Source organism: Vanessa cardui, chromosome 4 (genome assembly GCF_905220365.1).
Source record: "Vanessa cardui chromosome 4, ilVanCard2.1, whole genome shotgun sequence".
NCBI lineage: Eukaryota > Metazoa > Arthropoda > Insecta > Lepidoptera > Nymphalidae > Vanessa > Vanessa cardui.
The window spans coordinates 9205847-9277935 of NC_061126.1; the positions used below are offsets into that span (position 1 = coordinate 9205847).

At 33.2% G+C, this 72089-nt stretch overlaps 4 protein-coding genes across 6 annotated transcripts; 2 read left to right on the top strand and 2 right to left on the bottom strand.

Moving 5' to 3' along the window:
- Nucleotides 1–668: 668 nt before the first annotated feature.
- Nucleotides 669–13702, top strand: LOC124544471 (hornerin-like). Of its 3 annotated transcripts, none has more exons than XM_047123041.1 (9): nucleotides 669–997; nucleotides 1291–2326; nucleotides 4040–4846; nucleotides 5932–6089; nucleotides 6562–6699; nucleotides 7683–7929; nucleotides 8908–9185; nucleotides 11662–11844; nucleotides 12112–13702. In XM_047123041.1, the coding sequence occupies exons 2-9, from the start codon at nucleotides 1462–1464 to the stop codon at nucleotides 12196–12198; spliced, it is 2763 nt and encodes a 920-aa protein (XP_046978997.1). In that variant the 5' UTR covers nucleotides 669–997; nucleotides 1291–1461; the 3' UTR covers nucleotides 12199–13702. The 3 variants fall into 3 exon arrangements, with proteins under 3 accessions (XP_046978997.1, XP_046978998.1, XP_046978996.1); XM_047123042.1 differs by having other exon boundaries at nucleotides 4058–4846; XM_047123040.1 differs by having other exon boundaries at nucleotides 1291–4846.
- A 9259-nt stretch (nucleotides 13703–22961) lies between these two features.
- Nucleotides 22962–26825, bottom strand: LOC124544045 (caprin homolog). The gene is made up of 4 exons (XM_047122438.1): nucleotides 26547–26825; nucleotides 25666–25848; nucleotides 25296–25462; nucleotides 22962–25163 (listed from the first exon to the last, which is right to left on the bottom strand). The coding sequence occupies exons 1-4, from the start codon at nucleotides 26667–26669 to the stop codon at nucleotides 23798–23800; spliced, it is 1839 nt and encodes a 612-aa protein (XP_046978394.1). The 5' UTR covers nucleotides 26670–26825; the 3' UTR covers nucleotides 22962–23797.
- Nucleotides 26826–27781: 956 nt separating this feature from the next.
- On the top strand, nucleotides 27782–28664 carry LOC124544046 (single-stranded DNA-binding protein, mitochondrial). The gene is made up of 3 exons (XM_047122439.1): nucleotides 27782–27946; nucleotides 28063–28147; nucleotides 28235–28664. The coding sequence occupies exons 1-3, from the start codon at nucleotides 27929–27931 to the stop codon at nucleotides 28570–28572; spliced, it is 441 nt and encodes a 146-aa protein (XP_046978395.1). The 5' UTR covers nucleotides 27782–27928; the 3' UTR covers nucleotides 28573–28664.
- A 3823-nt stretch (nucleotides 28665–32487) lies between these two features.
- Nucleotides 32488–36564, bottom strand: LOC124544104 (ets DNA-binding protein pokkuri). Its single transcript, XM_047122540.1, has 5 exons — nucleotides 36301–36564; nucleotides 35077–35353; nucleotides 34435–34986; nucleotides 34105–34354; nucleotides 32488–33990 (listed from the first exon to the last, which is right to left on the bottom strand). The coding sequence occupies exons 2-5, from the start codon at nucleotides 35342–35344 to the stop codon at nucleotides 33651–33653; spliced, it is 1410 nt and encodes a 469-aa protein (XP_046978496.1). The 5' UTR covers nucleotides 35345–35353; nucleotides 36301–36564; the 3' UTR covers nucleotides 32488–33650.
- Between the last annotated feature and the right edge of the window lie 35525 nt (nucleotides 36565–72089).

Sequence of the window (72089 nt, forward strand, 5' to 3'; positions counted from 1 at the left end):
GTAATGTCAAACTTATACTATCGAAGTCAAATACTTCGTAAACGTTTTCGAATAGACGATACGTTATTAACGCAAGAAGTATTGAAACTCGTACTAGGGGTACAGTACGCACAGTCGTGGGAGGAAAGTGCGTGAAAAAATATTTACTTTTAGTATCATCAATGTGTGATGTGGTGACACACAAAATGTATCTAGATATTTCTTTATGAAATATTGCCACTAATACTGGGCATAAAAGTGTTTTATTATAAATTTATTATTTTACTTGTCTTGTTGTAGTCTTATTAATTAATAACTATTAATGAGGGAAAACCGTCAACTTATTTGCTGGCAACACAAACTGAATATTCTTTTAACAATAAATGTTTTGTATTATTTATATAAATAAAAAGATTTCTAATTCAGTGGAATGGAAATCCATATTATCAATATCCAAATGATATTGCATAGCGGAGACCTGAATCAGCCTTCTTTATAATAATTTTTTTATTTCTTGGATAAAATAAATTTTTAAAGTATTGTTTTTATTTTTTTTTAAACATACATATACACAAAAAAAAATTAATAAAAATAAGATTTATTTAGTAATTTTAAAAATGAATATTTTTTTTATTCGAATTCAATTTATACGAAATTTTGTAGATGGCGCTAGGTCGCTTGTTGTGCGATCGTTCGTTCGACATTCGACAAGTAAAATGGCGGCGATTAATGTGAAAGGCGAAACGTTGTCGTATTTGTACTTGTAAATAAAGTAGTAGCTTCATTGAAACAATATTACTCTTAAACAAAGAAAAGAAGACTTGTTACAAAGTGTATATTATTCAGTGATCAGTTGGGTGTAATACATAATACAGTTTAAGTAGTCTTTAATTTCACAATAGACAAAACCCGTCTCAACGAGCACTCGAAGAGTCGAGGCCATATTTATGATGTTATCTGTCGTGTGAGCGTCCTTTGAAACCACATTGATAAATGGTTATTCCAAACTAATGCGATGGTATGTTAGTTTCCAATACACCTTGCATTAATTTACAGATTTAAGTGTAAACTTTCTGTATTGTTCAAACACATTGACGCTATCATGTCTATGGAGCGGCGTATTATTTTTATTTCGTTAAATGTTTATATAAAAATTAGTTGTAATAGTTTTCGTTTACCAATAAATGAAATATAATACTTATTGAAAATGTTTATCGTATAATTTACTGGTTCTCATTAATATAAATACGTCTAATAAGACACTAGTTAATAAAGACTCAGTCAAATGTTAATGTTTTTTTTTCTTTTCAGGAGTGTTATCTGCATATGAAGAATATTTAACTTACTCAGTATGACTTCAAGTGCTCCAATTTAGTGGTTATAAATATATGTTTATGTGTACATCAAATTATGGATGAAAGTGTGGACTTTTATTAATAAATTACATAAATTAACACAACACAAAGCAACACGAAGGTGGTAATGGATCCAGTAGGACCATGGTCAGCATATGCTTCGTACAATCGGCTAGCAGGAGTACAAGCTGGTGCTGCAAGTGGGGACTTTCATCATCATCTAGCAAGTGGTGGTACTGGATTGGGCAGTCAGTCTGTGCCTTCTACAACAAGCCAGTTACTTCTTCAAGCAGCACACACAACGGCATCACTAGCAGGCCAACTAGGGTCATCAACTGCTTCTCCCTTTAATCCTGGTGGATTTCTCTCACCGCCTGCTGTGGGATATGATGCAGTATTCTCACCTTTGTTTCATCATGCAAACCCAAAACCAGCACATTATAGTTCATCACTTCAGGCTCAACATCGTCAAGTGATTGCACAAGCTCAAGCAGCAGTAGCGTCAAAACAGTCTTCAGTGGAAACTGAAATATCTTCATTAAGAGAAAATTATTCACATCAAACTTTAGCTGCACAAGGTTCTTCGTTTTTTGATCAACCCTCAACTCCTGGTAGTACAACAGCGACAGGATTAAGTTGGCAAGGAACAAATCAACTTCCCAGTCCATTTGGAATTCTACCTCATGAAAGTGTTGTGCCTTCATCTCCAAGCCCTGCAACTACAAAGGCATCAGCGACATATGAAAATTTTAATGCTCACTTTGCTGCTGCGCAAACTCTTAACAATCACCTCAACTCTCAAATTTCTAGTACTGGTAAACAAACCAATAGGTCTGGTTCACCTGCTACTGCATCTAAACAACCAGCATCTTCCTCATCATCGTCAACATTTTTTCAATCACCTTCATCTTTTGGAAATCAGACTGATAATTCATACAGTACAAGTGGTGCAAAAAGTGGTCAACTATCATCACAGCAGGATTATGCTGGAAGTAAGTCCTATTCAAGTTCTGCAAGTAACTCTTCTCACTCTCAGCAATCGTGTATTGTGTCAACTCCATCAGTAACCTCTGCCTCTACACCTCCTAGTAAAGATTACCGTCCTTCCTCCACAGCTCCCTCAAGACCTTCTGCCTCGATATATAGTTCCCAATCTCCTAAAGGTGCTACTAATGAAAAGAATCCTCGTAGCTCAACTGGTAATAGTAGTGGTTTTGTTTCCCCCACATCTAAGCCACCATTAATACAAACAAAAGCACAAAGTAAAATATATCCAGAACTAGGTAGTGAACAAAGAAAAAATTGTGATTCAAGTGATAAACTTCAACCCCAATCTAGCCCTATAAGTTACTCTATAATGGATGCTCCTGGGAGAATGAACTATAGTGGAAGTAGTGGAAGCTCTTCCAAGCCTAATAGAATTGGTTCTACTCAGTATTCATCCACTCAGAGTTCAAGTTTTAGGCATTATCAAAGTGGTAACAATGTTGAGTCAGAGTATCATGTTCGAGCAAAGAGTAGCTCTAGTACAGATACTGGCTATTCAAGCAGTAGTTCCCAAAATGGTCCAGATTGTAGTGTTGTAGTTACTAGAAGGCAAAGTCCTTTACAAACAGCCCCTCAAACGTCCCCTTTGGGGCATGGTTCTAGTCCTGCATATCCTATGTATCATAGTCCTATGAATTCTATAAATTCTCCACAGCAGCATGGAGATCATTATAGTAAAGTTAATACTGCACCGAGGTCACCACTTGATGCCTCCGTTTCTTCCCGACCCCCTTCACAAAATAGTCAAGTGGCCTACCCTTCTGTTATTACCAGAGCATTAGGTATAGAACAAAGTAAATCTTATAGTGAAAATAGATATGATCGTAATCAAAATCAAAATTCCAGCCAAAGTTGTTGGGAGAATGAAAGACAAACAAACAGAAAATACAATAGTAATGGTAATAGTAGTAATCCCAGTTCTAGTAATTACAATAATAGTTTATCTGAAAGTAATACTCACAATGAAAAGTCAACGTCTCAATCTCAAAGTTCCTCAGATAGAAGTTTATCTGATAAACACCAACACCTCTATATCGATGGTAGTAATGTAGCTTTGCAAGATCTTTCCAGCTGTCGTGGTGATCCTATGAGTATAGTTAAAAACTTACAAAATTTGCAACAGAGTTGTCAATTACAAGAAGTTAAAGCTTCCAAAAGTCAAACACCATTATCAAGTGTACCAGTGACTAGTAAAGTTGTTACGCGACGAAAAAGTGTAGAAAAAGCCCCACATACAAATATGAATGAAATCTCAAATGTTGTGATGGCTGATTATTTAGCAAATAGGATCCCACCCCCAGCGCATAGTTCTACTAGTAACCAACAACAAAATGGTTATTTTGATTTTGAAAGATGGAATCTCCCACCACCGCCCCCTAAAATGTTCCCTGGCACATCTGCATTTGGATCTCAAGCTCCATTGCATGCTTCAAATTTTGCGAACCAACATCAAGCTCTAGCGATGCAACATGGACATGCACTTACTTATTTCCCCCCCTTCCATCTAGGTCCTCATCCCGATTTCCAATCCTCGGTGGAGTTAACACCATTATCATCGTTTAGCGAGACTCCACCTTCGGCTTCCTCATCATCTTTTTCGACACCAGAAACTCGTGAGGAGGAACAGCCTAAGGTGGTAGTACCTAATATAGAAGAAGAACTTGGTTTCCTTGCAGAACAACGGGCAAATACTGCATCGTCGGTAGCACCCTCTTCACAGCAGCAGAACATTAACAGCACTTCCCAAGACGCTACTTCAAAAATAATGGAAAAAAAGTTCAATGTTCCAGTCACGGGCCCCGGTTCAGGTTTCATGGCTTCTTATTTGAAATTTTTACAAGGAGAGCGGGATACATCTCCCCCGCCGGCCGGCAGAGGCGCCAGGAAGTCGACTTGGTCGCGAACGACGAACAGTAACACGAACAAAGCGTACACTAACGACCACAATAAGAGTCAGTGCGAGGCGAACACTACTCAACAGAGCGCCAACGGCGCGATGGCTTCCAATAACGCACTAAACACAGGTATGTCACTGAGCAACCCCGTCATGAGTTCTGCGGCGAATATGAGCACGACAGGTTTGTTAGGCGCTAACCAACTACACGGTGTGCCCTCGAATATCCTCGGCTCGCAAGCGAAAAATGTCGAGTTGGACGATCCCCGGTATTATAATCTCAACAAAGATAGAAAAAGAAAATACGACGGGTCGGAGGAGGGCACGTACGACGCGGACGAGGAAGCGAGAAGGCTGAACAAGCCGGTGCTGAACGTGCCCAGTACGCCTCTGAACGACAAGGGCAAGAAAGGGCGCACGACGACGACGATGAGCAAGGCCACGCCGTCGGCCGTCGTGGCGCCTCAGCCGGCCGCGCCCAAGAAGCCACGAGCGCCTGCGCCGCCGCCCGTGGCGTCGCTGCAGCCCGCGCCGCAGCAGCAATATTATTACCAACACCAGCCCGACGAAGGTGCGTTCAATTTATTAGATTTCCACTTGAGAAGTAGAGCGCGATGGTGAAGAGCTAGCCCTGAAGCTTGTATGACAGGAGCAAGCTAGCTGCCCCTGAGGCAGTGTACAGTGAAAACTTGTTACATTTTAACTGTGATATGTAAATTTTTATTAGATGAAATCTATTATTATTTACTGTAAATAATTTCTATGATGAAAATGTGATGTACCTATCTAGTAGAGGTCGATATTTTAGGGTTAGTCTGTAACAAGATTTCACCGACTTTATTGTTGATGACACATTATTAGTGCCATTTTATTGTAAATTGTAGAATTTGTGACTCTTGTCATACTCGCTATTGAAGGGGTGCTACCATTAATAATTCCAAAATTGTGGTATATTTTTTTATGGGATTGATACCAGTGGTGTCTGTTGTATATACCTAATGATGTATTGTATTTTACAGTATTTGATTTTAGTTGGTACTTATGATAGTGTATTCATATACTTTGATGTTAGCCGAAAGTGATTTTATATTATAAGATGATGAAATGCATAATAATAATACATTGACAGCTATAAGTTAGTGCGAGGAATGTATTAGGAGGCCATGCCCTGAACATAAGTTTTTGTATTTCTATTTAATTGTTATTTGTTTATGCACAATTCTCAATATTTTATGTAAATACTTTTGTATAATAGGAGAAGACATAAAATAAACGCGAGTATATTACTGATATGTGTTAAATAATTTTAGTTTGTAATTATTCCTGGTAGCACCCCTCACTTCGCCAAATAGGGATAACATGTTCATATTTACATATTGTAATATTTCTTCATTGCAATCCGTTTTTAGGATGGTTCACATCTCATATGTATATAGACGTATTAAGTGTACATGTTATCGCGTTGGTGAAAATCATTTGGCTATCCTTTTCCCAACCGCTCCAATCCTTTTATTTTCATTTCCAACTTCAAAAAAATAATGTATTCATTTTAAATAATTATGGTTTAGCTTCTGAACAAAAGGTAATGTAAACAGCGTATATATGTTTTGTTGATTTGTTTAAATGCACATCTGCTAATTGTTTTTAATCTTTTAGTTACCGCGCACACAACGGGATTGGCTTATGGTACATACGGGCCAGCAGACAATGACGCTAATTCGAACAGGAAATTACACCATATAAAATCGCATCAGCAAATATCGAGCTCAGGACAAATAGATAATAATAGACCCATTGAAGAAATGCCCTATCAGGTTCTCTTAACGTTTTAATAGGTGTTAAGTTTTTGTATACTAGTTACACACTTAATACATATTTAACGTTTTATGCACTATTTTTTGACTATATAATTATTTTCATTTTGGAAATATAATATATTTCTAAAATATAAATATTATTTAGGTGCAGTAATGATTTATATTCATTTTATGTGCACGCCAATATTGTTTGCCGAAAACAGCTATTCACATCGTCTATATTTTAAGTCGAAGTTTGGGTTTTATTAACAAGTCTTGTATTTAATGTATATCCAGATTATTATGCATGTATGCCTTGTCAAAGAATGTAGCTATTGCGATTCATTTCAATAATATTTGATAGTCATCTCTTGATAAGAAAATTAATCCAATCCAAAATTATTAAATATAGTAATTGTCTTAGTATTAAGTATTATTATTCATTACTTTACTACATTCTGCCTTATTCAAATCTTTTTAAATTTGACAGTCTGGAGAATTTGTTGCGATAAAGAGTGAATTAAACGAGATGTGGCCGGCGATATGGAGAGTGGACGGAAAAACTCTACTGCAAAAGTACGAGCCTTTTGAGGAAAACGGAAAAGTATTATACCGAAATATATCAACGGTAAGAACTATTCATATCTACTTAAAAAAATTGTTTGCAAACAAAAATCCCCGAAGCGTTTTTTTTTTTTTTGTATCTATCTTGCATATTAAGTAGATAAAGCCTGTATCACACCAATGCTTGCCTTGTTTCTGCATGAAAATAGTGAGCTTTTAAAAGAATAAGTTGCATTATACAATCGATTATTCTACTAGGCGATCGCAGGTGAAATGAATAGAAAGATATTTTATTTTACAAATTCTTACACAATCGAAAATTAAAGGTTTGTGTAATATAGTAGCGTACTATAATTGCTGTACTGTTCTATTATATAACCTAATAAACAATATAGTAGTATATATTATATACTTGTCAGAAAAAATTGAGTTTGTCACAAAAATATTTTATTATGTAAGTTTTTGTTAGTTTTTTAAGCTTTCTTTACTTAAAAATTGAACAGGATAATTTTGAGATTCATTTAAAAACCAACATAGTCAGTATCAATGAAACAGCATCAGCGGCGCTAGAGGAAACTTTCTTACATATCGTAAGATTTATAAGCTTTGTTTAACGGCAAAATTGACTCAATATTGCATATAATGATTGCCCTATCTGTTTCTGAGCATGGAAGTAAAGAGAAGGAGAGTGTATTTGGGTTTTTATCACGCTAATTAGTCTATTATTATCAGTAGCGTGGTGAACGTTACTTATTTAAAAAAGGTTTTACTTCTTATGTTTTACACATTAATTATGACGAAATCGTAAGATTGGTTGGTATATGATAATTAGGAGTGTATATTTTTGTAGAAAGCGACATGGTCATCTAAATGCCCTGACCGAATATAGTCACGAAGACCAAATAGGACATTATACGGAATGTACATGTACGGTCTCATAATCCGATAGGACATACATTTGAAACCTTTGTACTTTTAATGTCAAGGTAAAGCCATATACTATTTACATATGTTTGAAATATTTATCTTTATTTTTTACCGTTTCAGTATGCTGCCTGGAATCCTGAAAATAAAAAACTTTACACCCAAGTTCCTGTTAAAGTCCGATCACAATCTCATTTAGAAACAATAGTCGAATTAGTAAGAAGTGAGCTACCGCTTGACGACTGTAATTTTATAGAAAAGAGGATGCTAGAAACTCAAATGTATCAAGAGAATTTCGAAGTTTACATACAGACATTAATATCGCACGCATTGGATCCCAACTTCTTAACGGAAATATTTCAAGAACAAGGTAATTCGAAGTTCTTTACTATTTTTGCAATAGACACAAAAAATCTACATCTACATGAAAAATGATTGACGACCTCCATGGTCGAGTGGTGTGTACACCGGTTTGCGTGGGTACGCCACTCTGAGGTCCCGGGTTCGATTCCTGGCCGAGTCGATGTAGATTACCATTAGTTTTCTATGTTGTCTTGGGTCTGGGTGTTTGTGGTACCGTCGTTACTTCTGATTTCCATAACACAAGTGCTTCAGCTACTTACATTGGGATCAGAGTAATGTATGTGATGTTGTCTAAAATAAGTTTTACTTACCGAAATTTTACCTACCGAGCTACCTTCTAGTAAACTTATATATGTCGGATCGACAGCGACATCAGTACGATCGTCAGACATCATAGGGGCGTATTACTAGGGTGATCGAGTAAAGAGGAAACCGCGAATACAGGAACACGTTTATTCTACGTTTAAAGTACTTAAGACACTTATCCAGTAAAACACTGTATCACACTTGGCAACGAAGCGAATGACAGTTCCTAGGATGGAGGTACTGGTCTTCACGAGAGCGGAATCGTAAGTGAGTCGTCTCTGAGCGCCTCCACCGGGCAGGCTCCGTCGTAGCACGAAGTTAGTCGCGTCGTGACGTCACGACAGTGCTGCCGCCTCGCGGGATTCGTGCCGCGCTTCGTTACGCTAAGGAATTCATGACCGTCTCCGACATATAAATCCATGACAGTATCTAAGACGCTTAATCCCCACCGATTTCGTTTTGAGCCGAGGTGCGATCTCATAGGAGACACCCTCAGGACGAACTTTAGTTTTAATTTAGAGCACCGCGCTCAACCTCAGGGCAGGGGACATTAGTTCTCGCCCGAAAGTCAGGTGACGCTGTGAAGGCCAGTAGGGCCAACAGCAATACACAACACAAAAAAAAAAAAAGACGCTTAGTATCGAGGTGTTTTAATAGTGAATGTCACGGCACGTTCCAGACGAGTACTTCCTATCGAACGTGAAGACGGTGGACGAGGTGACGGAGACGATGCGCACGCGCGTGTCGGGCGCGTCGGGCGCGGCGGGCGGCGCGGGGGGCGCGCGCGCGCTGGACGCGGCCGTGGCCACGTGGCCGGGCCTCAGCGTGGCGGCGGGCTCGGGCGTGTGCCGCGCCTGCGCGCGCCCCGCCGTGGCGCGCCTGCTGCTATACGGCCAGCCCTACAACCCCGCCACGCTCGAGCCCGTGCAGCCAGACGCGAGGCTCGCCTACGAGAAGGTATGCCACGCCCTGTCACGCCTTGTCACGCCTTGTCACGCCTCCTCTTCTTTTCCATAAAATAACTTTTCCCATCGTATATATTTCACTGTATCATATATATAAAATTATTCTTTTAGTTGTCTTAAATTTTCGCGATTATTACACATTTAAATAAAACTAGTTATAACGGATTTTAATCGCGTATATTAATTATTGTGCTTTTACACTTTGGTAGACCACTACCCGTGACCACGAACGCTGTAAAGTGCTCGAAACGTCGGGATGTCCAAAATAATTAATATACGCGATTAAAATCCGTTATAACTAGTTTTATTTAAATCATTCTTTTAGCCTATGTTTATACGAGGAAAACTAATTAAGCCAGTGTAACTACAGGTACAAGGGACATAACAGCTTGGTTACCAAAGTTGGTGGCGCATTGACGATGTAAGGAATGGTTAATATTTCTTACAGCGTCATTGTCTATGGCCCATATGCTCGTCCGCCAACCTATACCATAAAAAAAATATATTTTTAGAAATTAATATAATTATTTACAATATTTTTGTGGTTATTTAATACTTTTTTTTAACCCCCGTCTCAAAAACGACGGAGTGTTATAAAATTGACGTGTCTATGTAAATGTGTATGTGTCTGTCTGTGGCATCGTAGCTCCCAAACGAATGTTCCGGTTTCAAAGCTTTTTTTTTTGTTTAATACCTTATATCAGTCGAGAGTGTTCTTAGCTATGTTTGGTGGAAATTGGTTAGGGTTTTCAAGGTCATCAGGTCATTTGTTAGGTGTGATAGGAATGTTACACGCTCAGTTTGCTTGCAAGCATATGTGGGATTTGGCATTTGAAACACTAATGTCGTCTGGAACCTCTGAGCTGGTCTGCTGTTAGGTCTCGAAGATAGGAGATTAAACCCTGGACTGCCTTTTAGTAAACCCATCCAGTTTGGGCTTGTTGAATTTGACTTAACTAGTTCTCTTTACGTTAATTGACGAGGACCTGATGCTGGAAATCTGGAACCTCTGAGGTGGTCTGATGATAGGGCTCGAAGGTTGGAGACGTAAGCCTTGCTCTACCTTTTAGTAAACCCATCGAGTTTGGACTCATTGAAATTGTCTTGTTTGGTCGGGAGCTTTATTAAATTGTTAATTTAATTTATAAACTTGATTTATTAATATTTTGAAAATTTCTGTGCTTGTAACAAACATTCATCGAAAAAAATTCAGTAGACATTAGAGGATGTTGCTTTAACCCATTACGGTCGCTTTCTAGGTTACTAAATTGCACACACTGGACGGCCTCAATTACGGAAAAAAAAGGATGAAAAATAACGAAAATGTTTGTTAGGAATAGTTTAAGATATGATCTACGGTGACATGATTTAATCCGGATGAATTAATCATAGTACGCTTTGAAAGATTTTACAAACGAAATCTTCGGCTTATATACATTCTCTACATACTTTATTTAATATATAAGTATGTACTAGGTTATGAGTATAGAACTAGTTATAGTCCATTCCAATGACAAAAGGAAACATTCAAAACATGCCGTATCTTTCAATGTCACAAGTTTTTTGTTAATAATTCCGCTATATGATTAACTACAAACAGTTCTTGATTAATATATATTATCCATTTGTAATACAACCATATTTCACTAAACTACATCAATCCACTTTAATTTCACTTCTAAAGTAACGAAAACAGTTTTGTCGACATTTAAGACGCCATTTTTCGATGAACGAACAATTAAAATAGAGGCCACGACTAAGGATGTTCGCTAAACGAATGGAGGCTGAATGAATTTTTACAGATAAAAAAATATATTATTTTAGTTTTAAGATATATTATAGATATTTTTTTAAATATATATTTATTTAATTGGTTGTAATATATAATATGAATTATTTTATAGAAACGTAAAAAGTTTCTTAACGTAAGATGAAAAAAGTTATTTTTTTATACAGTAAGTAAAAATAACATTTTTACCAAAAATGTTAAAAGAATTATTTCACTTAAAAAATCCTCTTATCTCGATATGTAGATCACTTTTGTGCATAACAGTACTTAATTTATAGTCTTGAAAATAATACAAGAGTAAGAAAGACATTCGTCTCCGATCTTTCGTATCATGTGCACGGGTGATTATTCGGAATTCTCTAAAGTTTTTTATTACGACCTGGCTTTGTTCAAACGGACTTTCATTGAAACCGATTTACTATTTACGACCTTTTGCTTCTTCCTACTGACTTTTAATTGATATACAATTATTTATAAAATAAAATAATATTACTTTTAAATCAAAAAAAATATCGTTCCTTAGCATTCATTACCCATTCATTCAATTATTTTCACCTCACTAGTCGAACGCAAATGACATAACAATTCAAGGTCAAAGTTGTTTATTTATCTTTTCTCCTCTTCCCGTTAGAATAGATTATACAGACATATATTTTATAACAATATTCTTATTTTTCAGGAATTCCTTGTATGTACGCCTTGTTGCGGTCGCGTGCAATTGTATTCGAGAATATCACATCAAAAGTATCTAATGTATGCTGAATGTAGTAAGCGAGTAGCAGAAAAAAGGATGCAGAACCCCAGTAAAGATACTACGGTTATTCTAAATGAACTACTAGCCGACGAAGTGTGGCTATCTCAGGTAGGTTACTTTTTATTGAAAAAAGGTTTCTTTGAAATAATAACAAATAATCAATCATAGAAATTTATAATTCATAGTGATGTAGAGAAGAAATGCTCAAATGAGTGATTTTCGTTTGAGCGGGAAATTAACAGTAATATTTATTCTAACCAAAGCCATTTCAGTTTTATTACTAACAAATTTTAGATAATAACCTATATATAATTTGAGTGTCGTTCATTGAATTTTCATCAAAAATTAATATTACAAAAAAATAAACCTTTTCAGTTGTTCCGGGACGTTCGGCATTCTTGGGCCGAAGCGGAGTCATGGGAGCGCAAGATGCGACATGCAATGTCAAGACAAATGATTTAACGTTCATAACATGCGCCAAAAGTGTACAAAACACGCCACAAGGACAATTCTTATTTACTTTTTATACCTGTGAAATATGTGCTGTATGTATGTAATTTTTTTATATTTTTTTATTACTCTTTACATTTAAGCATTTAATAATCTTTGTTCAAATAACGTATCTTTTAGCAAATAAACATCACGTATTAATAATTTGTTTTTTAAATTCCAAACTATCGTCGAATTTTGGTTGGCTGTTACTTAGTATCAGTTATTAATAGTTAGGTGTGGTGCCATTTTTGCTTATAAATATGATGCAAAAATAGTATACCAATGTAGTGCCGTCGGGTTTCTGTATGGTTTGTGATTTTTTTTCATTTATTTTAATTCTAGAATCTAGATTTTACATACACATAAATTGTATGTCTTTTGCGGAGCTTGGGACAGCAGAGGTTATAAATACATGTATGAGTAATATTTTTAGAAACAAAATGATTTTTTGTAACTTAAGTTAATTTTATTTTATAAGCAAAGGTGACCATAACTTATAAACGCCCATTATAGTATTTTTCTTAAAATGTAATAAACTTAAATAATGTAATAAATGAAAATAAAATTTGTCATAAATATATTAAATATACTTAAAGGAAGTGATAAAGTTGATGAAGATAAGTTACAATTCAAAGGTCATCTTTAGTCTTGAAAACAGAAAGGCCTTCTTAAAATACGTATTTCGAAAAATGTAAAGAAGTGACGATATTATTAGAAAGTCCCATAAATATTTTTTGTAAATAAATTAGATAAATTGTCATTATGTGCAATGCCGATTGGGAACAAATATTTTTTGTAATGGATCAAAACTGTCTTTATTTTGGATTTTAAAGATTATTAATTTCCTTAGTAATATTTTACTTTATTTTCTATTAAATTTAGCCAATTATAAAATACCTATACAATACGCTTTTTATCAATATTAACGAATTTATATCCACATTTATTTGTGACTAAAATAACTGGTTACGCCAAATAAATCCCCTAGCCGTTCACATACAGTAAGTTGTATGTTTATTTGTTTTGTCTCAATTGAAAATAGAATAACATTTCATTCAATCATTGAACTAGAAACTTCTTCCATATACAAACTTTTTGTTTATATCAGATTAATTCAAGGAGGTAATTGAAATACCACATTCCTAAAGCGGCCTTGAATGTTTAAAAAAAATACTGATTTAAAAGTGATCTTTAATTTTAAGTTTTAATTGACCTAATTTATATATGAACAAAACTGACGATATTATACGTTCTATATTTGAAATAAGTAAATTATTAGATAATATTTTGTATAATTGCATTGGGTTGTAAAGGTTTAATACAAAAAACGCCGATAAAAATGCGTAATTTTACACATGGATAATATTGTAAAAAATTAGGTTCTGATAGTAAAGTTAAGAAAAACTTTATTTATTTTGTTTTATTTAAACACTTTCTTATTACACGACAACATAATAAATGGCAATTTTATCGATTCAAGTTTTTTATTTCGCATCATTAATTTATATATACATGTGTCCTGTTCTATTATATCTATTATTAATTTGATATGAAAATATCGCTATAGTAATCGCATTACAAAGTTATTCATTATTATATATAATTGTATTGATTGCTTAAATTACCTGCAGTGAACAAAATACACATATTTAACATAATCTATACGACCTAACATCCGAGAGCCTAATGACATAGGCATTCAAATAAATACCTACTATTTATGTACTTGAAATTATTAGTTTCATTAGAAAACTATACTGTATATACATGTTTCCTAACACATGTTTGTATACACAAATCCTTTTTCCTTCATACCCATTTTTTTATTAAAATGATAATTTCACGTTTAGCGATTCATGATAGGGGAAAAATTCGTTACCGACGATTTCAAACGACGATATGCTCGTAACGTGTTACAACTTACATCCGTATCTGCGTGGTATATAAATAAACGAATAGGTACATACATACATAAGCACAACAAATATATTATAGACAGTGGCGGCCTTAGTGGGTGGCGAACAGGGCAATCGCCCGGGGCCTCGCGCCTGAAGGGGCCTCGCCTCGCGTCCAGCCAAAAAAAAATAAATTTTCTTACTATATTTTTATTTATTTAAGACTTTTGATTTTGTTCCTGATTTTGTGTATGAAGGAAACGATGACATTATCTCGGTGCTGAAATACATAATAGAAAACAAATAATAATGTAAACTGAAATTAACCCCACTATCGAAATAGTTCTGCGAAATAGTTCTGTTTCTGAGTGGCGGGTACAGCCATATAGCGGATATATAAGCGGATATTAACCACGCTGGAAGAGAGGTCTATAAATTTGCAATATCTTATGGCCTCTCCCAGCTCGTCCACGAACCCACTCGTATTCCAGGTATCGTGGGCCACACTGAGTATTGCCTAGACCTTCTGCTGACAACCGATCCCGACAGATATTCGGTTTCCGTTTCACCACCACTCGGGACATCGGATCATTGTGTGGTAAAATCTGTGTCACACAATGTGTGTGTGTGTACTCGCCTCTTGACACTAGCCCCAAAGGCACTAGGCGAGTGTGGAGATACAAGTTGGCGGATTGGGACGAGATGCGTCACTTTTTCGCTTCTTATTGTTGGAAACAGGTCTGTTTTTCTTCTAAAGATCCATTGTGCTGCGCAGATGCTGTCTCCAGTGTGACTTATCAAGCTATGGAGTATTTTATTCCTTTTGCTGAAGTATCCCTTGAGACCAAAGCTCGCCCTTGGTATAATGCTGAATGTCTCTCAGCTGAAAAGCGTAAGCGTGAAGCCTATTTGTCTTAGATTGATGCTCGTAAAGCAAAGCATTGGACCTTCAGTCTAAGAAGAAAACATACAACGCAGCTACTAAATATTGTAAAAAAGCGATAAGAAAAGCTCATTTTGACCACATTAGCCGTATAGGGGGAAAGTTAGCTTCTTTTCCCTCAGCGTTTGAGAAAAACTTCTGTCGCTCTTCGTTGCCTCCTCTCCGCAAACCTGACGGATCCCTGGCCCACACCGCTAAGGAGAAAGCAAATTTATTTGCCAATCTCTTCGCGGAGTATTCTCGTCTGGACAGCAATGGCATGCGTCCACCACAGTTACCTCCGTTTGGTCCTAAAAAGAACGCCGTTAAAATGCACCAAAAAGAGCTCTGTGACTAGATATGTGATTTCCTGAGGGAACGATCGATTCGAGTTGTCTTGGATGGCTCTTCTTCCGATCTAATGGCAATCAATGCTGGGGTACTTCAGGGATCTGTTATCTCTGCTACCTTGTTTCTGCTGCACATAAACGATCTTCTAACACCCGGTATTATTAGCTACGCCGATGACAGCACTGTAGTTGAGAGGTACATGTCCAACCCGCGAGCCAGTCCAGATGAAATACGGTCCTTGAGAGAGTCCATGATTGAACGGGTAAACGTGACTTTGCAGTGGGTGACGCCAATCTTGTCCATTTCAATCCTTCCAAAACACAAGCGTGTCTTATCTCTGCAAAAAAGAGTAACTTCGATTTAACACCCACCTTCGGACTAGACCATCTAGGGCTTTTAGGTATTACCATTACCTCTAACCTCAACTTTGGCCAACAAATCGAGTCTATGGCACAAGCGGCATCCAAGAAAATTTCAATCCTTTCAAAAGTTCGGCGGTACTTCAGCTCTGAACAGCTGCTTAATCTTTACACTGCACAAGTTCGATCATGCATGGAGTACTGCAGTCATCTCTTAGACGGTGCAGCCAAATATCATCTGGAAGCATTGGACTCAGTTGACCGAAGAGCCCGTAGGTTAATTAACGACGAAAAGCTCTCAAATAGCAGACTGCACACCCTTGAGTATCGTCGCCGAGTGGCCAGCTTATCGGTTTTTTATAGGATGCACTTTGGAGAGTGCTCGAAGGCTCTTTTTGAACTGATAGAACCATCTCCATTCCATTATCGGACAACTAGGCGCAGACAAAAGTTTCATCCATTCATTGTTGACATACCCAAAAGTCGAACTAAACGATTTGTCAGCTCGTTTTTGGTAAGAGTCGCTAAGATTTGGAACGACATGCCTGCGTCTATTTTCAACCGACTTCAAAAAGGAGGAGGTTATCAATTCGTCTGTATTTTTTTTTTTTTTTTTTTTATGTTTGTTACCTCATAACTTTTTACTGGGTGGACCGATTTTGATAAATTTTTTTTTGTTTGAAAGGTAGTGCTTTCCGTGGAGTCCCATTTTTTTTTTTTTTTTTTTCCGATGATGGTATCCGTATGAAAACGACATAAGTCTTAAATTTGCATTATGTATATGCGCGACAAATAGGTGAATAACTCAAAATCACGTTAGCCAATTTTGATGATTCTTTATTTATTATAAAGGATTTACTTTAAGGGTAGTTTGGTGAAAGTTTGGTAAGGTTCTGAGCACAGGATCCATGACAAATTAAGGGAACGGGAGGGAACGGAACAATTCTGAGGAGCACGTTAGCAATACTCGGTCGAATCTTTTATTTATGGGTTACTTGGATATTTGAATCACCTTCCGGAACGTGGTTATGTTCATGTAATTGTCATAATCGAATATTATAATCAACTAGCGACCCGCCCCGACTTCTCACGGGTGCAATACTGATACTAAATATACTAAAGAATTTGTTTATTTACGACATCACATTACAAACTTCTAAAATTGTCAGTGTTTCTTTACTATATTGTTCATTTATTATATACACAAACCTTCCCCTTAAATTACACTATCTATTAAAAAAAACCGCATCAAAATCCGTTGCGTAGTTTTAAAGATATAGGGACAGAGAAAGCGGCTTTGTTTTATACTATGTATTGACGGAACTCCTAAACGGCTTACAGTTAGGGTGCGATTTGGGGTAGAATTTCTTACTGTCTTTAATCAAATTTTGTGTATATGATGTGATGTCATATGATGTACGACATAGCATACGAATAGCTCTTTTGCAAAGCTTTTTTACTGAGGTCGATTACAGCTCATTCGAAAGTTTGTTTTGAAATTGTCCCCAAAGTAGTTTCTGATTCATATAAACGGCACGCTTAATCTATCCATATTAAGAAAAAAATGTTAGTCTACATCAGCTTCACTTAAAATCAAAAAATAAATAAAATTTTAACAAAAAGAAAAACCGACTTCAAACAAAACATTATTTTAAAACAAATAAAAATGCACTAAAAAGTAATAAAAATAATTGCATATTTAACATATTTTTGAGAGTCCTCCTAGGTAAAATGAAATGAAAAATATTAGACTACTTAAAAGTCAATTTACGATTATATAATGTAGTTATAATTATTGCTATAATTGGAGTCGGTGTCAGCCAACCCTATACTATATCTATCAAAAAACAATACGAGAATACTTTAAGAAATATGTTTCTTACAAATTACCTTTTATACGATATTATACTGGGTCAATCAAGAGGCTCGTATCGCTTCTTTCTTTTGATTGTTGAAGCGTGTGCCTGTGGCTGACACCGGCTCCAAATATAACAATAACTATAACTACGTTATATAGTCGTAAATCGACTTTTAAGTAGTCTAATATTTTTCATTTCATTTTACCTAGGAGGACTCTCAAAAATATGTTAAATATGCAATTATTTTTATTACTTTTTAGTGCATTTTTATTTGTTTTAAAATAATGTTTTGTTTGAAGTCGGTTTTTCTTTTTGTTAAAATTTTATTTATTTCCTGATAAATTGAACTCCGGAGCCTTTAAGAGTAGAGTGAACAGGTTTCTTTTGGATGGGCGTGTACTACCTTCGTCTTCATCTACACTTTCCATCAGGTGAGATGGAAGACAAACGCCTATTCCATATAAATATGTAAAAAAAAAAGATCATTGCCACAACACCTGTTACGGTTGCGTCTGCTGAAAGGAGTTTTTCGAGGCTTAAAATTTTTAAAACCTATTTAAGAAATTCAATGACACAAGATCGACTTTCAGCTCTTGCTATTCCGTCAATCGAAAATGACGTAGCTCATTCGTTAGATTATTGTGCTCTAATTGAATATTTTAGTCTTAGTGAAAGCCGCAAACATTAATTTTAATATTTATCAGTGGCTAACATCTTTGTATTTGTTAATTTTGTAAATCTCTCAATGTAAGTAAATTATTTTAAAACTCAACATTTATTTATTATTACAACTTTAGCATTTCTTACCAAACAAAACGATTACCTATCAAACAACCAGACCAACTTTCGCATCACATAGGTATGTACTTTTTCGTAGGCCAAAGGGCCTCGCAAAGACCTATCGCCCTGAGCCTCGCAATGGGTAAGGCCGCCGCTGATTATAGATACTATTATTATTCTAATATATGTACACTAATTATTATTCTATTTACGTTGTAATGAGCTTGTGCAGTACAATGTTTTGATAATTAGCAAAGTATAGAAAATTCTATATCATTGCTCGGAGTGTCTATAAATTTTAAGACCGGACTGATATTGATTTATATAAGTATTGTCAACTTAAAGTAAAGTATTCTCACTTTTGACGACAGTCATCATGAGTGTTTTTTATTTTTTTATTGCATTAATAGAAAGCTGCAAAGTAATGAACATAAGCAACACATTTTTAAGTTCTGTTGTCAGATAAGATTATTTTTTATGAAAACTCAAATGGACACTAAAGGCCAGAAACATAACTCTAGGTCACTGCTGCTTCACGACAACATAAGACCAGATACTGCACAATAAAACTACCACTAAGTTAGTTGAGCTACAATTGAAATGTCTGCGATCTCCATTTTACTCCCCGGACCTTGAGTTTGGACAACTTCTTACAAGGAAAAAAATTCATCTCCAATGCGGCAGTCCAAACCTCCTTTAAATAGTTTATTTTTTTGCCTATGAAATGGCAAAATTGCATAAATAACAACTGTGCATAATTTGTTTAATTAAATATATTTTACAAAAAAAAAAACGACTTCATCCTTAAACGACGTATTTCGTATGTTTATTATATCCTCCTGACACCTCGCGTACTTTACAAAGTGCTAAATAAATCGTACTCTAAACGCCGAATATTTTTGAACTTCTTATTTCGACATCGGACGACCGTCCTTTATGTAGCATTAATTCCCGATTGTTTGTATTCACCCGCTAAAAAAGTATTGGTCAAGTGATTGCTTGTAGCCAATGAAATTTAAGCAATGGCGATAGTTTGTCCATGGAGTTCGATAGAAATATCAAACCTAGTGGCGGCCATTCTTGCGAAACGTGCTCAGGAGTTCAGGAAGATGACGGCATGCCACCGACAGGGTTAGTAAAACTTAAAATATTTTTATTAAATTCAATTGTTTTAATGATTTTTTTTACATAATTTAAAATTAGTAAATATTCGTTGGAATTTGCGTACTTTTGAGGAGAAATACAAAAATAATATATTAAATAAACCGTCGTAAATAAATTAAACCTATAGAAAGGCACTTCGTTCGTTATTCATAGTTTAAATATATGGAATTGGTCGTATGTATATCACATTCGGCGTTCATACCAAAAGTAGCGTAATATTATTTTCAGCGTTACGAACCAGCGATATCACGGAATTATTGTAATTATACTCCGAGTTTGAAAACTCAAGTGAGGATGAAAATTTCGCTGAGGCTTCTAGCAATGAATCCCTACCATCGGCAGATGAAGCAAGAGCGACAGTTGAGACAGCGTTGATAGCAATTTGTCAAGAGGTCGAAACGGTTCTATTATCCTCGGGAGGACTACTGGTTGTCGAGGTCGGGGCAGACGGCGTGCTGGCTGTGCTACTTTCAGCTACGGAACTCATTGAAGTATATGATCTTGATGTCACCACTGATGATGTGATATTTTGGTTTACCAAGGAAGTACGACATTTGAAGATTGACATATGTTGATTGGGTAGTCTTGTAACCTTTTTTGTATTATATTGATAAAAATAAATAAATATATTTATGTTTGGTACTTCATTTGTGACGTTACATTAAATTATATGAATAAATGTAATCATTTGTTTTATTTATACAATTAACCTACTTATGCCTTAATGACCTGAAGTCCTTTATAAAAGACAAAAAATATGTAAACAAATGTAAACTCAATGTCTTCGTCAAATAATGTTAAGAAACATTTGTTTTAGTGAAAACTCGGGAGAACCCCTAGTTTATGTTTTATTTAACTGACAAGGTCTCGGCCTTTGTAACAAAAACAATTTATTGCTATGTAAAGTACATTCGGCCCTTGTTGCAAGTGAACTCAGTAAATGCTTAGGCGTCAGGAGGATATAATAATAAACATACGATATATTAGGTAATAATTAACTAATTATTATTGAGATATTTTACGAGATACATAATTTTAATTTTTAGGCATCCAAAACTGGGTTTAATTTATCATAAAGCAACAGTTTCACCCCAAACTGGAGGCGTGAGCTTAAGACTGCTTTAATCGCGTGAGCAACGTCTCGCACCTCTATTGAATAATACAATACATAATTTTACAAGTTTTTTATTTAGTTTACATTTGTGTGGGTGTTTATTTATCAAATACATATATATTTACTTATATTTATGTTCATGTGTAACAAGTCTAGTTGTCTGTAGAGTCTAGTGTTTTGATTTTGATAAAAGTATGTAGGCACTAAACATATTTTTAGTCAAGTCTTGTTTTGGATTTGATCAGGAGAACGGGGATGCATTTTGGACCCTAAGACTGAAGGCCCGGTCAAAATTTTTATCGATTATAATATGCAACTGACTACAATCAACAGCGCTAATGAAATAATCTGTAGTTATATTGTGAGCTTGATATAAAAAAAAATTTTTTTATCTTCCACTGCCATTTAGGTTATTGGTAATAATTATGATTATCAGACAAAAATGGCCCCTGTTAAGAAGTACGCCGAAGTTTCACTTTCTCAAACTTGTCGCGTTGATTGAACAATTGCGTCAATTTACCGACAGCTGAATAAATGTTATTATAATGGCTTACTCGCATTTATCCACCCTCAACTGGTTCGAGGATCGGATTCCTTTTTCACTGTTTTTCCGACTTTTTAGCCCAAGTACGTCGACATCAATAAATAAAAGTATATTTAAATTCAAGTCTGGCACCTCTATTTAAACAACAACAGCCTGTAAATTTACCACTGCTGGGCTGTAGCCTCCTCTCCCTATGAGGAGAACGTTCGGAACATATTCCACCACGCTGTTCCAATACGGGTTTGTGGAATCCATATATCGCTGAATTTCTATGAAACTAGACACATGCAGGTTTCCTTACGATGTTTTACTTCATCATCGAGTACGAGATGAGATTATAAACACAAATTAAGCACGTGAATATACAGTGGAGTTTGCTTGGGTTTGAACCCGCAATCATCGGTTAAAATGCACGCGTTCTAACTGGGCCATCTCGAGGCTGTTTTCAAACATTAACGATTAATTAAAGAAAACAAATAACCTTATCGTTTAAAAATTAAAGATGAATTCTCTACCGGCTACTAAATATTAAAAGAATAATGCTATTGATATGAAGGCAAGGCACTTAATATTTCTGGCATGGTGTCACAGTATCACAGTTCTTGAGGCTGATATAGTTAATATTGTACCTATATCCTGATTATTAACTCTTTAACATGTTAATAGCATACTGCCAAATATCATGTATTATACTAAATCTTATAAAAAATCGATGAGATTTAAACAGACTGCTTTAATAATATGATAACCATTTTCACTAATTGTCTGTGTTCCCATTTTTTGCACAAATGCGGAAGAAAAAATTGAAAAAGACGTTAAAAAGGGAACAATTTCAATTTGCTCGAATGATTTGTACTATAGCTAACTTTTAAAATAATATATATATATTGATTACGAAAGTGCGTATTTGTTTATAAATCTTCAATGTATTGCTTAAGATTAGTTATATATTTTTACAAGGATCGATAATAGCTTGTATCATTTCAAATCGTCAAACAATATGGAATTAAATTATAGAAACAGACTAACAGTCTGTTTTCGCACGCATAACATTGAACAATTTCCGTTCTCTCTCAAGTTAATAAATTACATATGTACCTTCTTACATACCTACCTTTATATATACCCTCCTTATGAATCTCTCTTTTAGAGAAAACTCATGAAAATCCGTTCAGTAATAGGCTATTTGACAATGCGAAAAATAAATTGTGAATTATTGTAATCAGTATATAATATGAGTTTAAAATTTGTTATTTACTAACGAAACTTGAAAATAATACTTAATTTATTCAAAAATCAATAAATAAAAATGCATTTTTTCAAACGTTTGTCACGTGACACAAAACGCTCCTGATTGGCCGGGCTTATGATGAAGTCACTTTCTTGTAAACCTTGCTTTTCTACTATATGTACCACAGATTAAAATACAGCAAAGTGATGTCACCGACCCCATTGCAGCGCCATATTGTCCAAGTAGCGTTTTCGTGAGTTATTTAAATATGAAAATTTTTAATATATTTTTCGGTAAATATGTACTAGAAATATAAAAATCTACTTTTACTGGGTTGCTTAACCTCTACTAAATAATATAAAATGGATTTTAAAAACCAGTCAAATAGCCTATTTTGGAGTTTATTGCAGACAGACGCGGCCAGGGGCCTTTGTTTTATTTTACGTAGTAATTAAATCAAAGTTATAGCTGTAATTACAGAGATTGTATAATAATAAATAAATTAAACAAGTAGTAATCATAGAATACTTTTAATTTGCTTGCACACAGCCTCTATTGAGAACAATGTTAAATAATGGGGAGGAAGCTGGAAAACAATCACATGACAGCGACAGTTTATTGAAATTTGTACGATTTCCATTTTAATTTGTCGCCGTTTATTTATAGTAGTCATTTAAATAGATTAAAAACAATTTAAAAAAATTGCATATTGTATGTAGCAAAATTACACAAAAAATATATAAAAAGCTCATGACTGTTTGATAAAATAGATATCTGCTCAGTATTTTAAGAGTCAAGAGCAAAAATCAACATAACTGTATGTTTTTTTGCGTACTGATTTGAAAAATAAATAAATAATTATATATAGTTAAGTTTAACGAAAAAACAATATTTTAACTTTAACATATATAATTACCAAATTTTAATGAACCATATTTAAAATATAAAGGTCAATGAGATTTGGAAAAGATCCCAATTAAATGGCTATTTGTCATTGTGTGCACATCTCCAGTACATAATTTATCACGAGGACGAGGTACTGAACAACGACGGGCGAGTAGCACGGGCTCTCCGTCGCGTCACTTTAAGTCACTTGCGTGACACAATCTATACAAGAATCTAGAATTAACGTAACTTACAATAATCGCATATATCATACATCTAAATTCAAGTAACTTATTTTTTATTCAGTTTCAAGTTTTATTATTTTACTTTTTTTTTATTATTTTTTTTTTTTATTTATTTTTTTACCATAATCTCTTGTTTGTTGTTACCACAGCGCGTTGTTGCCGGTGAAATTTGCCTTCCACGAATGATTTAGTCCGTTATTTATTTGATATATTACTTCTGCTATTCCACATTTTCTGGTTTACGATTGTACTGGTGGGGTCGCGGGGCTCGCGGGGCACCACGTGTCCCGCCGCGAGGGCCCCCTCTACCGCGACTTTTGAAGCCACCTTGATAGTTCTGAGAGTTATCATTGTATCTATCGCGTCCGCCATTTTCGTTTTGAAGGCCATCACCAGTATCGCCATTACCGTAATAGCCATCATTTGAATTTCTGTTTTGATAACCCTCTTTCCCGTGCCTGTTTTGATAACCATCATTATACTGTCGGTTTTGATACCCTTCTTTATTCAATCTGTTAGGGTAATCATTGCCATGTCTTCCGTGATATCCATCATTGTTCTGTCTGTTCTGGAAAGATCCACGCCCACGAAAACCATTTGATGATCCCCTTCCACTTCCACGGTATCTTCTAAATCTGTTTTGTCCATCGCCTTGACCTTGGGTTTTGCGATCGCCCTCTTCTCGCTCGGGGCTTCTACTTTCTTTTGATTCTTCTTCAGTTTTATCTTCACTGGGAATTATAACTTTTTGTTCTTCAACCAGAACTGGCGATTGTTGCTCAATGTGAACAGCTTGTGGGACAGGCTGTGGATTATGTTGCATAGGCTGTGGTTGGGCATTTTGAGGAGGCACATGAGGGGGTTGTGTATGCGCCATTGGTGCAGGAAGTGGTACTCCTTGATAAGCCGCATGATCTGGGTGTGGAAGAAAATGTGGTTGAGGTGGCATAGGAATCGACCCTGGCTCAGGGACCCGGCCACCTGGTATTTGGACATAATGTTGATTAGTAAATGTCTGAGTTGGGATTGGTGCAGGAGGAGAAGGTTGATTCAAGATAGGAGGTGGCTGTGGGGTTCCTACAGGGCTATCAATTTCAGATTCCTGGAGAAAGAAAAAGTTTTGAGATCCTATAACTTCAGAGATTGGTCTTTGTTGAGGATATTGCTGAGAAAAGTATGCATGTTCAACTTCTTGCAATGTTATTGGAGGCAGAGGACGAAGAGGATAACCGGGTGCTGGCACAACAGCAGGAGCTGGTGGAGCGGGAATGGCAACTGGTGGACCATAAACTGGAACAGTAGTTTCATTCTCCTCTAACTCAGGGGAATGATCATTAATTTCCTCTGAAATGACATTTTGGCAATCTTCAACCTCAGGAACAATGATTTCTCCAGATTTATCAAAGTAACCACAGTCATGAACAGTGTTTATGATTTCCTTGATATGGGTGTATGTTGTTCCTAAGATTTCTTTGGGTTTACCATCAATAATAGCATACAAATGTTCAGCTGCTTTAATTGTGTAAGCATGAAAGCCTGGTTGTCCTTCTTCATTCAATTCATGCTTAGGAGTTATTTCCGGATACCTAAAATATATAATATGAATAGGTTACATTTAAATACATTAGTACAAACTTAATATTAGTTGTAAATAAGAGTTTTCCTTCTAAAATACATGTCTTTTAAATAAAATATCTAGGTGTAGGAAGGTTACTTACAGATCATCTAAAATTTTCAAATCTTCCTCTGTGAGCTTTGCAGCACCGTTAGTACCATTCAAAAAGTCATCTCTTGCTTCACCATTGCCCATTTGCATGAGACAGTCTAGAATCAGTAGGACTTCACGTATCTTATTAGTGTCTGCAGTATAACGTACCCATGCATCCTAGAAAAATACAATAAAGCTTCTATAATATATTAATATTCACTTTTGTCTTTATTACTTTTCTAAATTACAAAATTCTGCAACAAGTCACAAATCTATGAATTTCCATTAAATATGTTAATATTATTTTTTGAGTATGCTATGTATACGCCATAGCATTTGTTCTTTGTAGAGTATTTTTCAGTTAGATTATTTTATTTTACCTTTTTTGCCTGCTTCTTCGCTTCGCGTTCAGCAGAAAGAGCAATTGAAGTCACCTGCTTTGAGAGATCACGAGCAAATTCCAATGTCTGAATGACTTCATCATACTTAGCAACGGCAACTTTTTGATCACCATTAAGCTCTTTACCAGCCTTTTGCAAGTCACGGTATGATGTCAGCTTACTCTGTAAATAATATGAGTATTTTGATGTACTTGTCTAATTTTATATACCACTGTAACATAATTTGACAAAGCAGAATAATTATATAGAAATAACTGATACAAGTAAAATAAATTCAGATATATTTGAAAAAAAATATAATTTTAGCAAAAATTTACACTAAACAACATGGTTTACAGTATCCATATACAAGGTTTAATAAAATAATTATTTCATTTTTCTTTGCTAAATTTATGTCTATGAAGTATAAAAATAATAAATTATCTATTATTTATAAATAAAACATAACTTACAATTAATATTTACTCTAATGCGAAAAATATTGTTATTAATAGTAGTTAGGTGTAACTGCATAAATAATAAAAGTAGCCGAATATAAAAGACATTAACTTATCACGAAATCTAATATTATATTTGTAAATCAAGAGAAAACCTTTTATTTATGCTAAAGTTTTATGAGCGTCATGGCAGAAGCAAAATTAATAGAGCACATGTGTAAAAATGGCGTCAACGGAATACCGCATCAGTATTTACATACAATTTAATTTCACCAGCATTTGATTTACGACATATATATATTTGAAATACATTTTAAGTGGTATTGTAATTTGCGAATCATTATTTGATACAAACAAGACTAACAGATAAAAATAACATACAAAGCGTTTGTTGATGCCGAGAGCATTGTACAATGTACTCACCTTTCTTTTTTCCAAGTTGCGAATTTTATGTTCAAGAATAGTCATAATCTGTCGTATTGGTGAATTATCCGCAGCTTCCGAAGAAGCTGGTTTTTCAGACTTTGCATTCGCAGCTGAAGGCATCCTTCACAGGCAACAACTTCTTCTGGATTGGGTATGGTGGTAGTTGAAATAAAGACGAAATCTATATATCTATCTATATCTACTTATGTACCTATTTCAATTTTATTTAACAGCATCTGTCAACGAACGAACGAGACCGCTACATTATTCTGCATGTTGGTATTCATGAATCTCATTTGCTTACTTACTTATGGCAACTCAATTATAATCCTAAATAAAATTATATTTTGTAATGTGTTGTTTATTGCAAAAAATATATATGTATTACTTTATGAATTTAAGGGAATATTTGACAACAAAAACGTTTTTATTGTTTATTTACTTACACAAATTATATTCACAGATATCCTTTAAAGAAGCAAGTACTGCTTCGGAATACCTTCTTGTCGATATAAAAATGTGTTTGTTCAGACAGGCTTCCATATTCATAAATGATTTGTTGAACATAATATTTAGATTATCCTATGACTAAGAATTGTTTTCAAGAAGCTACAGTGATTGATTTTAATACTTTAAACTGCAACTTTTAAGCGTAATATATCAGAATATACATTTCTATTAGTCTTTATATATATTTATTTTGGTGAAGCCGACATATTATATCTTCCTAATAAAATTATTGTTAAATATACTTATTACAGATAACTTCAAATTCTAGTTAGAATAATAATGCCAAATCTCGAATATAAGGCCTCTATAACAAAATTATAGTCTTATCCTTCAGAAAGGAATGTTATGACTTTTATGTGTATTTATTTTTTCAATTTATGTCTCATTCCTCGACTATTGGTCGTATTAGTAGGATATAGTTCCAATCATAATAGGAATTATAAGTTAATGATGCATAGATTTATGTTAGGTATATTTTTATTAGGATATTTCTTTATCAAACTATACAATATTGGGGACTTACCGATTTCTTATGACAATATGGAAAATATATATACTTATATACTATCTCCATGTGGCACTGCTATATATAGTCATTATTGTTGCGTACTGCGTATTAGTATACTCTATGGTAATTTCTCAATTTCTTATTAGTCTGTACTCTTTAAAGGACTTTTATAATTTGCTAGTTATTTACGCGGCTTTTTTTACATACCTACGATCTTGTAGATGTAGACTTGTATAATTTTGTTTATGACATGTGACATAAAAACTACTGAATAGTGAATAACTAAGCACTATATAAATAACTGTAGTTATTATCATTTACTTGTCTTTACATATAAGAGAACAATTAATATAAATTTAAAATGCAGTGTCTTTACAGAGTAAGTGGTATTCGTATAACCTATAATAAAGCCGGCGAAGACAATATTTATTAAATGTCGTTGTTTAATGTCTCCCAACCAGTTTTGTTTAATAATTTTACAATATTTTCTTAAAGGTGTCGTCGTCTGCTCGTCGAATATTTTTAACTCAACCATTACATACGACAACAGCACAATATGAAGCTCAGAATACAGAAAAGAGTGAGTTTTTTTAAATTACTTGTAAATGTATAATCTGTGTAAATTTCACAAAATAATTTGTTTTATTCACTGAAATAAACTTTTTAGCCATCAATCAAGTCACATTATTGGGGCGAGTTGGAGCTGATCCTCAAAAACGTGGATCAGAAGAGCATCCAGTCATAAATTTTCCACTCGCAACTCATTTCAGTTATAAATATGAGTCAGGCGATGTATTACAACGAACAGACTGGCACAGAGTCAGTGTTTTCCGACCTGGGCTTCGTGATACTGTTTACAAGTTTTTAAAAAAGGGTCAAAGGGTTTATGTCACTGGCAAATTATCGTATGGCGAAATAAAATTAGATGATGGACAAGTAAGAACAGCATCAACAGTAATAGCAGATGATATAATATTTTTTCAGAGTCAACCTCAAAATAGTTAAAAGCCTTATAAATAACATAATTTTATAATCATAACTGTTATTAGTATTTAAGCATGAGGTAAAAGTGATTAATTACACTTATTTAGATTATATGTCATGATTTTTTATTTCACCAAATTTTAAAGAATAATATTATGAATAATATATATTATATTACTACTAATATTTAATAGAACTTAGATTATTTTATCAATATCATAATTATGTACCATTTATCAATATTATATTGAAAAAAATTTTAGATAGATTTCAAATCAAATCAATTTTATACAAGTAAACTTCACAATGAAGTGATTTTAGTAAATAGCCATATATTATTATATATGTAATCTATTACTATGATATGGTACAGTATTTATCAATATATTATAAAAATGGTATCCAGTGCTGCTGTGTATGCAAAATGCATTGCATATATATTGTCTGTATTGGTGCAACTTAATAAATATATGGTTAATTCTTGATTTTAAATATTATTTATATGTAGTATTTTCATGCACAAAAATCTTAGAAATAATTACACTAACATAGTTAATTATAATAATTACAATAACAAAATATTTTATAATTGTCTAGTCTAGCCCAGCTATAAAATTAAGAATGCACATTTGAGTACAATATATTTTTAACAGTCTTGTGATTTAATATACATTTTTTATTTTTATTATTACTTATTAGTACATTTGTTAATTTATTTGTCACATTTTAATCAATTTTCTGTCTTTGAATCTGTTAATAGATACATATATTTAACTGATGCTGCTTTGGGTTGGCTTCTACCCAACTTGAGAAGGCCTAAATCACTATGCATGTTCAACAGTGGTGTAAGGTGCGTGTTGTACAGTTCAATTAACTTTATGGATTAATGAGAAATGTACTTGGTGGTAGGGCTTTGTGCAAGCCCGTCTGGGTAGGTACCACCCACTCATCAGTTATTCTACTGCCATATAACAGTAGTCAGTATTGTTGTGTTCCGGTTTGAAGGGTGAGTGAGCCAGTGTAACAGCCAAAGCCAGGCACAAGGGACAAAACATCTTAGTTTTCAAGGTTGGTGGCACATTGACAATGTAAGAAATAGTTAATATTTCTTACAGAATCATTGTCCACTTACCATCTTACCACTTACTATCAAGTGGCTTATATGCTCATCTGCCAACCTATACCATAAAAAAAATGTACTAGTTGAAACCAGACCAAAAGGAGTCCTTCTGGGGATCATATAGTTGGGGTGAATTAGGATACCAGCCAAAACCCCTCTAATTAATTCGTAGGACAAAAACTACGGGTACTTACCAGCAAGCCTGATAACAGTGGATGCAATAAGCCCTCCTTTTAGGGGTGGGTAGTGAGAATAGATTGTAAACTCATGTATGCAGAATCACAAAAGCTTTTCTATAAACACCTTCAAGGGAGAGTAAAGGAGGTACTCTCCGGCCACGAGTGTAGTGTGCCACTGGACACGGTGTATTACACACTGACGTGTACTGTAAAATCGACGCGGGTCTCTCGCTGCCGACAGTTAGAGGTGTTGGATGGCGATAGTGTTTACTGCGAAATCATATGTCGCAGACGGAGACGAGTATCCCGGGAACCCCTCTAGCTCGGAGGTCCACAATCCACATAGTTGGCCCAACCGTTGGAGCGTTATGGTTAAATTCCAAGCGATCTCGTGATGTCCTCCAAAGAGACAATGTAGATGCCGCTGATATACAGGCACACTTAGCGCTGGTAATCTCATGTAACGCAACGATTTTTTTTTCCAACGATATACAAAAGTAAACATGATATGTCTGAATTGCACTATTGGTGATTTCAACTGAAATCAAAAATATTTTCATGTTATTCTATCTGTCTATTATAAACTTACCTATTTTTGCACTCTTTGATATATGTAATTCTATTCTTTTATCAATGCAACAACAACTAACTTTTTAAATGCGTTCCCCACATTTCTAGAGTATTCTGATAGTATAACATGCTTCATCTGGCTGTCTATTCTCACCTATTTACAGAGATTGTCGCTAATTTATGAAAACTACCATAAGATCTTCTAAAAGGTCTTACCTACGTTATCACTGTTGACCCCTCAACAGAATGTGTCTTCCAATAATTTGACAGTAAAGTAAAGTAACAGCCTGTACATTTCCTACTGCTGAGATAAGGACTCCTCCTCCATTAAGGAGAGGGCTTGAACATATTCCACCACGCTGTTCCAATGCGGGTTGGTGGATTTGACAGTAGATGTCTCATTTACCAAATCGTCGTATTGTCTTTTTAATCAACTGAATCTGTCTTAAGAAAAAAGTTAGAGCCATTAGAGACCCATTTTCTTCACCAATGAAGACTAGCTTTCTTCTTTTTTTAGTTTCACAATAATATATTACTATGACTAAGGCATAAAATAGAAACATAAGATTTGCTATAATATAATTGTTAATTAAAAGAACATCACTTTTGTTTGTCTTTATTACTTTTATATTATAATGCCCGACGATATAGGAAAAAATAACGATGAAACTTGTACATATGTCCACCATACTGGACCAGCTTGACGATATAAACTGCGAATCTTCTTTTTACTTGGAGAGTACTGCAGAGAAGTGGAAATAATGTGCCGTTAGTCGTAGATACTAGTAATGATATTAGTAAAAGTGAAAAATAAAGCAATATCGCATGATTTTGCATAGTTGCGTGTTCCTTGGCGGGCGAGCGAAGAGAGGATTAGGAAATTTAAAAACGTAATCATTTCTTATTTAAGAATTGAGCGGTTTAATTTATAGTTAAAATATGGTTAGTACACATTAACCATATTTTAACTATACATTAATTTTAAGAATACCTTAAAGATGATAAATAACATGTATTTCTTGTATAAATTAAAATCTAAACTATTGTAGGTGCTGTTGTTGTAGAGAGACGAGATGACTATGTTCATAATTCTTGATAATTCATCTTGTGCCTTTTTTTTTATTGATTAAGCTCTAAAATCTCTCAATGTCTCAATCGTATTAGCCAAGCAGAGGTATAGACAATACTTCCAGATATTTATTCCTGAAAGCGAGACACGTCTTATGATTTTAGTGACGTGTTTTGCCTAGTGACGTGTTGTTGTTTAGTAAATTATTATAATACGACGCATCTAATTCGACACCGCCCATTTTCTGTTTTTTTTTTTTTTTTTTTTTTAAATCAAATATTCGAATTGTGGTAGAATGTTAACCTACATTTCATAGATATTGCAATAATTTCTTATTTAGCATATTATGGTAGGGATTAAATAGAAGTCGATTGCCATTCCATCTTATAAATGTATGTGAACATATGTATGTTATATATTGTTGACTTTGTATGTCCTGAGAATAAAACAAGAATGAATTTTGGACGCTTTTCATTTAAGTGTAATGTTAATTAATTATTAGATTTCGCCCGCGAACGTGGTTGCTAGTTTTTTTTATGGCATAGGATGGCGGACGAGCATATGGGCCACCTGACGTTAAGTGGGCACCATCACCCATAGACAATGACGCTATAAGAAATATTAACTATTCCTTACATCGTCAATGTGCCACCAACCTTGGGAACTAAGATGTTATGTCCCTTGTGCCTATAGTTACATTGGCTCACTCACCAACATAGTAGGTGCCAAATATCTTGAACGATGGGGCAAGAAATTCGTGAAAACGCGCTTAGTATAAATAGGATAGGTTATTGTCGTAATAATTACTTTTCATGTCATTTAATTTGATCGTCGATAATTATAATTACGCTGGTCTATGTTCGGCTGTTGGGCATTTACGAGATGTGACAGTTTTTAAGTAGTTTTAGATGAACATTTTAGCATTTCACCAATACTAAATCCATTTGAATATTGAGAGGTAGAATGAATAAAATGTAAAAAAAAGAAAACAAATTACAATAACATTACTTCCATTTATTTTAAGTTATAATCTGACACAATATTTTAGATTATATTTATTTGTATTGTGTACAAGTTGGAAATTGTGGCTAATGCCAGATAGAAATTATTGTAAAAATACAAACTCGATCATAACTATTCTTACTGATACCTAGGTACTTTGATAAAGCTCCACATTTTGTTTGACAAACCATACATACACTCTTTTGGTTCACTTAAAATCTAACTTATTTAAACTAATATTTACAAACACGATATTTTACGCTCTATTACATTATTTACCTATATTGTTATAAGAGATCACAGAAAATTGTAGCTGGAAATCATTGAGTAAAAGCCCTAGCATATTCTATAAGACTACCACTTCATACTTTTTATCACAGTGGAATTTTAGATTGATTTTTCAAGGCATTGTTTAGGTAGGTTAGTTAAATTATTGTCTTTTCAACATTTATATTAATAACATAATTTATAGAACAAGTGTACATGAAAAAATCTATGTAAATAAAAGTTACCAATTTAATACAGGTATAAAGGTGTGGTAGCTTTAATAATATGTTTCACATGCTACAATTGATTTTTGCCAAAAAAATAAAACAATGGAAGACAATAATATTTCGTGTGATATTCTATGTTGACTCTTAAATTTTCAGCAATCTAGCAAAAAAAAAAAAAACAAAATAAACATACATGTAACTAATTAAATTTACAAAAATGCAAATTCACTGCGAGCCGCAGGTAGGCGCAGGGCTGCTGACGATGTTGGCAACATTTTGTTTTATAACTGCAAGATTCAGTCAGCTGTTACAAATTGTCCATTGCACAAAACATTAATATAGTCTCTATGACTTCAACACAAATAAACTCTTGTCCCCTTTTTCTAACTAGTTATGTAATTGACACTATTAGATAAAATCACTTGGCACAAAGGCATCGTTTTAGGTCCATACCCTGTCTAACTAAACTCCAGCAATCATATCAATTGATCGAAGCACTTTCAGTGTTTAAATATAATTTTTATTTTGATAATTCCACTTATATTCTTTAAAGGAAGACCGATATATCTGAGAGTTACATGACTTGATATAGAACTGCTGGAGTCATTTTCACAATTAAAATAAAAATCACACTATTAGTGTTCTGTGTCACATGTCCTTCAAAATCATTGTTCACATTTTTCACTTTTTAAATTAAGAGCATAATGTTCAGTGTTATACTCTGATTCTCGCTTCAACATCATATTATCGCCGATGAGTGCACTGATACGATGTTTATCGTGAGGTGCGGGGGCGGGGTCGGAACGCGCTCGCTTCCGCCAGGGCTCGGATGCCGTCATACTTAAGTCAGTCGGCATATCTTCATCAACATTGTCCTCTTCACAGCGTTCCTCTTTCATTTCTGTTTTGACGGGAGCTTGTTGTGGAACCCGAGTCGGACTCATTTGTTGTCTTAGAAGAGAAATATTTTTAATATTTTTCAATTCAGTTGGGTTCCTTAGAAATCTGTGGAAATTAAGAAGTCAATTTAATAACAGAAAATATTGAAATCAAACAAATATTTTTATTTAATTTGGATTGATTACAATTACAATTTTATTGTTTTAAAAAGAAACTTACTGGTAACAATGTCGCTCGCCTTGTACTTTTCGTAAAATATTGACACGATAATAATATCGCAGTGCGCGGGACATTTTGTCGTAATTCATTGACAAGTGATTTTTCTGAATACCCCAAAGCTTAGCCAATCCTGCAGGATCAACAATTTTAAAAACGCCCGTTTCTCTGTTTTTCCACGCAATATAATTTGTGTATCTTTGCGTTGGGTCATTTAAAAGTTGTTGCAAGAAATCCCACAGTAGTCTTCCATCTGAAAGGTAAATAAAAATTAATTATAATTCTTGAAACATGGTTAATTTTTTTTTTAAAGTTTAAATGTTAATTACTTACTTGTATTAGATTCAGGCATATCATTTGGGAAGAATTCCCTATGCTGAGTTCTGTAGTGTGAATGTTGGGGCACCACGTGGGTTTGTGGTGCAGGGCTTGTTAGAGCAGTTTCTTTCGGTGACCGTGGTGCAGAAAATTGGGCTTCCTCATCAGAATCTGAGTGATTACTTCCAGAACTCACAGCTTGAGCTGTTACAGATACTGGTTGAGCATATCCAGGGGCGTAGTTCATAGCCTCTCCTCTTTGGGGGCTACCAGAACTGTCAACTGAGGGCGCTGGACTTAATGTCACAGAGTTTGGCTGTGCTGCTGCAGCAGCGGCGCTATGAAAATGATGGAATCCGTCAACTGCCCAAGTAGGTGTTGGAGGGTGTGAATGTGGCGATGGTGGGTATGGCGCAGCGCGCGCAGTTGGCGTCACTGGCGAGGATGGTACTCTACCGAGCAAAGCTGCGTCGCGTACCAACATTTGAAGTACATTGTGTAAAACATCTCCCGCACCAGGACAACGTTCTCCCAAGTCCGTTTTAGTTAGGAGACAAAGAGCTTTGCCTGTAAAAGAGAAATTTATATTGTATTATATAAATGACTTAAAATTGGTCAAAGGTTTTCATAATATTTATATAATTTTTTTTTATTTACCATTCATCTGGAAAAGATCCATATCAAAATTAGGCAGATCGAACTCCCTTTCGCACCATTTTAAAAAAACGGCTACATCTTCACGAGTCCATAATCTTGGTTCTGGAGGAAGACCGGCTGGTAGTTGAGCCTTTGTATCACCGAGCGGTGAAGGTGGAGGTGGCGCCCAAGGTAATGGGTAACGCCAAAGAAGTTCCGTCGGGCTAAATGGTAGCGGTAACCGCTCCATGCTGGGCCCTGACGGCAGTTGAAGGCTAACTACTTTCATCACGATGTTCTGTAACGACAAAATCCTCAGTCAATATTGAAATTCTAAATTTCGATCTGCATTTGAGGCATTTTTCGATCTTGCCTAATTATAATGAAAAAAAAAAGACTATTCAACGACAGGTGGCGCTGTTTATTCTTCTGTATATTTTAACAGAAATAATTTTTTTGTACTTTTGCTTTTTAAAAATTAAGTAAACGGTATTTTTTATACACAGCTCATACCGATATACAATTTTTGGTATATATTATATGTATATTTATAGATTATAACTAAGTTGTAACTACGTAACTTCAAAATTAAATTAACTTAATATCGCTTTTAATGAAATCGTTAATTATAGCGGAAGAATAAATATAATTGACCATTATTACAATTTATAATTTTGAAAACATATTAGCTGATGCGATAAAATATTACTAAATCATATACTGAACTAAAATCAAGTATCATTGTATTTTTAAATAATGAATGTGGGCGCTTGTACGACTGTACAAATTGTAAACATTAAGGAAGTGCAAATGGCCATTGTTAACAAGTCTCAATTTGTTTATAACATAAAAGAAAATTATATTTATTATATATAATTAGAATTACGATATTTCGCTTGTGTCAACCTTGATACTGAATCATTAGGGTTGACACCTGTTTGTGGTAATTTTTCTGAACTAAAGGGGGATACTATTGTTACATAATGATAAGGAACTATAACACAACAATTGATGGTTGCATTATTGTATAAGAAACTCATGAGTAATATAAATATTGTTATAGTAGCAAAGTTTTACTCGTTTTAAAAAAAAACTTGTTTATAAGTTCTTTTAAAAGCATTTTTTTTAAAAGACCTGTTGGATTCTGTATCGATAGTAGTTACAGTTGGTTTTATCGGGCGGGGTCGGAAATGCGTGAGTTTGAGATAGCGCGGCTTGCCGCTCGCGATAAGCACCGCTACTCACCGGCTGAGCTGATCCGGAACTGGCGGTGTCGTCAAAAATCCTTTTAGGCGAAGACGTTAACTTGTAAAATCAGCACATTCGCATTGTCACAGCACTAGAAGCACAGTATCCAGTGTTCACAGAGCACCAGGCACACGCGTAGCAGCGGCGGTCCCTCCAAACGTGTCGTGTTACGGCACGCCGTAAACCAGCAGCGTATCTGAGGGATCAAGCTCGCAGACAAGCGTCGCGGGCAACTCTTCGACGCGGACTGACGATGCGGTGGCGGCGCGGGCGGACGGACGCGCGTCCGCCGCTCCCCTCCGTCCCCACACCGCCTCGCCTCATATAATATAGCGGAGAATGAGATAAAACTTCGGGAACTTGTTTGAGCATAGAGTCCCATTTTTAACTGCGTATATAATGCAACTAAGTTAATGCGAACCTAGTTTATAAGGTGGATCTTATATGATAAATATTTGCATATAACTCCTTAAAACAGTATGTTTTAATTGTAATTTACGAGGAAACTGTATACCTAGGGCATGCGGAAGTGCTAGTTGTGTGGTAAGATTACGTCAGCGTGCTAGTTTTTAATAATATTGTAATATTTCCTTGTTTGTGCAGTACCTAAGAAACGACACAAATTCTCGACCGAAAATTGGATATTGCTTACTTTCCGTGAGTATAGACGTAATACATTGTGATGAACACAAATGTATTAACAAGATTATTAAATAACGATATGTTTATGACTTATGTTATGCCGGAATAACACCAAGAAGTAAAGAAAAGTAAGTTATATTTGGACAATGATATGTGCTGTTATTTTTAAAGTTTAGAATTTTAAAAACAATGGTATTTGATGTTTTTATGGAGTATGTCTTGCATAGAATATACTACATTATTAATATGATTGCCCTGGCTGCTTCTTACTACCGGTTCGTACAAAAATATTCGGCAGTCAAGGCGGAAGTGGCCTCGGCATCTTTACCTGTTGCTCCCTTCGCCCACCGAGCGCCCAGTTTTTCGTCTCTTTCGTTCGTACACTATTCCTATAGGTAAAAGTGGATAGGCCTGCTCGTGTCGAGTAAGTTCATGTGGAGTAATATGGAGAATAAAACATAAGGATGTTTGGCCGTTAGTGTGCTCTCATCGTGACCGTGACCGTAGATCTCGCGGGTACTTTCTTTGTCGAAGTTTGTTGCGATAACGAATTGACACTTACGTAAACATTAACTTCGGAAGTTTAGTTACATCATTTTCAATAAATGCAAGATTCTCATTGAAAATATTTGGTTTTTACTATGCTATTTGTTATGATTGTATAGTACCTAAACTCTTTAAAAATATCACGTATTATGATATAAATGTACAACATATACCACGTTTGGAGTAACTATACTATAAGCACATTTTTAATATTGTCAATAATATAGTATTAATTTGCTAGTAGTAGTATAAGGTGCCTCGTTTGGAATGCGACGAGCGGTTGGGGCCAGATCTCAACACATGCGGAAGTGCCCGAAATAAGTTCATTGCGTGAGCATTTAGGTTTGGCTAACAGCTATAGTACATTTATTTATAATGTTTTCCATTTTTTAAATAATAATAGCCAATTAATAATTTTATTTTAAGTAATAAATACCTTTTTATATAGGAGAGGCATATTAAAAATAGCCAAATAAGTCGGACATAACGTAATAAAATTCGTGAGCTTGAAATTAAATTAAATTTATGCAAAAAATTGAAATTAATTGTATTAATAAAGTATAATTTAGTAATAAGGAAAAAAAATGTAAATAGAATAAAGCGGAAATAAGTACAAGCGTGTAAAGGAAATTAACGGGAGGCTGGGTTACCGGAACCAGGAGGGTCGCAGAACTAATCTCTGCTTAACTTCCGGTAATGTCCACGCCACGGAAAAGGAACCGACATTGCGGAAGTTGGACCCTCCTCGGATAGTTGCTGTTACTTTGTATATGTATATATTTGATTTCTGCAATTTAAAGTGATCTATGGGTATCAATTGAGTCTGCTAGAATTTTTGTAAGTATTTATTAATAGGTAAATCGTATTTACCGGCTTGTAGGTAGGAAGAAAATAAATTGATTACTTTTTCACTTTGTAAGGGGTAAACTTGTTTTTGTGTGTCATGCAGATATTTTATTTAACAGAACAGTGATTTCTGAGTGAAATAAAGATTCCCGGAAGTGTCTGTCTATCTGTTCTCGTCCGAGAGTGATTATCTGGATAATTAATGTTTGTCTAAATTTAAAGCATTCTTGTCATATTACATATATCGTCCTCAAAAATGTAAACAGAATTAATTATAAGATATTATTAAAGTAAGATTTAGTAAGTTTATGTTGCAATAATTGCGCCGTGCATTTGTTAAGAAAATATAGTAAACAATTTCTTATTAATAATAATGGGAGCTAAATAAGACAAAAAAACTCGAGCCGTTTACTCATTCACGAGTTAAAAGGCACGCTAATTGAAAACGAACAACTACCAATCACAATAACATTGATTTTGATCGTGTTAGATTATGGCTACCATCAAAATTAAGCAAGTCATATCCAAGTCCATTGTTTCAAACCCGTACGGAGTCAATGCGGCTCGTAACCTTCCATATTATTTTCTAGTAAGATACTGGCACTAAACATAGTCAAATTATGCGTACCTTAACCGCAAAGTCGACTTAAATAACGTTAGGAATATTGATAAAGAAATCCGGCTATAAATATTTATAGATGACTCAATTAATGAAAATTTATCCACCCGTATAATGAAAAACTAGGAAATCTACATAAACTTGGCGGAAGTCTAGACCGGATGCCCGACATTTGAAATTGCAATCGTATGGAAATGCCAGTATTTCCTGTGTGCTGACCCGAATCACGAGGGTTTCTACAAAGCATAACATTAGACGTTTGTGACTTTTTATTCCTTGTTTCGCTAATTTGTTTATTTTCAATTAATAAGAATGGATAAAGTTAAATAATATTAATTTTTATGTTTAATGTTATCAAAAATGTTGTTTATTTTTTTTAAATGTGACTAATATAAGTAAATTGTTTCTTGACTATAGGCACAAAAACAAGAGAAAGAAAAAGGTTAAATTAATTTATGAAATATTGGCAATATAAGCGTACTTTTAAGACGCACTTCCGAATGATTGCCAGTAGACCGCGACCCCAATTTAGCTGTTGTTCTGCCGTTACATAATTTAGCGCCACTCAAAACTAGGCAATGATGTCACACCGAAAAGTTGCGCCACTTTCTGCCTGTGAACTAGCAGCTCGGTAAGCAATACTACGTCGCTGAGCTTGCGAAATGTTGATTAACAACTAAGTAATTTATTGTGAATTGAATAGTGATTGGCTAGTTTTTTACGAGATAATCTTAATTCAGTGGTGCTGTTTATTATATCTTTGACAAAACACTACAGTACTTTGTCTTCGTTACAAGCTGGTGTTGCCCTTTACAGCTTATATATTACACTGTAAGTATTAAAAAAGAACAAGCAAGAATATAGGTAATACAATATGTGATTAAGCAAAAGTCTAAGTCCTGAGCCAGATCCATTATTTTCACCTTATTTCTAAAGCAAAAGGAGAATGAACAATTATTCTTCGATTCTAACGAGTAACCCCCAGCCGAGTTTCTGTGCGTTCGAGTGTCACATGACAAAGCGACCCCTTCGGTGATTTGGGATCAACATGATAAAAAAATCGTGTCGGGAATGCACCCACACTGGGAGAGGGCACATGCTTATTCATCGTATTAGGTAACTTAAAATTGTATATTATCAGTATATTAGTTAGATTTGCCATACGAAGGTATATAATTACATTAAATAAAAAATACCGGCAAATAACTAGCTAAATTAAAATAATAACGAGTAAATACCAATCATTCATATTATTCTCCTTTCTTTGTCATGTCACAGCTGACAATGAGTTGACCTCAATAAAATAACTAAATGCCTGTAAATTAAATAGTTCTGATTTTCAATATATATCATATATTAAGAAAGTAAATTGTTTTAAGTAAATCATTGGTGTCTTTGTGACATTATATGCGCCTCGTAAAAAGTGTATCGTCAAGGGGCTCGCTTGGTATGTCCCAATCGGGCCATGTGCGCGCGCTCCCACGCGTAGCTGACACATGAGTGTGCGCCAGCGCCACAGCGTAATGTACGCTACAACGTCTATGTGTGTGTAACGGAGCTGCTACTTCCTGGTACAATGCGCGAGATGCTTTATTTAAATTCTATCTTTGTGTGCGTACAGTTTATTATTTATATTCATCTACCTCTACACGAATATTATTACATTAACGCCGTGTGTGCGTCAAGTCTTTTTAATCTCCATTGTACTTCCTGATTATGCGTTTGTGTGAGTAAGCCACTTGTTTGAATGTTGGGGCGACTTATCTCGGCGAGGGACATAGTGCAGCGTCCGATTACATTATTAGTCGGATAGGACTGTTTTGTTTATGTTTATAATATCGATATTTCATATATTGTAATAATGTGAAAATATGTAATTGATGACAAATCTTTATGTGTATTATTTTTCTAATTGTTTGCTTGGTAGAAGAAGAGTTATACTCAGTAATTTAAACATACAATTCTATCAGCTTGTTTACATTTTCATTGGCAACAGGAAGTATAAACTCTGTTGTAATGTATCCAACGCATACTGTTCTTGGTATGAAACAATGCCAGTTCCGCTGTTGTTTGCAAAACGGCTGATTTCAGGAAGTGACCGCACTTTGATCGATTCTTTTTATCGTTGAATAAAAATGTCATACATGTTCTCATAAAAAGTTTATTACATTCGAGAAATACTTATCGGCAATAGTACTATTAGCATGATGTATTGTTTCGTTACAAATTTTAAACGATTCTAGTAGCAAAAATTGTTTTTATTTTTTATTTCAATCATACCCATTAGTCGATATCGATGTTATAATTCAGCACTATTTGTAGGAAGCAAGTGGACAGATGCGACTCAAAGCCAGCAGTTTGCACAATTTGGAAGGGTCCAATTGCACTCTCAGAGGGAGACCTATGAATTTTCACTGCTATACCCTCCGTCGTACACATCTGTCGCTATCAACTGTGGATTAGATACAAACGTCATTAATTGATTTTTACGAAAGGGTTAGGGACACTCTTAAATCCGATACACATGTCGTATTAGAAACAAGTTATTAATTTTTGCTAACATCGAAATAGAGTAAAGAAATCTTAAACTATTGTTTTCACTATTACGTGTTTACGAGTGCAGTAATATAAGAATATATAGCAAAGGCCGTCGTAAGCCACGACGTCAGCACTTGTATAATGCAATTAATGCAGTTACGCATGTTTGTGTTCTCGAAGTGACAGCGAGAGTTGCACTTGTATGGATTTTGAAGCTGATTCAGTAAACTTCCTCGATACCAGTAAATTGTGTAACACGCGTTCTGATTGCTAAACTAGTACATAATCGTTACATTATTTTTCAATTGTGTTAAAGGGATACATGTATATATAGAAAGTATTACTAGTAACTAATACTTATCGTTAGTCTTACAAAATGGCAACACTATGGTAAACACAATTTTTTTTTTATTTAATTAGATTTATAAATTCAATTATTATAAGTTTCAAATACAAAATATATTTACATATATTGAATAATTTTTGCGCCTACTATTGTAGTATAGTTTATCTTTTATACCTAAACTTTGTACTTAATAAACCTATAACATGACTGACAATAAAAAACCTAAGATCATAGAATTTTTTGAAACGAATTCCTTATAGGTAGGACGTGTGATGTTCGCCTAGAACATTAAAAAAATATTTTCAGACAGTTTTTCGATGGAATCTCCCATCGGGTATTCTGGTAGTCATGTAAATAATTTTTATTTCAATTAGACACAGATAAGATGAAAAACCATGTAAAAAAACTAACCTAACCTAACGTTTTATTTTATATTGTTTTAGTATCTAATACGTATATAAAATATTCATAAAGTACCAGTTCATATTTTATTTTAAATATGGCTAGGTCAATGCAATGTAAGCGTAGTAAAATTTAGTCTAGAGTTTTAATATTACATACTTAAGTAATTCCAGGTATTAATTTTTTTACACCTGTCTATAGAAAGCCGTGAGAGACAGATCAACCCTACATTATAAGTTACACAGGTGTAAAATCATTTCGAACCACGCCTTACCCTTGCAAGGGCAGGGTTTTTATTTTCTTTTTCGAATTATATAATTAGATTTTATCTCAGACAGAATTGTGTGATAAGTTTTTATATATTAATTAAATAAAAAATATTTTAATATTATGTTATAATCTATTTTTATTACATACTAAAAACATGTTTTATTTTGTATGATTGTAATAAAATTAGGTATTAGGACAGTATACTGGTGCAAAATATCTTTGCTAGCATAACAATTCAATTCCGTATAAAGTAAATAGTTAGTATATTTTGTAACGAAGTTACTCTGTTAAATGCCTGTTATAAGAAAGAAAGAAAGCATATCAACATTTATTATGTCAGAATCAATGCTCGCAATGTTGTATAAACTCGCGGGGCAGTTATTTGGTCTCGTCTTGTCGATTAACCCTGTGACATCGCATTCTCTCTCTTCAACAAACGTAAAAATTGTATAGCTATCTCTTTCATTCTATCGTGGCTTCCTATTCAACACACCCCGCTCGTTGCGCACACGCAATATTAACATCCTTATTATTACAGCAATATTGGTAGTGATGCAACTATTATGTCAGGCTGATTTATTCGGTTAATTTTACAATTATATTGAACCGTGAATTTAATTTATTTTTTTTTATGTTTAATTCATTGTATTGAGTCATGTTTGTTATATATTGAGTCAAAAATGCTAATATACTTTTCATACGGATATTAGATTTAGGTATTTTTATATATAATTATTTTGGTATTTGTGTGAAAACAAATTTTAAAAATAAAACGTTTATCAAAAAGCGAAAAGGAACAATAAATAAGGATTTCCTTTAGATGAAATTACCTAGTTGTTATTTGATATCTATCTATCTTGTCCTCAATTATGCGAGGCGATAGAAACATATTTTACAAACATAAAATATATAATGTGCACATACGGACGCACGTATATATGGTAACCCTAAATTTAACTTTTAATAATGATAAATTTAATAAGAATGTCTAAATGTAAACTCTCGTTATATCGATTACTAATACCTAAATAAAACTCTGTTTTTTATTTAGTAAGCGCAAGATGTTTGTTTTGTTCAATTCAGTGATAAAAAAGTTAACTCGTTTCACTTTTTCGTCATTAATACTGTTCAAGTTACGCGGGAATAGACAAAGCAATTAAATTTAAATTAGGAATGATTAGACGAGACTACTCATTAAGAGTAACGTGATGCAGGCCAATAACATGTGTTTTTTTAAATACTTTAAGTGTCATTTCCGGTTAGTCTCAAAATTTTGTTACTTCATCCAAACAGATCTTTTTAACACTAACTATCATTTGTATTATGGCCTACTTTATAATCACTACAATTTATTAAACATTAATACTGAGTGTTACAAAGGTTATTTATACACGTTAAAGTTATTACAGAAAATAAATAAAAAAGTTCTGCAAAACGAAATGCAGTTATTGCTTACTTAGCAAAATTAACTATCTTTGGTTTAGATCTTATTGACACCAATAATTACATTCTTAAGTTGTTTCTAAAGGGAATGGTTTATTCGGTTTATAATTCGTTGGTAATGAATGTAAAATAATTTAGTAGACTGACTAGCAAATGGGCCACCCGATGCCACCACTGCTTAGATATTCGTGCTGTAAAAAACATTAATCATTCCTCACAAAACCAATGCTGTGCCAAACAAAGGAACAAAATTGTATATCCCTCGCGCCTGTGGAATACACCAATACTAAGTACTGCTGTTATGCGATAGAATATATCGAATGATTTTAGTTACTTAGTTTATTACTATGCAGCCCTAAAAACGGAAGGAAGACAATGTTTATTTACAAAAACAGTTTAATAAAAGATGGAAATTTTAAGATATTACGGAACGTTAAAAAAAACTTAGAAAAGTAGTAAAGTAATTACTTAAAAACTTTTGCTTGTGTAAAGAGTGAAACACATTTTGTCCAGATATGACAAAGAATGACATCGTGAATACATGTCACATCACCCGTAAAACCCCAGCTTTGTCCTAAGTGTGAAAGGGTTCACTCATTAGGAAGATTGCGAGGGCGCGGAGCGATGCGAACATTGTCTATTGCTATACCAACGTTGATACATTGTTCCTGGCTGCCACCTCAATGTTGCTAGTATACATTATACGTTGCTTATACTCAGGAAGTATACATTTTTCCAGCAAAGATATGAGAGTCGGCACAAAGCAAATGCATTCGGGTTAAATAAGAGTCTAACCGGGAAATGGAGGATAAACGCGGCCATTACTGAGATTACACCATATTATATTCATATCTTTAGCGTCTGTATCTGTTTAGCGTATATTTTGAATGATGATTTTCATGTGCTGATTTACATCAACATTATGAAACTTCAATAATATATTTAAGTAAAAATAATATTTAGATTTGAACGTGAACAAGACATTCGTAGACAATGTCGAAATATTGAGCTCCACCGAACAAAAATAAAAAACATGGTAAATATCCCGCAATTTATAACTTTAATAATAAAAATAAACATGTTAATTTAAAATCTTATATTGAATAAATATTGTTTAATTCTTAATAAAGTTGTAATGATATCATCTTAAAATTGAAACTCCTTTGCCTCTCGCTTCTAATACATTAAAATATATTACGTCTATGTTTTATGTAATAAAGTATTCGATTACATTGCTCGTAACGAAATAAGCAAATTATATAAACAAATACCTCCTAAGTGCAGATAGATCGCCTCAGCTATGTTGACCTTTTGTACAGATCCCTAGATAAAAATAGAACCTAAGTGTTTTATTCCGTGAAATGTACCTATCAACAGAGAATTCCGCAATTTTATTCAGACTCGTTTAGCTGTTTAAATTATACAGTGATTGTATAAACAAATTTAGTTTAAAATAAGAAAGATTAACGTTTATGATTTTTATTTTTACTTTACATTCTGCATATATTTGTACGGGTATTTAAAAAATATGCAACTCATCAAAAATATATAGCGTTCGAAGTCTTCGCTCACCTTGCGTTTAATATTTGGCGTACCTACACAAGAATAATGACAAATTGCGTGACAATTTCCGTGGTTTTTGTCGTGTTCCTCATTACGTAAAATTTTGTGACACTGAGCTTGAAACACATGGTTTTATTATTTTAATTACTCTCCGCAAATATTTATTAAAATTTACTTAATTTTATAACGTTTACTAATGTAGTAAATGATGATAATTATTGTTGTTTATACTTAAGTTATTTGCAAATATGTAACTATATGTTTGAATATTATTGTTTTAATATGTTTGTATTAAATTAAAGTGCACATTCAATTCTTAAGAATGTGAGGTATTGTTCTACATACAATATCTGGTTAATGAAAGGATAATAAATACATACATACGAGTTATTCGTTATGATTAATACATAGGTACAAAGTGTGGTCTTTGCCTAAGCGCTGGCGCTTGTGTTGAGACATGGTAAGACGGCATCGAGCAGGAAGTAAAGTAGGAAAACGCTCTAGCGTCATTCAAGGTCGACGACGAGCTCCATCCATCCACTTCGTATGTCATTACACGGTGCGCCTAGCTGACTCGTTATAAGTAAAACCATTGTTTCAGCAAACATTAATATACATTAATAATTACTTCGTGACTTTTCATTGATTTTATATTACTTAAGAATTATTTTTATAAATTTAATTATTTAAAAGTTTGAATATGTTACCACAAAACAGTTAGTGAGTATTGATCTTTTTCTTTATCTATTATTTGATGAATCAGTTCCAAGAAGCATTCGCTTTGTATAAGTCTCGCAGTAGTGGGTGTATTTTTTGCTTTAATCAATTACAACGGCCAGCCCACTTATAAACTTCTGCAATGTATACCTACTTTGCATTGGGTACACTGATCTTTCATGGATATTTCGACTATTGATAAAGCTCTTCTCATAATAAGTGTGCAATCCGCACGCTGATTCTATTGAGTGCAGGTAACGTTTGTGGAGTACAATAGAATGAATTTCATTCGGGCTAAAATATTAACTTTCACACAAAGGGAAACATTATATATCCAGTATGGAGTTCTTCACTTCCGAACAATAGATTGAATGGGAAACGAAGTGGTAAACAGTGGTTCCTTTACAGACTCAGCCTCAGTGCGAGGTGGCCATTGTGCTTTGTACCCGTAGCGCTACGAGACGCACTTTTTGAGCTCCCAGCTATTTGTGGAGGGAATGCACTTTTCATAAAGAACATACGCATTCTGTATATTTAGTATGATATATCGTAACAGATAATCATATCTCAGAATCAAAAAGCTATAAATAACTTAAGTTCTGAACACCATTTAAACAATTTACCTCGAGTCAATGAAGTAACTATTTGAAGTTTTTTTTTTAATATCGTAAATAAAACTTTTAATTCAACAGTAAAAAATTAACTGCCAGCGTAATAAATTTTAATTATTGATATTATTGCTAATATTTAAAATAATATGTATAATGCACGATATTTAAGAAAATTAAAATTAATATAAATCAATAATCTTCGTAAATATATTATGTTATAATTTTTTTACCTTATAATAATAAGAAGGCTTAATATTACTTATGCTACTTCATTATTAAACCTTCGTAGAAAAGTACTAAATAAGATTTAATAGGATAGAATCATTCACATTTACGAACCACGAAAAGAGGAAATAAAAGGTTCAAGTACTTCATTATATTGTAACACAAAAGCTTACCAATGAAATGGTGCCTCGGAGTTCTTGCGCACATTGTCATCTATGTGCTTCGCGCCGGCGCTACTTTTATGTGAAATGTAAAGAGGCTTAAAATAGCCTTTTCAAAAGCTAAATCCTAGGCATTATTCCGTTTCTTATGCTTATTTTAAAGGTTTGAAAACATTGTTATCGTTATGTATTATTAGAAAATATCGCATTTTACAGTTAAAGAAGTCATGTTATTGTATGATTTTCATTTTTATCATGATCCATATTTTTACATTACGTATTCAGTGTTTTAGGGTTGCTATAGTACCTATTACTATTTTAGTAGAAATAGATCTTACGTTATGTGCAATGTATTTAGTTAAAAATATTCTAAGAGTTAATAATAACAGTTACCCAATCAGATCCACGCTCATTTCATCATGCTCATCTTTATGGGTCTACTTTTGCCGACATATTGTCTGCTCGCTTCACCTCATCCCAAAGGATTCGTGATCGTTATAATTCCGGAGAACATTTCCATAAAAATCATTCTCGATCGTTATCTTGTGAACAGGTCGGATTCTTTTTTTTTCCAAGTGCATCATTTATTATCTTTAAGGGTACAAAAAAACGAGGGTCTAAAACGCCGCGTAGTCCCTTCTAAGAATATTCTTCGGATTTGTTTGACAATCGTCCGTGAGATATAGAGCGGCTAGTTGACAGCGTAGTTCGACGAATCCGGACGTCCACTTTAGTTTGCACCAAAGCGGGAACAAAGACGTGTAAAATCACAATATCATTGATTATTCATAAAGTTATCACAACTGGCGCTAAGTAAGATTGTGCGAACTGATAGCGTTAGAAACATTTCTTCAAATCTGTTACAAATAAGATACCAGTTATAGATAAGAATCATTTTTAAACAGATAAGTTGTGGTTATAATTAAAATCAATTTATTTTTTAGTATTCATTACCACTTCGTAAAAAAAGAATGTTAAAGCCTTATCTAAAGTGTGTTCTGTTTTATAATACATAGCTGTCCCCTTATCTTTATACTACTAGTATTATCGTTCACATTAAAAAGTATTATGTTGACAACAATAGTATTTGGTATCCCGTACGTAACTGTGCTTTATCTCGGATTATTTCTTTCACAATTTTATCGTGAAATTAATAAAAGGATTTTAAGTAGAGCCTTTGCTCTGCGCCTGCTTATGCTGTATTTTAGTTTGATGAAGGCTTTGATAATGTGATGGTTCATGGCGCTTCAAAGGTTTACTGTCATCTTTGTGCAATTTCCCACAGGGTATCAAAAGTAAATACCTTCTTTTGAAACAAGACACAATGGCGGGGCAAGAGTCAGGTAAAGCGCCTCACGCTGCGGGAGTCCGTTGCAGAAGTTTTATATTTCCGCTTCTTTGTCATGTCTGTAACCAATTAATAATTTCCCTAGCTGACCGAAGTCATTGTCGCGTCACCTCCCCGGCTCTTCGCTCCATGCTGTCTGTGACGATTGACTCGAGCGATTGTTCATTTTTATGGACTCCTATTCGCTTTATTTTTGAATGACGTGCAAGTTTATTGATTACCTGCACTCTTAATAATAAGTCTATTTAATTACGGGCCTTTGCTTGTGTAAAGTTAGTTGATATTCTTTTGTTATTTATATTTTTTTGCGTCTTTTTTTTCTATTAAGACATTAAGACAACGATTTCCTCATTAAGGATAAAGTAAGAAAAACTCAATACTTATGTATGTACGTTCACAAATGTATAAATATTTATGTACTAATAGCATCTTTTGTCTTTTTTGTTCATCTGATTGTCCGCGTGTTGAGGCGTCTCGGTATTTCCTGTTCGCAAAATTAAATTCAAATATATGCATACTTTTTGTCGACCAGTTTACGACCAAGAGAATGTCGGCTCGGTAAAACGTGTGTGTAAACATACTGGTTTTCTGGTTATTAATAATATTTAACAAAACTGCCATTTAAAAGATGGCAATTAAAATAATAATACCGATACTAAATTATATGTTCGTCTTAATGTTACATATTTAATTTTGTTGAACAAATCATGTATATACTCGTAAAGAGCCAGACAGCCGAAGACGTCACTGTACAAATACAAACATAAAAGAGTACACGAGACACGTTGGTATGTAAAAGTCTGCCAAATAGCCATGTGGACTGCTGCTCCACACATCAGCTATCAAAGCGTGGGCGAACTTCCTGGCGCGACAATACGCCGACACGCCCGATGGCGACTTGTTCTGCTGTTCCGAAAGTAATCTGATAAAGCGCGGGTAACAATTCGCATTAACGCTTCCGTAAAATATTCAAAATAACTATATTTAGTTCCCGATTTTGTAATACGATTAATTTTAAAATAGTAATTCAAATGTTGGCACCGTCTATTAAAGATTGTTATATATAGCACCCTGCATTACATGAATATAAAGGATACAGTAAGATGAAATCCCTCTTATGTAAACAGTTAAATTTGCTATGTATCATATCAGATCGTAATGGATTAGGAGCATAGTGATATTATTACGTAAAATAATATATAGCTCTATCTTTAATAAAGAGGTAGGATTAACAACATATGGAGTTATATGGATTTAAAATATAAAATATATTTTTATTATTGAAAAAGAAAATATATGTATATATTCCAAGCTTAGAGGCTTAAGATTAAAATAATTTGTAAACATATAAAAAAACAGGTACGTTTTTACACTTTGCTATCGCATTTTGGCGACACCAAATGCGAACGCTTGCCTTATAATATATACTTATTTAAAAGAAATACAGAAAAAAATCACCAAATGTTTTCCTTCTGTAGGAAATAATATAAACATATTAATTTTAGCGAATTATTTGACACCGAAATAGAGTTGAAGGTTTATCTTACAAAGCATAAAGTCGCAATTATCAAGTATTAATTACAATTACCAATTTATTTAAATTATTCACAGATAAAACGATATCTCTTCCGTTTCAATTTCCTAAAGTCATTATGATATGTGAGCGTATAAACAATTTATGTAATCCGCGTAATCACGTGTACGATATCCCGTTCGTCAGTGCAGACAAAATTAGTTGTTATCACTACCGAGAAATGTGACTTATGGATTATGATTTTTACTGCAAGATATTGTTTTGTATAAAAATAATATAAAACGTAAGTTACCGTAACGTAGGTATCAATCAGTACAGTCAGTACATAGTTGCCTAGGCATTTTGGTATGATTTTTATGCATTAATACATCTTAATCGTTTTTTTTAATTTATTTTAAGAGCTTAGTCACCAATATTAATCAACTTTAGTTGGGATGATATACCATTGCTACATATGTATATATTTCTAGTATCAAAAGAACGTTTTCATTTCTAAATCAAAGACAGCTTTATTATAATGATATATATGTAATTATTTTGTATCTAATGACACGTTATTGTAATAAATCGTTATTTATCCATTCCGTGTTGTTTGTTGTTGACTTTGTACGAGCTCGTTTGGATAGGTAACTAACTACAGCTAATTAATTAAATATTCCACCGATACTGTGTTACAGCGTGCAAGGTGAGTGAGCCAGTGTAGTGATTGGCATAGGGATACAATATTGTTGCTAGTATTAGTTAATATATTTCCTATTGGGAATACTTATAGGTGTCTAATAGTTGGATGGCCAATTGCTATTCTTTATTTCATAAAGGGAATTTTATGCTTCTTATAACACTCTCATTAGCCAGACAGTTGATCATAAATAGTTATTCTCAGGACATACATCTCTAGATTTAACATTTTATTATTTGTAATGTTACCATTATTTGATTACAGTATATTTCCTACAATAAATGTATGTAATTACCCGTTCCACTCACCCAGATAGATCAGGGACTGTGCATGACCGCGACTTCACGGAATGCTACCCGTCTTCCAGCCCGATAGATAAGTGTCACCACGCCTTAACGGGCCGACTTGCACTCTACTTGTACTTTTAATTACTGTACCCAGTATTGTTATAAATTATACCGTTTATTCATGTCATTTTCTACATTTGCGGCACTTACAGATGTTTGCTCTAGACAGGAGCGTATCAAATGTGTCTTTAACGCGTCTCGATCGAAAGACACATCAACCGCAAAGCACAAGTATTACACTTTTACTTTAAATTATGAAATTTGATGAGTGACTTGTAAAGGATTATTTTTTAAATTATGTTATATAGAACTATAACTTCGGACATTATGTAGGATTAAGTTAGAAGTAAAGTAAGCAGAACATAATGAGCAAACTTTTAATGCCTTCCCTCTGTCACCATTTCATATAGCACGGTGTGAAACACGACTTGAGTGACAGTTAGCGTTTTTCTCAGCGTTTAGTACGTTGCATCGGATCCGGGTCAGCGCGTCACGTAACGGGCTCGCTGATAACGGGAGGCCTAGGTCGTAGCGGGATGAGCTACGCGGAAGTGGGATTGCGGACGACTAAAGCTTGGCCCTCAAAGCTGTTCGCCGACATTTCTTAAGACTAATCGTTGATTAATTCTCGGAATCGTGAGCTTACTTAGTTGCGACTAAAGTGCCGTTGTTTATGTTATTGATATTATTTAAGAGGAAAGTTGTTGTTTACTATTTATTGATACAAGTAAATGCAATGATATGACCCTGATTGTCGTCCAATAATATACATAGTATGTATTTAAGTCATTTACTGTAATAAATAAAGAGTGAGTAAATCGAGTATTTAATTGGAATATCAAACGTTTAACACTGTTTATTTTGACATAAATGTATAACTAAATTAGAGAACAAAGTGGGAAATAATTTCCCCTGGAATGATTAACATAAATTTAAATTAGTAGTAATAATATACGTGAAGGAAGAAGCCTGAATTTGTCTTCGTTAATTTTTTATCACGACAGTCACCAATTTTCATATCAATTATGAGTTAAGAGTTTTTGGTAAAAAACTAAGAACTCATTTAAATAATTTCAACCATACAAACAATTTTCAAAAACACGGTAACATTTATATTACAAATATTTTGTTATTTATCAATCCAACACCCAAACCAGTTACGAATTTTCAATTTATTCAACTCATAAGCAGAATTCTTGTACTCTACAAATGTTATTCCGTCAGATTAAATTTAGCACCGGCTTAGTATCAAAATATTATTTTAATAAGCCTTAAATATAAATAATAGTGCATTATGAAAAACAAAACTGCCGTTAATTTTTCACACAGTTGCTGTGACTATACCGTAATAGATTGTCTGACTTTTCTGAAGACATTTCTGGAAGTTGTTTGAAAGAAATGTAAATCACATTTCTATACAACAATGTAATTATACAAGAACATAAACTTCTCTTGTGTTATGTCAATGGTCTAAATTTAAAACATGTGAAAAAGCAGAGCTATTTTTATCTTATAAATACGACTATAAAACTAATGTACCTACTGTGTGTATAATCTAGACCAAGATGTTATTTTGTACAGAGATTCATAAGGAGGAAAACTGTTAAGAGAAGATTTTTCAAACTCCTAGTTTTGTATGGAAATTTCTAATGTTGAAAATAAATAACATCGTGAGGAAACCTGCATGTGTCTAATTTCATCGAAATTCTGCCACTTGTGCATTCCACCAAGCCGCATTGGAACAGCGTGGTGGAATATGTTGCAAACCCTCTCCTTAATGAAAGAGGAGACCTTATGCAGTGGGAGATTTACAGGCTGTTACTTATAATTATGGTGTAGGTAAAATGGTAATGCGCTTTCGAAAATTCAGTCGTTTAATTCGGTAATATCATTGTATATGCTAGAAATATACAAATCGGTGTTTAGATTTCTCTATATCAGTAATTCTTTACATAATCTTAAGAAGCTCTATATTTGTTGATGGGTGAAATTATTTAAACACTGAAGTTGTGTTTGTGTTTAATATTCTACTTAAATTATGTATGTATTTGTAAAACTAGTGAACTAGGTTAAGGATTTTCAATTTATAAATAAATCACATACAACAATATTTTATAATGTATAGTTACAAATTAAAGAAAAAAAACTATATTTTTTAGATTTCAGCAAAATGAGAATATAGGAATATCAATATTTATATAACGTACCATACAAACAGAATCTTAAAAAAAGAGATATTTTCAATGATTAAAACAGCAATTGAGTTGAGAGTTTAGACCTGCTATTTAAATGGTCATAATGAAACGGTTTATAGTAGCTGTGAGGCGATGTGGCGAGGCACCGCCGGCGCGACGGGCTAAAGAAAGCAAGTTCACTGCCACGGCCGGTGCGACAACCTTGCCGCTACCTTCGCCTCTATCACTATTAACATTAATCTAGTGCCAAATGACATTCATACTTATGCATGCGCTGGGCTCTCGAAAAGAGATTTGAATTATATTTTGCATAAATTCGAGTCGGACGCAATGCGTTATGCTAGAAATATTAACGTATTAATTGTAGCCGTTAAATCAATTATTGAATTGATAAAATTAAGTTGGAATCGGATCGAGATCTATTTTGATTGTTATCGAATCAGAAATTAAATTGGGATACATTTCTATAGTTTATCTTACCAGAGTCCAGAATTATTTTTACATTAGATTCTCAAGCTCTGGCAACGAGTGAGTGTAATTTGCATGTGTTATCGTACAAAGAATTACTAATCTTGTACTGTATAATTCTAAACTTTGCCCCGCCTATCCTGCGTCATGCGCGTAGACTAGACACGTGATAAAAGGTAAAAAGTTGTTTTATCTAAAAATATATGAATCTGGTCGAGAATACGATCAGCGTGTATTAGCGAGTTTGAATTCAAAGTGAGATCACCTCGTAAGTATGTGAAAGAGTCTTAATATCGTATTGTATTGAGTTATTATTATCGCCTACTATAACATATATATTTTAAAACAATTTTTCAAATGAATGCCTTATGTGTAAAAAAATAATATTCCTTATGTATTTTTCTTTATACTTACCTAATTCATATTTGTATCCATAATCCATATATAAACATAATAACTAAGCGAATAATACATTAAGATGTTATGTTACCCGTATAATTGTGTAAAAGTTATTCAAATAAATACTTAGAAATCTCAAATTATCAATAATTTTTATTTGCTATGTGTACAATTTATATTATTTAATATCAATGATGCTTAATTATTAGTATACAGTTATTATTACGGTAAAAATATTAGAAATAAAAAATTGAATATTTAATCCTTTTGAAAGATTATTTATTTACGTCTTTCTTTAATATGTTCCTTTCGAAGACATGTTTATTACAACCTTAAACATTACAAGATTTATTTTACAATCTTGTTTTTCCTTAGTAATTAATAGTAGGTAACAAATCGGTAATGTGTGTCTGTGAAACTCACAGACTTGGACATTTCAAATCAACAACGAAACCTTGAGTTTATGCCAGACAGTGAATTCCAAACCGTTTCGATTCGTGGATAGCTATGTATTGCGTAAAAAGCTGAATCACGGAACAGAAATGTTATGAGCAAGCCAGAATCTACTGCCATCATATGTGAATCAGCATGACCGGAAACTTCGCCATGTTGGCTCACCGCCGCCATGTTTATCGCGTTCCGGAAGTTGCGCGCGCGCCGACCGTCTTTAGACATCATTTCCACAAGTCAAGCGGGACACGAGTCGGAAATATACAGCGGTTATTTTGGGTACCGACGTTTTTCCGCATCGTGTAGACATCGGCGGAGTTAATCATATATTTGACGACGGTATCCATTTTATTTATAGAGAAAACTGCTCCGAATATATTTAGAAACACGTTATTTTGTCTGAGCTGTTGTTGGTGGCAGTATATGCGTAAGTCTTGAGCGTGAATAATTCTGTTTTCCGATACGTAAATTGGTATCGTTAGAAGTTTAATAATAATCGAGTTTATTGGACTGACTAATTTCGTTACAACACTGTTTATAGGATAAAAAAATTAAGTATTTTTAACCAAATAATATCACGACAATTGCTGCAACCCAATTAAGTAACCTAAGGCTATATTAATATTCTTATATTAATATAGCCATCTTATATAAATACGTTAATCCGATTAAGTATTCTTTCAAAAAATACATAAGACTGGTTACGCTTCTTGTTGTAGTTGTAGAATTATCCGAAAACACTGAGTCAATCGACGAGACAACATTTATACTATGGCAAAAATTAATAGCTACACTCTTATTATTTACAAACTTTGCATTCAATACCGATAAGGTAACAACTTCCGATTGTGTTAACATGACTGTATTGAATACGTGTGCTGGTATCAAACAATAACAGTGAGTACGAATTTGTCGCTCCATAGATCGATGCTAATTACATTTTTGATAGTGTATTGATAGTTATATAATATATAGAGACAACATTAAGCGGACAGATGTAGCATATTTAAATAAATTATAGTACTAAGTTAGTCCAGTGGCTCAAAAATGTCAATCATAAACAAAGGTCGCAGGTTCACATTCGGACAAGCTGCACTGTGTTTTTATGTGCATAATTTATATTTATAATTCATCTCGTGTTCAATGAAGGGAAACATGGTTGGGAAACCTGCCTGAATAAGTTGAAATTCGAACCACCAGACTATCCTCTTCCCAAAAAAAGGAGAATCCTTCATACAATTGAGGGAAAATAACAGGCTGTTAATTTTACTGAGTTAAGTTTATTTTAAACTTATGTTATACATCAAAAACTACTCCAGTTTGATGTTTAGATTCGATATGTCATTTTATACATGATATGATTAACGTTTGAGTGGTACGCGGTGCGCGAGCGCACGGAGGTTGTGAAGGAATGTGGTCTGACTGGAGCGGGATGGGGCGGGAGGTTGAGGGACAAAGGCTCTGGAACTGGTTTCGCTTCCTGTACGTGTCGGATGTCCTGCGGCTTCCTGCCCTTACCCCGCCCACCGCCAGCCACGCAACGGGTTAAGAAACTGCAGGGCTGCAAACTATATAGTCTTCTTATTTCAGATAAATAATTTTCAGTTTCATCTTTATGTTATATGTCATCATACGCTCGTTATAAAAATACATTTTATGTGGAATATATACAATCGTGGAAGGCGATTGAGGTACTAAAATCATTCGTATTTACAATAAGAAGAAACAGCACGGATAATAAAATATGGAAGCTTGTAGCATTGCAAGTGTACTGATTAAGGTCATGAATTTATAAAATGTTAGAAATAAATCTTTTCCGTAGTTAATTCCTACTTCTGTACCTACTTATAAATAAAGATATTATTAATTAAGAAAAATATTGTAAAGAAATTCAATCAACATTTATAACCATTTAAAAAACATTAAAGCTATAGGTTACCTTAATGTTATATATTAGGTTAATGAGACTAGTTGTTAAGAGCTCAGAAATGAGGAAACATTTTGATACTATTCCAGTTTCATGTCATTATTATAATATTGTTTTATATCTCGAGAGCTATTGGTCAGTACAACAGTATACGTAATTTTATATCAGTAATGGTTGCTTTTCAGCAGAATTGACACTGAAACTTAATCAGTCAAACATAGTCAATGATAAGACGTCAATCGTTTTCAATACATTGAGTTGCCATACATTTATCCGCTTTCGCAATGTCGACTTTTGTAATTACAAAAGTCCTATCATACAATTTTCGAAATATCAGTGATACTCGTAACTAATCACTACGTCTATGAACGGATACATCATAATAGTTTATAAGGTATAAATTAAACTGAGATTTTGATACAGTTTTGTCAGCCCTGAACCTCAGAGGCAGGACACGCACGATTGAGGACAGTCTCTTTGTTTTTATTGCGCTGTGGTCACTGTAATATAACACCAGAGCTGTCTCCGGGATTATCTGGTATATAGTGAATTACTCTACTGTGATATCTTAACTCGATACTTCGCTATTGTAATTCGTTGCTATGTATTATGTATATTTCATTTATTTATATTTAATGCAAATTCTGTAAATAATAGATCATGTCTTAGGTATGTTAAAGAAAAGTTTGCCAGTTATTTCAGAAAAAGAGTCTGTAGAGTTGCTAGAATATATAATAATATATTATAAAATGATGGCACGCAACAAATATTTAAATTAAATTTAACTATACTTAACGTAATATACATAAAAATTAACCCGCACCCTCAATTAAAACAATAGTTACTCTTAATATATAACGTAGTTAAATTCGTAGTATTTTCTTAAATTAACAGGAATAAACTAAATGTTAAGCTTCCACTGGCTTGGAGCTTAAATTCTTTTGAGAAAAATCGGCAAGCATTTCGGTAGTTACTTTCTCTCATCTGATAAAAATATAAATAAGTATCGAATAAAAAAATCTACTAAAATCAATGAATACTACACTCCACGCTTTTTGTTATGTACACATTTTTTTTATATTTAATTCCAATTGTCTAAAAATTATTTAGTATATACTTGGTATATCAAAATATAATAACTTGTGTTAAACATTGAAGTTGCAATAATATTTATTTTTGTTGTGTCTTTCAGAACGAAATTATTATATTAGACAAATATTTATATTTTTTGTTACTCAAATTCGATATATATTATATGACTTTGATCCTATTTATTTTATAAGGTTTAGACTTCATTTTTGTCAAATAAATAACTTCTTTTGTTTGAATAATATAATCATTTTTTTATACAAATGTGCCAGTTTATTGCCTGACTGCTAAAAAGGTTAGAAGCTTATTCCACTATGCTGCGCATTAGTGGATTTACAAGCAGACTGAGTGTTCTTGAGCCTATGGCGGAAGATTTGAGGGGTGGCAAAATTGGAGACATTTTTTGTCGACAAAGAAAAACAAGACAGCATGAATAAAATTCATAATTGAAGAAAGGAGGCTTCGAGTAATTTAAAGAGTATTTTTTATTTCATAAATAAATAAGGAATTGAATTACTGACAATTGTGGAAGTAAGATATAACCTAGCTTATACTTTAGAAATATGGCGGACGATATAGTGGAATATTAACGATCATGCAGATTTCCTCAGGATGTTTTCCTTCCGAACAAAAGATTAATTATAAACATTACACTTAAAATGCAATGGTGAAACCATTGCAAAAATAGCGATCTCGGTTAAGATCCGCGTAAAGACTACATAATATATTAATAGGTATGCTAGAGATGCTATTCATATAGATTAATTTATCGATAAAATACGTTTCACAGATTTTTATTAATAGCATTTTAACTTAAGAATTATGTACTTCCTCTATGTAAAATTAATACGAACATGAAGCTCGAACCTCCTTGCGATAACAGCATTACGTGTTCGTAGAATGCAGCCGCCATTGTTGATACTATGGAAGGAATTTGTAAATAAATAAAGATTAACTCACTTACAGCAATAATTGTTTCATAATAAATTATAATTTATTGATTTTGTAATCTCAACTTGTTCGTGTTGCACGTGCATTGCATTTTTGCAAATGTAGTAAAATCTTCTTGGATAAACTGTTATGTAAGTGTCATTTAACACTAAGATCAATCAATTGTTATTAAGAAAAACATGTAAATTTGACACGGCAAATTTGACTCTATAGAATACGCAAATTTATTTATCTTTATATCGTTGCCAAAGCAAAAGTCAACTAACAATAATTTCCTTGTTTTACATTTGTATTTTTCATTTTTATGTATAAAAAATAAGATAACAGAAATTAATGTTAATATGTATTTTTATTATTTGGAAAAATAAACATAAGAACACAGATACGAGAAACGTATACATATAATATTACAATACACACAATAGACGGCATACGTGTAGCATGAGTAATGTTTAAAAATATATACGCTGTAGCATCCGTTTCCTCGATTTTAAGTCTCCACGCACCGGTAACAATCCACTGAAACAATGCCAAACATTTCCTTATCGTCACTTAGTTTCCATATACAAGGCCTATGCCAAGGTCTCTGCTTTCTAGAGACAGGAACGGGCTTAGATGTTAAACTTAATAACAATCCTAGCAACTACGTTTTAAGTTACAACGCAATCAAGAATTAATTATAATTTAGACCTACATATATTGTAATACTTTTTCACCATAGGCCGAAATTAAATATAATGATAAATCTTCTTATGTAATATGTTAAGATAAGACAACGTTATATAATAGTATAAATACTCGGAACTGGTGTGCGTCATCAGTTTATCATATTATACATCGGTTTTCTACAATAGAAAAAATATATATAAATTAAACTAAATTTGTTCATTTTACGAAAGAAAAATTCTTATCAATTTAATCTCAACATTACTATACTGACTTATTCGAAAATATTATTATAGGAAAAACACTTATAAAGCATTTCTAGTTTATTTTAAATAATATTTTATAATTCAAAATAATTTAATTCCTTTGGGATAAGGAAAAGTAGCAAACAAAATTCGATTAGAGTTAATCTACGATTGCATCATGAAGTTTAGAAAAAACTGCAGGCCGATTAAATGAATGGAATGAAGCCGGACATAGTGGTTCACACAATTAACAGCACTTCGCAACTATTTTATTATTACGAGTTATTTGTTACGACTCATCTTAAGCTTCCTTAAGAGACAGGATACAAACTGGGTCTCAATAACAGAAACCAGTTTATTTCCCGGACTTAGCTTGCACAGATACAGTATCAACTTTTTTATTGCTAGTGTTGTTAGTTTTATGCGTCATCATTTTTTTATACTCACATATTTAAATTATACATTGAGTGTATTTGATAATTTAAAAATTATATAATATAATTACTGATTTGATAAACATTGAAAGTTCGACAGTGACAATGTAAAATTGTATATTTTATTTAATTTAATTTACTTAATTCTTAAAAAATAAGTCAGTTTCAATTTTTTTTTTCAAAATTCTGAAATGTTATCAATCAATATGCTTGAAAAAAATATCAACAAATTAGCGCATATATCTATATTCTTAAGATAAGTTTTCGTTTGGTATAACGAATTGTAATGTGTGATCAGTTGGGTTCAGTGTTATTGATTTCACAAGAGCCACGTGAAATGTACCTGTGACTCAGAAATTGGTGTGAAGTGAGGTTGTTTAAACGGAACTTAGGTAACATATAAACAGTACAACGTATAATGTCTTTATCACTTTTTTTATTCCTATATTTGTATCTAGCAACTTTGTACTCTCTTTTACTGGAAATACCTTTTTAAATTTAGCGTTAATGTTTAATTTTACCTTCGTGGTATTTTTAATCATATCCCCGGTTGTAATTAATACTTAATTTAGTTTTCTTTAAATCTAATGATAAATGAAATCTAATTAATACACAAATTCTCTCGGTACAATCAGTATACATAGAATCAGTTAAGCAGTCTGTTTTAATAATTTCATCAAATTAATAATTCTATTTATTTAATAATCTGTACATCTATCATGTGTGTGTGTATATAATATATGTGTGGGAGATAATAAATAAGTATAGTATATTTGTATTCCGAAAAGACTGACAATTGAACAATATTGTTTTCTGATTAACGTATTAAATATTTTTTTAAATATTACATTGTAATCTATTAAAGCATTTTAAGTCCAAGGAATAATTAAAGACGAAGTGACAGTCACTGATTAATTTTTCAAACCTAAATAAATATTATGATATCCATACATTAGTAAAACATTTAAAACAGGAAAGACGGCAATTTGACAACCGGATTAATAGTTGTTATGTTAAAACGAGTAAAAACAAAATAAATCTCCCTGTAATATTAGTACTAAACATCAAAATTGTCGAGCAAAGTATTTCCTTCACCTGTTTATTATAATGTACAGTAAGTACTGTACGTATAGCCAATGTTAGTGCAAAAGAGAACAACATAAGTGTAGTTCAACTTGGTCGTAACTTTTTTTGGTAAATATAATTATCACTCCCTTTCCGTATTGTTTAAGTGCTTATTTTTTAATTGAATTTTTGCAATGTTTTATGTTATTTTTTACGCTTTGTAAACAAACGTATTAAGGTTCGAACACGTCTCCAAATTGGAAGCAAAGCGAAAGTGAAGTCGGAATCACCTGTTAGACTACGGCTACACCTGTGAGTGTGTAGTCCTATTTACTATGTCAGCTAACAATAATGTACTTATAAATAAAGAGGTTTCGTTATAGTCATATCGTGTTATCGCATATGATTAGACGTGACTTATATTTGAAAGCTATGAACTTCAAATTATTAAACTATACACATTCGAATATCAATAATGTATGTAAAGGAATATGAATTTTTGTCCAGCGATGGTTTGCCCGTTCACATATGGTAAGGAAATTATTATTTATACACCTTCCATAATATTTCGGAAGAAGTTAATTTTAACGTCTATCGGATGTAGAGTCGTGAAATCTTACGCTAAATAAGTTTTTGTGACTCATTTTGTATAGAAAGATAAGTTAAATTCGGAACCTCTATTTAATTCTACAATTTTATATATGATATAACACAAACAAACCTTGTGCTTGTAATTATCTCTTAGACAAATCATACGTTTTTGAGGATACTGCGACCTCTTAAATATGTATATAGATATCAATAAAATGTACTTTATCTAATATAATACAAAACAAATACATATCTTGTATTCCAGCAATAATCTCACAAATATTTAATACGACATAGCTGTTCGATTCGAATCGGTTGGACTAGTTTAGCATGAAAAAAGTTGTATTTTGTTATTATTCAACAAATTTGATTATTTTTAAAAGAGAGTATGAAACGATGTCAAATTATAGTACTTATTAGTTACTTTTGCATCCTCTTTTTCGTTGTAATCTAAAGATAAAACAATCAAGGAAATGGAATATACGATATCAATAAAATTTTCGATACGCTATCTCAAGCATAAAAAATGCTCTAGACGTGTGTGTCATAAATTTCTTTTCATTTTATTTTTGTTTACATTTCGTAAATTTAAATCTGCCTCACAATGGCAGACGTGCAAATAGGCCATCTGACGGGTCAATGCGTCGGCAACCATGGGAACTAAGATTATAATATATTCTATATCGTGTCTGTAATTACACAGGCTCACTCACACTACGAAGATAAACATAACAATACAAAGTAAAGCGTTGTATGTTTCGTGGTAGTATAATAGATGAGTAGAGAATAGATGTTAACTAATATGAGATGCATTATCAAAAAATCAAATCAAAAATTACTAATAAATTTTAAAAATATTCACTTTTCTACTTGACGAATCTCTTCAACGACAGTTTCTAAAATATAAAATAATTGTACCGCAATATACGAAACTAATTTACACATTATAAGATGGAATATTAAAAAACAATACCTACTAAAATGGTTTAAAATGGTATTGTATCGAAAACGATATTTGCAAAAAATAATCTTTTAATACGATAAGAATTATCTTCGTTTTCAAGATTATCGACATCCTGTATACGTGAACGGAAGTCGTCAATAATTTGATATCTTAAGACTAAAGATATTACATTATTGGTCCTTATGAAATTGGTCACGCGCTTTGAATATAGAAATCAGGGGCGTCGACTGCGGCACGCGATACTAATGTCGCTCTCTTCTGCCCTGAGACTAAAACAATGTGATTTCTAAGTTGCTAATAAAGAAAGAAAAAAACCTGTGATCGTGCTAAGGAATGTTTATCATACGCATTTTATAAATCCTTAAACAATCTCTTTTAGGCAAAGGATTTCTAGTGACAGTGTTTGATTCAGGCTTGAACACCGCTCCTCCAAAAGTATACGAACTGTTTTGTGACAAATCTTCTAGTGAAATAAATAAATGCAAGAATTACATTAACTAAAGCAAAATTAATAACATTTGCTTAAATACAGTAATACTATAATATATTTACTTTTATTATTAGCAAACATTCCAAAAGAAAAAAGAAATATCATATGTGTAATTTTCCATAATACATTTTAATATTCCATAATAATTTCAATTATGAACTCTGTTATGAAATAACAAAAGATTTTCAAAAAAAAAAAAATTCTATTGTAGCAGGTCATTTTGTCTCTTTCTAGGATGTCTTAACTTATTTAATTTATCTGCAATTCTTATCCAATTGAAACCAAACCTGCACGAATCATGACAAAAGGTTCGTATGTTAATTACGTATGTACAATAAATTATATTGTATAATAATTTTGTATCTAATTAAGTTATCGTTACAAATTTTCCCCGTGAGTAAAACAAATTATTTATGTGTGTTAATAATAAAACTGATAATGAGCACTTCCACAAACAGGACGATATGTCGATCATCCAGGCCGCTGTCAGCGCTGATAAGCGTTATCTTCGTACGCGACCAGCTGTCCCGGAAATTGTTGCGAGCGCTTGACGTCACTGCACTTTGCGATTTAAATGCTATCATATAGGAATTATAGACTTTTCCCATTAGCTCATTAGAAGACTTATGAATGTGTAATGAGTAATATAAATCGTGTATGGTGTAACTTTATTTTTCCGTATTTTAAATCATGTGATATTGATATTTTAAATTATATGATATTCTTTAGCTTAGATTATTTACCTAAGATGATGAAATATAAATAGAACTTTGTGCTTCAAGGAAATAATGTAGTAATGTTAGTAATTTATTTAAGAACAGTTCAACACAATATCAAGAATATATAAGAATAGTTGTAAAGGATTTTTAATAATACTTTGTATATTCTATCATCCGCAATATATTTATAAATAAATCAAAGGCGAGTAAATGGACTAGTTGGTAAGCCCACATACCAACTCATAGAAGTCGACACTAAGAAATATTTCATTACTTAACCTCACAGCGAATGCGTTACTAACCACGGGTCCTTCGCAAGTCCCTCGAGCCTGTAATAACACTAGTGCACTCAGACTTCAAACTGAAACACAACAATGCAGTCTTTTTGTTTGGCGGCGCAATAATTGATGAGTAGGTGGTATCTACTCAGACGGGTTTGCAAAATGTCCTACGAGTAAGATTATATTATTAGAATATGATTATATTTACAAATTAACTTAAAATATTACGTTGATAGTTTCCAAAAAAGTTGCCTATGTCCTTTCTCGGGCTCCAGACTATTTGTGTACTAAATTTAATTTTAATCGGTCCAGTAGTTTTAGCGTGAAAGCGAGACAGACATACAGAGTTACTTTTGAATTTATAATATTAGTATGGGTGTATGGATTAAAACTATGTAATGAAGTAATCTCTTGAAAATGAAAATATTAATAAATCCGTGAAATTAAATAAAATTCAGTTTATTATTTTTTATTTATACCTTTGTATTATATATATACAAGTTGTTTATAATCGCGTGAACGATTATTGCGATACACGTGCAGAATAAATACCTATAAGTCATAACATAATGTTGTGATGTATGCGAAAGCGGATAATTAACATTTAAGAGTTTATGGACAATTTTTACTCACGTTTCGTGTTGCATAAAATATCGTCATGACGAAATACATACTGTAACGTTTATGTAAATTTACTTTTTTAGATTCATTAAAATCTAAAATACTTTTTACAGCAAAGCAACCCTAAAAGAAAGATATCTTTATTATTTCATCTCTATTAAGATATAAGATCACAGGTTGCTTTATACATTAGAGATTTGTTTATATATTACCATTATGTAACTTAGGAGAAATATAATACAGTAAAATTTGAAAATATTGATATTAAAATATTTCATAGTGTATTAGTTTTCTTTATGATAACATAGATATTGACCTTCTCTGAAACAACTTTCCTTTAAATACTCGGGAGGTCAAATCCATAGACATTTTTGAAAGACTCGTAAAAGATCACTTTTTATCTCAAATGGCTTATCACCAATAATTTATTTTATATTTATTCTTTTCTTTTTCTATTTCTCGTTATGTTTGTCGACTTATCGTTTATATTCGTACTTATTATAAATAGTGTGTATTTAGTTTATATACTTGTAGTTTTATGTTTTGATATTATAATTTTGTTAATATACACTATGTTTATTCAATGTTTACATATATATTTATTAGTTTTAATTATAAATGTTATTTTATTTATTATTACAGCATCACCCATTCCATATTCTATGACTTATAATTTACACCGTTTGTTGCCTGGAAGACATCTCTGTATGATAAGTCGCCAAAATTGTACGCTTATTTTCTTTAAGTTGTATCCATGTTTTATTTATTTATTTTCTCTTTGTGGTTTACAATATAATGTATAAATTCAATTAAGTAAAGTAAAAGAGTCCAGATAGCTTAAAAGTCAGATAGTTTCAGTTCTGGCTATTTGTGTTCAAATTAACAATTTATTTAGTATGTCTGATGAAATCTTCTATTTCTTTATATTAATTATTGGATCAGTGCGTTGAAAGAAACTCTAAGAAATCCGCTAAGATTTGCTCTGCAGCAATTTTGCATTAATACGATATTGTTAATGTGCTATCAAAAGGCTTCTATTTCTCCCTTCAAATTTGAACACAGCTATATAAAAAATGTTCGGTAGTATCATAAATTTAACGTGGGTGGTACATACACAAATGGTCTTGAAATTAACCCCTTGATTTTCAAATGAAATAAAAAATAAATATGACTTCGTACTGTTGATATACTTGATATATTTTTACGTTGACGTATAAAAATGCAAGACATTGCCTTAAAATTGATTAGATTGGTCAATTCGAATTCGTAGTAATAAATAGAGTATATATATAGGAATTGTGATACGATGAGATGAGATGTCCAAAGCGGAAGGGTGACGAGACGGTGACCGCAACCAATTGCTTCAATTGCGAAAAGAAATCAAGTCTTACTTGTGTGCGGGTCTTTGTGCGCATGCGTGTGCTAGATGAGCTTAATTTGTGATGGACAGTTCGAATAATTTTAACAATGTCGTTTGTGCTTTATTAGTATTTGTTACGCAATGGTTTATTCTATAAATGTATATTTTTAGATCAAGTTTTTTGATATACCTAATGTGTTGAATTTGTTGTATTTCTTTATCATTTTAGGGTTTTTTTTAATTTATGGACTATAAGCTATCCAATTTATGTTGTAAGACTAATTTTTAAGCTATATATATTTTAGTATGTACATACGCCAAACTTGGATTATTATTATTATAGTTAATTATTTTAATACAAAATACGTTTAAATTCAAAGTACTACCTACCTATTATGTTTTCTTTTTAATGTTTTTAATTCCAAGTACAAGTAAAATTGTAAAGTATCATTTCAGATGTCTCAAGTAAGTCAGTGAGCTCTAATTAGGTGTTTAATTAAATAAATGAAACTAAAATGACAATACTTGTTGAGTTTGTTGTTTGAGCGACAGATGTTAGTGGATGATGACGATAGTTCGAAAGCGGAAGGGTGGCGGTGTGTTCAATTGGCACAATTGTCAGTAATTGTGGGCGGAATGTCCGGGCGCGTCGCGAGCCGTCGATGCTAGGGATGTATGTTTGATTATTGAAGGAAAATATATGATACGTTTTTGTCGACATCTTTTGAAGTACTCAATAGTAGGATTTGAAATTGGAACTCAACGAAATCGTTTTTTTTATGGATAGTGATTATGTTTTTTATTATTTTTTGCTAAGAGGGCACAGATTATTCCCTAAATGATCTCGTTAATTTTTAGATAATATATTGAAGGTACAATTAAATAAGTTTATATGCTTTTTACCATTTTTATGCTAATGTATTAAAACATAAAATATTACCAAAATATAGTCTAGCAACTCTAGAGTATGTCAACCCTAACTGACACCCGTCTGCTCAAACGCACACCATGTATATCACAAAAACGTATCAAATACATTCCTACTGTCTGTGTGCTGAATGTAAGAGTGTGAGAGACATTGATAAAAGTCGGTTTGATTTGCTTTTATGATAGTCTGGGTTTTAGTTATTAAAATAAAGATAACCGTTATCTTTATCTTTCTACCCGGATATAATATTTCGCTTCAGTGTTTGCAAATACGAAATATAGTATTTTTATAACTATTGCGTCATTACGACTAATTAATTTTCTTTGTATCAATACCCTAGCCATGTTGTCTTCGGTATAAATATTATGAAGGTTACATATTAGAATTCGATAGTATTTAATTAATTAAGGATATAACGAAGAGGAAATCGGTTTCTTATAGCTATTTCAATTCCGTGCCAACTTTAGTCAATGTAATGTAATAAATAACTAAAGCTATCTTAGCAATCGTCGCTTGGCGCTATTAAGGTAGATTAAACAACATTGGAATCCGTTGTGCGTCAAATTATAAATCACTAATCAAATTTCGGTCAAGGTAATGTGTGCTACGATGACACAACGAGCTTACTCTATATTTTTGATTCGAATATTATTATGTTTTTTTTTTTTTTTGTTATGGCATAGGTCACCTGATGGAAACTGAGTACCACCGCCCATGGACATCTGCAACACCAGGGGGCTTGCAGGTGCGTTGCCGGCCTTTCAAAAAGGAGTACGCTCTTTTCTTGAAGGTTCCCATGTCGTATCGGTTCGGAAAAACCGCCGGCGAAAGCGTTATAAAAACAATAAAAATCACGTCGGTCTCTGACTAATTATATAACTTTTTAATATTTTCAATCCTTGATCATTTACTACGAAATAAATTGTATTATATTGAATGTTGCCATTCATAAAAATATGTTAGGTACTATTAAGTATCTTTGCAAGAATACTTCCATGTACAGGTAGTACATGTTAGTATTTTCGCAGAGTGTTGCTCCCTGTAACACCTAATTCCTGTACACCTCACATGTTGAACGTAGCTCTCAAGAAGCATAATAAGGATGTTGCCCGCATTATTTTGAGTAATTTCCAGTCATGAAAGCACTATTAACCGATTTAGCCGGCGCGATTCAGACATATGCAACTTGTTATGCCTTAAATAAATTCCCTGTACATATTATAAACATAAAGGTTTTATTTTGTTAAGAAGTGTCAGTACTTAGACTGGATGTTTCCAAAGTTTGGGCTGTGTGTAAAAGTTTTTATGATTGCTTCGTCTCCTCTATTATTGCAACTTTTTTAATATTTTATTTCAAATATCATCAATGACCTTTGTTTTTCAAAAGAGGTTTTATAAATGTTATTTCGAAAATTCGTTATAATGTATGCCAAGAAAAAAAAACGGTGTTAGCATTTAAATATCAAACTTATAAATTCGTTGCAAAAAAAAAGATCCAATCTAATAATGTCCGTCGTGTTTGAATGGTTTTTATTCGATACCATTAAATGAAGTCCTGCCGTAGAGTAGGTTTTATAATGTGTAAGAGTTAGTTAATAATGCATATAGTAGTCACGATCGGTGTGCACGAGCGCGGGCGCAGGGCGACGCGGAAGTCGCACACACTTCCGCGTGCCGCCATCTTGGCGACTCGCGAGATTCGCCCGTCTGATCTTGCTATTGAATGTCCTATCGACGTATTTAACTGTACCTACGTGCTAATAGTACAATGTCGGATGAACGTAAACGAGGTTTAACGGCTTATATAATGTATACTTAAACAAAATTAAATAATAATAAACAATAATTTTGCGACAATTTAAAAAAAGTCATAGTTAAATATCATAGTAATATTATATACCTACATATATGTTGATAAAGAGAATAGTAGTAATTATGAATATTTGCTTTAGATTTTTCAATTTAATGTCCTGGGTTCTCATCCACTATGTCAATATTTGATTATGACACTGCATTTATTCAATGCATGTGATGGATAGAGTAATTAGCATTCTATGTTATAAATACGTTTTTGAATAGCACAAGGTGCTAAATCATCGTAATACTACGTTAGCATCAATTATCAAATTCCAATTAATTCCAATCGCTTTGTGCAATAGGTAGACTAATTTACATGTAGCATAATACCTAATGCAATATCTATGTGAACTGTGTAGATACCCTCACCCTCTCTTTCTAATTACGGAATATGTAGTGGAACAAAAAGAGATGACCTACATTTGGGACCGGTCGTGCGAGATCGGGTGCGCACCGTTGAGCATATTACGTGTTAGAAGATGAGGTTATATACTCAACGAATGAACTCGATTAACGGAATATATCGATGTGAATTTTCTCGCCCTAGAACTTTTTTGCGCGATTCTCCCGATTTTGTCAACAATGCACTCGACTATGCTTGTGTAACGGTTGCACATTTGATATAACTAACATTACGTTTAAAATATTTTTCTTTAGTTGTTTATTAACTTACAAAATGTCTATTTATTTCCTCAATAAAGGATATCAGATACATATCTGGTATGTGTTATTCCTAAAGGATGTCAGTTGATACGTACGTAAATTTAGAATTACTAAGCCAGACTTCCGATTACATTAAATAAATGCAAACATTTAGTACGAAAATGTTGCAAAATTTATATTTTGTTTTTTAATTAAAAATTAGAATATTTTTTAAGGCACGTCAATTACTTTCACTGATCAATCAATTATAAAACTTGAGAAAACAATTATTTCCTAATACTTACTATATACTTGAGAAATGGAGCAAGAATCGTTTAGACAAATTTGTCTTTTCATTAAGTACATATAAAAAGTTAGAGATGATACTTTGAATATAGTAGGGCTCGCAAAGCGAAGGCGGGAGCGCAGCGGGCGCAGGCAGCGGCTACGTAACCCCTCCGCAACGGCACTCAGCACTTCCTGAAGGTGGCGCAAGCCTGCGAATGTCGGCCGCCGAGCATTTCGCGCCACTTTCGTAATTCGTTGCGTGGTGCGACCGGCCGCCTTGCCTGGCCCGCAGGAAGTAAAAGTTCGAAGGTAAGAAAGTAGGTCTCCACTGTAATTGGCAACGCGCCTGCATACTGATGTCTGCGTATAAATAGGCTGCGAGCACCTGTGTCTGTCCGCTTGCAGGACATGAAAAATTATATTTTTGTCCAATCAAGGAACACGTATTGTGTACAATGTAAAATTTAAATTCGTAACAAATTAGGTATTTAATATTAAGGAGTTCAGCTGCGCTTCGTTTTTAACATTAACGAATATATGTACTTATTGCAAAAATAGTTTACTTTAATTTGCTTAAATTACTTATTTTAATTTGGTTATAATAATTTTCTGGAAGTTATGATGTATGTTTTTTCAATGAACTGATATTGTAATACACATAGTCAGCAAACTGATACAATTTTATTTCTTTTGTAGTCTATCTCTAGGTATCGCTTTGTTGCGTGTTCATTCTCACATGTAACCGATTGAAACGAAGCCCTATTCTGTTAAGTAATTACATGTTAGCAGTATTGCCTGCTATTGAGAGGGCTCACACGGCACGTACGTTACGTGTGCGTATGACATAAGTTGCGTAGGCGCTCAGGCGCCGCTGACCCAATCCGTTCCATATGCTGTATAATAACCCGCAAACTGGGTCACAAAGATGCGCCGAAATTAATTGTTTACGTAACTATAACCCTTTTATTTGTTTCATTTAGTATAGAAAATAATTGTCATTGAAATATTTCTATCTCGGCGAGAGAACGACTCGTGTTGCTCTGATGAATATCAAATATTTATTTGTGTTCGAAATGTAGCCGCTAGCTGTTGCCGGTGAGGTGGTGGAAGGCTTATAATATAAATTTTATGTAGGAAGTGTCGGTCGTTGAAGAAATTGGGCGGAGCGTGCGGCAATACAGGAAGCATTGGTAACTGATGAGCTCTTACAACAGTCGGTTTACTTACTTTCAAAACTTGATGTATGATAATATAAGAACAGTAAATCTGTGAGGTAATTGGTAGAGATGGTTTTGCCGCTTTATAATACTTCATGCAGTTTAATGTGAATTTCTATGTTTGACGAATATACAATACAATGAAAAATCCTATTAGTACTTTTTCATCCAATACAACCAAATTATACTACTCATGTATATATATGTTATATACCATTAAAAGATACGATTTTATCCGGGTGACCTTGAAAGAGCATAATGTCTATAAAACAAACAACACTATCACTTTACCTACAATAAGATGTATAGATAAGTGTTAAATAATAAATAAGTAATAATCTGCACATTGGCTATTAAAATGAAAGTAAATGAAAAGAATAACATTCATAAATCAAATTGCGAATCTAGTGCGAGTGTAGAAATTTGGTGAGTTTTAGTAATGCAGGAAGCGCTGTGGCATACCGCTACCGACTTGAGACATACCGGAGGTCGTTGAAACAACATAGATGATGTTATAATCCTTTTTTTAAAAGCAGTATTTCCTTCTCAAAACGAAATTAAACTAAAATAATATGCTTTTGGACTTGTATCCGGTACTTTTAATTCATATAAGTACTTTTGATGCAAATTATTATTTTTTTAAGTTAAATTTAAATTTTTATGACAATTGTTTTTCATTAATTCTTTATCATTTAATTATTTATAGAAATGAAGTAAAGACATGACGAAAAGTTATTGTTTCCACCAAATGTTTCACAGATACGGTTCAGTTCCAATTTAAATAAATGTTTCTATTCAAAGGAAATCTTTAGTTTCTATGAAAACAAAAACCCTTTCAACGGCGTTTACTTACATTAACGATATAACTCATCTTACAAATGATTAACATACCAATCTTAATATTTAATTTAATGTTCAGAGTTTCCAATACATGCTTAGGTAGGTGTCTTTGCCTTATAAGTTTTGAGCTATTTTAAGTTTCATCTTCAGTAATATTTTAATATTTGCTCTCAGTAAATAATTATCTTTACTGATATCCCTGCCTACTTTCCAATCATACCAATGTGTATACTATGTAATATTTGGTACTAGTTGTTGCCCG

Coding starts and splice junctions, on each gene's coding strand:
- LOC124544045 (XM_047122438.1), bottom strand. CDS start 26,669: ATGCCTTCAGCTGCGAATGCAAAGTCTGAAAAACCAGCTTCTTCGGAA. Junction 25,849..26,546: donor GCAACTTGGAAAAAAGAAAG/GTGAGTACATTG, acceptor TATTATTTACAG/AGTAAGCTGACATCATACCG. Junction 25,463..25,665: donor CGAAGAAGCAGGCAAAAAAG/GTAAAATAAAAT, acceptor GTATTTTTCTAG/GATGCATGGGTACGTTATAC.
- LOC124544471 (XM_047123040.1), top strand. CDS start 1,462: ATGGATCCAGTAGGACCATGGTCAGCATATGCTTCGTACAATCGGCTA. Junction 4,847..5,931: donor CCAACACCAGCCCGACGAAG/GTGCGTTCAATT, acceptor TTAATCTTTTAG/TTACCGCGCACACAACGGGA. Junction 6,090..6,561: donor TTGAAGAAATGCCCTATCAG/GTTCTCTTAACG, acceptor TAAATTTGACAG/TCTGGAGAATTTGTTGCGAT.
- LOC124544046 (XM_047122439.1), top strand. Junction 28,148..28,234: donor AGCTCAGAATACAGAAAAGA/GTGAGTTTTTTT, acceptor TAAACTTTTTAG/CCATCAATCAAGTCACATTA.
- LOC124544104 (XM_047122540.1), bottom strand. CDS start 35,344: ATGAAAGTAGTTAGCCTTCAACTGCCGTCAGGGCCCAGCATGGAGCGG. Junction 34,987..35,076: donor GGATCTTTTCCAGATGAATG/GTAAATAAAAAA, acceptor TCTCTTTTACAG/GCAAAGCTCTTTGTCTCCTA. Junction 34,355..34,434: donor TATGCCTGAATCTAATACAA/GTAAGTAATTAA, acceptor TTTACCTTTCAG/ATGGAAGACTACTGTGGGAT.